This window comes from Populus nigra, chromosome 16 (genome assembly GCF_951802175.1).
Source record: "Populus nigra chromosome 16, ddPopNigr1.1, whole genome shotgun sequence".
Lineage (NCBI taxonomy): Eukaryota > Viridiplantae > Streptophyta > Magnoliopsida > Malpighiales > Salicaceae > Populus > Populus nigra.
The window spans coordinates 7,723,292-7,795,380 of NC_084867.1; the positions used below are offsets into that span (position 1 = coordinate 7,723,292).

The 72,089-nt window shown below is 31.4% G+C and overlaps 5 protein-coding genes and 2 long non-coding RNA genes across 7 annotated transcripts; 3 read left to right on the forward strand and 4 right to left on the reverse strand.

Annotated features, from left to right (window-relative positions):
- Positions 1-16,128: 16,128 nt before the first annotated feature.
- Positions 16,129-19,271, forward strand: LOC133675881 (protein COBRA-like). The gene is made up of 6 exons (XM_062097415.1): positions 16,129-16,358; positions 16,830-16,909; positions 17,065-17,521; positions 17,933-18,095; positions 18,223-18,500; positions 18,594-19,271. Exons 1-6 carry the CDS (start codon positions 16,256-16,258, stop codon positions 18,884-18,886), a joined length of 1,374 nt encoding a protein of 457 aa, XP_061953399.1. The 5' UTR covers positions 16,129-16,255; the 3' UTR covers positions 18,887-19,271.
- A 107-nt stretch (positions 19,272-19,378) lies between these two features.
- LOC133675882 (COBRA-like protein 4) lies at positions 19,379-22,124 on the reverse strand. Its single transcript, XM_062097416.1, has 6 exons — positions 21,931-22,124; positions 21,726-21,805; positions 20,714-21,170; positions 20,475-20,622; positions 20,019-20,296; positions 19,379-19,915 (listed from the first exon to the last, which is right to left on the reverse strand). The coding sequence occupies exons 1-6, from the start codon at positions 22,043-22,045 to the stop codon at positions 19,632-19,634; spliced, it is 1,362 nt and encodes a 453-aa protein (XP_061953400.1). The 5' UTR covers positions 22,046-22,124; the 3' UTR covers positions 19,379-19,631.
- A 328-nt stretch (positions 22,125-22,452) lies between these two features.
- On the forward strand, positions 22,453-23,367 carry LOC133675884 (uncharacterized). The gene is made up of 2 exons (XR_009835524.1): positions 22,453-22,733; positions 23,183-23,367. It is a non-coding gene; the product is annotated as an uncharacterized LOC133675884 (long non-coding RNA).
- Positions 22,921-26,057, reverse strand: LOC133675883 (COBRA-like protein 4). The gene is made up of 6 exons (XM_062097417.1): positions 25,839-26,057; positions 25,661-25,740; positions 25,063-25,519; positions 24,648-24,795; positions 24,059-24,336; positions 22,921-23,777 (listed from the first exon to the last, which is right to left on the reverse strand). Exons 1-6 carry the CDS (start codon positions 25,906-25,908, stop codon positions 23,491-23,493), a joined length of 1,320 nt encoding a protein of 439 aa, XP_061953401.1. The 5' UTR covers positions 25,909-26,057; the 3' UTR covers positions 22,921-23,490.
- A 17,392-nt stretch (positions 26,058-43,449) lies between these two features.
- LOC133675108 (probable UDP-arabinopyranose mutase 1) lies at positions 43,450-45,888 on the forward strand. The gene is made up of 4 exons (XM_062096383.1): positions 43,450-43,863; positions 44,599-44,849; positions 44,933-45,101; positions 45,261-45,888. Exons 1-4 carry the CDS (start codon positions 43,540-43,542, stop codon positions 45,597-45,599), a joined length of 1,083 nt encoding a protein of 360 aa, XP_061952367.1. The 5' UTR covers positions 43,450-43,539; the 3' UTR covers positions 45,600-45,888.
- An 8,963-nt stretch (positions 45,889-54,851) lies between these two features.
- LOC133676274 (squamosa promoter-binding-like protein 18) lies at positions 54,852-59,472 on the reverse strand. Its single transcript, XM_062097923.1, has 4 exons — positions 59,315-59,472; positions 58,123-59,035; positions 57,648-57,784; positions 54,852-55,964 (listed from the first exon to the last, which is right to left on the reverse strand). The coding sequence occupies exons 2-4, from the start codon at positions 58,785-58,787 to the stop codon at positions 55,078-55,080; spliced, it is 1,689 nt and encodes a 562-aa protein (XP_061953907.1). The 5' UTR covers positions 58,788-59,035; positions 59,315-59,472; the 3' UTR covers positions 54,852-55,077.
- Positions 56,469-57,641, reverse strand: LOC133676275 (uncharacterized). The gene is made up of 2 exons (XR_009835561.1): positions 56,611-57,641; positions 56,469-56,532 (listed from the first exon to the last, which is right to left on the reverse strand). It is a non-coding gene; the product is annotated as an uncharacterized LOC133676275 (long non-coding RNA).
- Positions 59,473-72,089: the final 12,617 nt, after the last annotated feature.

The window sequence follows — 72,089 nt, forward strand, 5'->3', positions numbered from 1 at the left end:
TATTAATCTTGTCTGTCCAAAGGTTTTACAATAACATTTTTTTAAATAATCATTAACGAAAATAATAACAATAATAATAATAAATTTTATTTTTTTTCATTTTTGTTCTCTGTAGAGCCCGGACAACTGACAAAAAAGAATTGGGCTCGGATGCATGATCTAAGAGTGGTGGGTCTGGACGCTTGACCCAAGAGATTTGGGTCTTCGTCCGGACCCAAAAGACTTGATCCTTGTCCAGACCACAGAGAATTGGGTCCGGACGACTGACCCAAGAGAATTGGTCCAGAGGAGGACCCAAGTGACTACAGACCCTAGGGGTGTTGGTTTGCAGAGCCAGCTAGTCTATTGACCCTAGGCACGCGGTTGTGCATACTCGTTTGCGTAGGTTTGCAAACCCTTCGCGTGCGAGTCTTGCCTTTACTCCCAAGCAAGACAGCTCTAGCGTCAGGTGTCTGCGTCTGGGCACAACCCCTCTCCCCTGCTGCTATTGGAACTCTTTATGGCAGGCATGTACCCAGCGACAGGTGTCTATGCCTGGGGCTACAGCCCACCAAGCCTCCACCAAAATCTGCATCCACAATGCAATGAGTCTTGATAAACAATACCCGTTTTTAGCACTGTTTCAATCCACAGTGTAATGAGTCTTGATGAACAGAATTTTTTTCACATGATTTAGCTTTTACCTAGCGCCAGGTGTCTATGCCTGGGGCTGTAACCCATCATGCCCCCCACCAAAATTTGCAATCCATAGTGCAATGAGTCTTGATGACCAGTACTCACTTTTAGCACTATTCCAATCTACAGTGGAATGAGTCTTGATGAACAGAACTTTTTCCACATGATTTAACTTTATGTATAATAATACTTGGTTCAATTATCTGCGCTGCACACTGCATTACTATGTATTTTCTAATAAAAAATAATTATAAGATACATATTACAAAAAAAATCTTTTGTTAAATATTGATACAATAATATATTGAATGATATTTGTTTTTTAAATATTAAGGGTATGTTTGGGAACGCGGTGCAAACGATGTTCCCTCAAATTTATTTTTTTTTCTTAAAATGATTTTTTTAATGTTTTCAGATCGTTTTGATGTGTTGATGTTAAAAATGATTTTTAAAAAATAAAAAAAATATTTTTATGTATTTCTAAGTGAAAAGCACTTTGAACCGCTACTGCTACCGCTACCGCTACCACAATCTCAAACACACCAACGATGACATATTGAATCGGCTCGGATTAACTTGTCAATTCTACGACTTGGTTTATGAGACCATAATAACCCTATAAAAAGCACACCAAAATAAATTATGAAAACCAATTCTTAATAAACTTAATGTTGAAAGAAGAAATTAAAAAAAAAAGAACAAAAAAACTATCTAAATCAACATGGGTTAACCTGTTAAACCTGCAACTTAATTCATAAGATCGGGGTAACCTAACCAACCAAATGTTAAAGGATGAGATAAAAAAAATCAATTAAATAAAAGAACAAAAAAACCCAACCCATATCAACCCAGGCTAACATGTTAAGCTAGTGATTTAGGTTATAAGACTACGATAACTTTATAAAAAAATAAAAAATTACAAAACTTTATTTTTATTAGATCCAATATTAAAGATTGAAAAAACAAATTTATGAAATCATGATAACTTCATAAAAAATAAATTGAAAAAACTTAATTTTCAAACAATCTAATATTAAAAAATAAACATATATCCGTTTCTGAAGGTCCAATATCTATAGTTCCCCTATTTGTTTTATAAAAATAGTTATTGCCTCCTCATACATTCAATCTTTAGCAAGTTTAATTGGCAATAGACTCCATAAACATTGTCAGAATTTTTTTTGATCTTGGTTGGTTTTTGTAGGGTAATAACCAATCATCATAATGGATGCATCTCAAATTTACGATCACTATTTTCTCATTATAAAATCCTCCCTTGATGTATAGGTTAAACTAAAGGTGAATTTATCTTTCAAAACCTTCTACCTTTGCCATTATAATAATATTTTAAGTGTCAAATACGTTGTATAAGAAAATTAAAAAATTATGAATTAAATAAAAAATAATTACTATGAGAACCTTCTAGTATAGTGTTTTAACACTTGTATATTGTATTTTTCTAATATTACATTATACCCTCAATTGACAAGGATAGAAGTTCTATTAGTGAAATTATGAACAAACACAAGTACTCCTAATATTTTAAACCCAACCCCAAACACACATTCTTTTTCCACCACCATTCTTATGAGATCAATTTTCATTTGTGCCCATTAATCATGTTTACACCATTTACTTTTCACATTAGATCAAATCATGTGAAAAACAATAACTAGCTAACCAATTTTACAATTAAAAAATAATAATAGGATTAGTATAACCACAAAAAAGCAAAAGCAAAAATATCAAATTAAAATTTTAATTTTTCCCATAATTAATCATGTTTATATTATTTAATTTTCATATCATATCAAATCATGTAAAGAACAATAATTAATTCATCAATTTTACATAAAAATAATAATAAAAGGAAGCAAGTATCATAGTCACAAAAGAAAAAGAAAAGGTATCAAATTAAAGTTTTTACAAATAACAAATGAGTAGCATGTTTTCCATTAAGAGATGTCTTGTTTTCCCAAATGTCAGTTTTGGGTAATTAATATTAAGATGTACTATTGAGATATATACATCACCATAATCCATTGCTAAAACCACTACTATAAAAATTCTATTAACTAGTCTAAACTCCATATGAATGGATATTTTTTTAGGAAAGTTTCATTCCAATGTAATGTTTGATGATTTATAAGTAAATTATTGTTTAGTCCCTGATTTATGAATGTGATTATAACTTAGTCTTTCTTGTTCAAAAATCTACCATTAAGTATGTGTTTGATAATGCAGTGTAGAGTATTTTTTTAAAACTATTTTTTAATTGAAAATATATCAATATAACATATATATTTTTTTTAAAAATTAACATCAACATATTAAAAACATTGAAAACTATATAAAAATATATATAAAAAACATTGATTTGATACCTTTATAGTTACTACTAGATGAGCTAAAAAGGAAGTTCTAATTAGCATTATAGGTCTCATGTTGGGTACAAGATTTTATTTGTTTATTTTTATGACTTTTAATATAAAAAGATATAGTATTGTACAAATGATATTTGTCTCTAGGTGTACAGGAGTCTTCCTAAATATTTGGCACAATCTCATGTTTGATAAATTTCAAATCATTGATAATTTAGATTTGAAAAATCAACTTTTTGATGTCAACATCTTGTTCAATAGTTGGGATTAATTCATCAGTTTCAAGTAACATCTTCTTATATCCCTAAGAGTATAAAAGTCTTCTAAAAGCTTATCATATTTCCATCACCATTAATATTTTGTAACCGATATTTATCTCTTATTAATATTGTGTAAGAGATATTTGTTCTTCGCTTAATATTATGTAAAAGATATTTATTTTTTATTATTGCTATAAGAAGTAAATGACTCTTCAGGCCCTCCACTCCAGCAAAATAATAAAGTTAATGGGTTATAAATACTCCTTGAACCACCCAGATAAAGGATTTATAATTTTCATTCTTTACTGCATATATATTTTTTAATTATTTGTTTACATAATCTCATATTTAAATTATTTTTTATTTCAAATTGAAAAAGGAAAAATCAAAGTATATCAATTGAAAGATTGATAAGCAAGAAATGTATTGAAAAACAATATTATTGAAATAAGCATGATCAAAATTTGTTAAATAACTATTTAATTACTTTTAATAGTAAAAGGATTGGTTAATTTAAGAAAAATTAGCAACGCCTTAAGCACTATTTAATCAGTTTAGGAACTTAGAATTGTCGTGTTTCTATTCTTAGAGCATGTTAGTATGGTGGAGGTTATTTTTTAAAATATTTTTTCATATAAAAATATATCAAAACAATATTTTTGTGTTTTTATTTTTGATAAGAAATCAATATTATTGTATTCCTAATTTATTTTTACATCATTTTGATGTTTTGGTATCAATAACATCCGGTTACCATCAGACGGGCTATAAAGAAAGTTCTAATTAGAGCATGAACTGTATCTGTTGGACAAAGACTTGCTGCAAAAATGTCAATTTTGGAAATTAGTCCTGCCTTGTTTCCAACGCTCACTCTTGTGTGGAAATATTTGCAACCGAACCTTCAGCTCTGAAGACTTGGAGGTCAAGGACAGATCAAATGGAGATTGATTCTCCCTTGTTGATGCTGAAAGAGAAAGACCTTTTAGGACGACCAATCCCACAGCATCTTGAGTGCAAGGCTATTGCCAGAACTTGTTGACTGGTGTAATCTTGCTGTACAGCTGCGGATTGGACATAAGAAGGTGAAGATGACTTTGTTTATCAATTTTTTATTTCAATTATGTGTACATAATCCCATAGTTTAAATTATTTTTTATTTAAAATAGAAAAAGGAAAAATCAAAGGATGTCAATTGAAGGAAAGAAAAGACTTTTGGATAGTGCGAAGTCATTGCTTTGCGTGATTATTAATTACTTTGCCAAGAAACAACAATTCAGTTTATAATTGCTTGCAATTCAAGAACTCTTCCTTTGCCAAGAACTTGCCTCTTGATCCATGATGAACTCCAGTAGTGTTCTTCTTTGTCATGCAAATGAAATGACTAATGATACCAATGACATTCTTAGTGAGGTCTTTTCTAAACCAATTCAAACCAAAAGCAAGCACTATGTGTTTTAAAGCATAACAAAAAAGGTTAGTTTATAATTTTTTTATAGTAAATAAACAAATATCATTGATTCAATAATGGGTAAATTACATTGAACTTATTGTAGTTTGGTAACACTTGATATCTTAACTTTTCAATTATTACAGTTAGCCGTAACATGAATTTTATGTTTTTGTTAGTAAGAAAGCGAAAGGACAAAACTACCTCTATATAAATATAACCTCTTATATGCAGGGGTGAATATTTTTTGTTTGGTTTTTATCTAAAAAACTAACCAAAATAAAATTTTGAAAAACTGAAAAATTCAAACCTGAATTGGTTCAAACCAACCGGTTTTGGTTCATTTCGGTTCGGTTTTTTAACATAAAAACCAGAAAACCTGTTTTTTCCTTCAAGCTTCACTGTAAGCTATCATTCAAGCAAGAGTTTATCAACGAAAATAAACAGAAACATTATTAATTTTCAATATAATTGAATTACCGATGATTTTTCAATCCGTCGGTGATTCCGTCTGTAATATTTAAATGAAAATTTTAAATTAATTGAATTTTTTCAGAAAACCGCCAAATAACACCGACAACTTTTCAATCCGTCAGTGATTTACTCTCTGGAAAATACCAACAGAATTTTCCGTCGGTGATTCCCTTTGTAATTAACATGATGAACAGTGTTCACAATTTACCAACAAATTTACCAACGGAATCACTGACGGAATACATTCCGACGGTTATTCCGTCGGTACATCCGTTGGTAAAAAATGACACGTCATTATTTTTTTTTGCTTTGTTTTAATTTTTTTCCCATGGTAATTCCCTCGGTATATACCGAGGGAATATTTTCGTCGGTAAAATCCCTCGGAAATTTACCGACAAAAATTTCCCTCGATATTCCCGTTTGTATTTATCAATTTTCTGGTAGTGAATTACAAATCTGTGCGTGAAGGTGAAAGTGTGAAATGTGAATTGTGAGAGAGTGACTTAGGAGCAAGGAGAAGGACGACAGAGTCTAGTGGATGCTAGGGTTAAGAATAATTACGCGTTTTTTTTTGTATTTATAGTACCCCCAACTGAATCGGTTTGGTTGGTTCGGGTTTTTTTGATTTCAGGTTTCTGAAACCCAAAACCGAACCAAACTGAAAAATTTTTCAAAAATTTTAATCGGTTTTTTTTACGGTTCGGTTTTTTTAGTTATTTTTTTCTTGGTTTTCTCGGTTTCTTGGTTTTTTTGCTCACCCCTACATGCCAGTCATATCAAAACTAAACATTTGACCTTACTCTCTCCACCCATTCATTTATCTATCTTCATATTAAAAGAAAACCTGAGAGTAAATTCACTACCAGAAATTCAACAAATACAAATAGAATTATCGACGGTTATTTTTCATCGGTATTTTGCAGTGATATTTACCAACAGAACTTTTTTCATCGCTAAAATCGTTCATAAATATCGATAGAAACAATCCATCGGTATATATCGAGGGAATCCCAGGCGGAATATAAAGAATAAAAAAAAAGTTATGCGATGATATGTAAGTTTTTATGGATAATTTTACCGATGGAATTACAGTCGGATTCAAACCAGGATGTCCGTACAGTGATGTGTCAAAAACACCGACAACATTTCTAACGAAGTGACAAATGAAATAATTCTGTCGATAATTTCATCAGTAAATTTAATATATGACCAGATATCGACCCTTCCCTATTTCTCCTTCTTCTTCCCCCTACATCTAAACACAAACTTTTCTAGTCTCAACATTCGTGTTCTGATTTATTACTAATTTTTCATTTTTAGTAAGTAAATTTATCTTTTTTTAATTTTAATACAATTTTAAAATGGCAATTTATTATTGAATGTTTTTTTAGTGTATGTATTTTGTTTCAGTTTTTACTTGTTTTATTGTTTTTTCTCAAACACATGTAGTATGAATTTATAATTTTGTACTTATTTGTTTTAGATTTTGTAAAATTTCATTTATTTTTAAATTGTTAAAACTTATGTCGAATTACCGACTTAAGTGTGTTGTGATGAAATAAATAATGGCTTCTTTAACGGGTTCGTTTTAATTTTTGTCAATTTTATTACCGATTTGTAATTTCCGTAAGTTAATGCATATAAATTTGTATGCACATAGATAATTGATAATGAATATCTAAGAGAAGTTTGACATTAAGTTGGATAATCTTGAGTTAAACCAATATATTTGCAAATTTATTTACTTAACGTAGTTAATTAATACATTTGTAATGGGGTTCAGAATTTTATTAATTTCACAACATCTATTCCAAGAAATATTAGTGGAGGCGGTATTAGGTGTCCATGTAGGAGGTGTAAAAATAAAAAGTTTCTCCATCTAGATATTGTAACGATGCATCTTCTACATAAAGGGTTCATGGAGGATTACCTATATTGGAGAACTAATTGTGTGTAATGAGAGCACGATAGAAAGGATTTTCGGGTCAACTTCTAGTGTTAGCAACGTGCATAAAGTTGTAAATGACAACAATAATCCTTACATGAATATGGTTATGGATGCAATGAGAATTAATCAAGGTAATGACAATCAATATCCAATCATAGAAGAAGAACCTAATGCAGACGCGGCCATGTTTTCTGAACTTTTAAAAGATTTTGATTAACCATTATGAGATGGCTACACAAATCACAGTAAATTATCGGTCATTGCACAAGTATTTACCATCAATTCAGAATATGGGTTGAGTGAGGCCGGTTATGACAAAATTTTAGAATGAGCGAGAAGCATTTTACTTAAAGGAAACAGACTGAAAGAGAACTTTTATGTTGTTAAGTCCATAATGAAACCTCTCGAGCTAGGATACCAGAAAATTGACGTATGTCTAAATTTTTGCATGTTGTATTACCTTAAAAATGTTGAGCTAACCTTGTGCATGACATATGGGCATTCCTGTTACAAACCCAGAATTGGCAAGAGAAAGTCTCTTGTAGCATATAAAAAATTTAGATACTTTCCAATCACGTCTAGATTGCAAAGGTTATTCATGTCACCAAAGACTGCTAAGCATATGACATGACACTAATCACATGATGTGGTGGATTGAGTGATGGCGCATCATTCTGACAGTGAAGCATGGAAACACTTTAACAATGTACATCCTCACTTTTCAGCTAAATCAAGGAACGTGCGTGCGTCTTGGACTGTGTATAGACGAATTCAACCCATTCGGGTCATTTGTTGTTCCTTATTCTTGTTGGCCGGTTATACTCACAGTTTACAACTTGCCATCAGGAATGTGTATGAGGCCGGATTTCATGTTTTTATTTACGGTCATACCTAGTCCTAACAATCCGGGTCGTGATATAGTGTACGAACTCTCCAACACTATGACCGAGAACTTGCAGACGACTCGTAGTGTCTCAACCGTTGGGATCTCTCAATTGGTATCGAGCACCCAGTCTCAGGAGTTTGTGACCTTGCAACAACACACAACTCATCTCACTAAAAAATATGAGTGACTCTCGGCAGATTATGAACAACTCCGTCAAATGGTCATGGACATGAGATCATAGATGGTTGGTATGTGTGTGCTTCTTTTTTTGATCGTATGGTCCTGGGAACAACCAGCCTCCTCCTCCTCCAATGCTGCCATTGTTCTAGTTTAATTTTTATTTGTACAAATCAAATTGTAATGAATATTTGGATTTTATATTATTCAATTTAATTTTTACAGATTTCATTTTTATACAATTTTATTTGCTTAATTATTATTATTATTATTCTATACAATTTTATATTAATTATTCTTTTCAATTTTATTTTTAAAATATTTTTTAATTATCACCAACGGACTTATAGACGAAATCAATTTATCGGTATTTTCCAGAAAGTTGTAAGAAATTTACTGCATATGTCACAATCACCGATGAAATTATTGCTTCGGTGTTTTACTAGTGGTGATACAGATGGAATCAATTCATCAATATATTCTAGAGAGTTGGGAAAAATTACTGCATATGCCACTATTACCGATGGAAATACACCCATGGAATAATTCCAATGGCATATTTCCAGGGGTTTTATTTTGCACACATTTTCCATGTGTAAACCCATCGGTTTTAAAAAAAATTTACTAACAGAATTAGCAATAGATGATGGAATTACCGATGAATGTTATACTGATGGACAAACTCTGCTTGTGAATTAGTTGGTAAAGTTTCACTAATGAAGTGGTAATCTCACACCAACAAAAAAATTATATCGGTAAAATTATTAAATGTCATAGTGATTATAAAAAGCACTATATAGTTTGAGTACAAGAACACTTCTTGCGCCAACTTTTTATTTATTTATTTATTACAATTTACATTGGTTCTGACTTATGAGAAAAATATAAAGATAAAATACAATTGTATATTAAGTACCCACCACGTGCAAAAGAAAAAAAAGGAGACAACTACAATTCTCTTCCATCTCTCTCTCTCTCTCTCTCTCTCTTTTCAGAAAACCTCTTTATTTGATTAAAGAAAAGATGTAATAAAAAACATAAATTAGCTCTAATTTACATAAAATCACGAAGAGTAGGTGCCTAAACTATAACAACCTCATTACTAAAGGAAAAGTTAGAAATCAAAGTCCAATTATATGTAAAACCCTAACTATAAACCTGCTATATTACTTAAAACTTTATATACAAATTTACACCAAATGCTAATTTTTATTATATGTTAAATCTCAATTATGTTGACTCTCGAACAAAACCTTTATATTTTAGTGAGTTTTCGTTGTTGATTTCCACATCCTATAACAACCCTAATTAGTAACTATTTGATTTCGTAGTTTTTTCAATCAAATCTTGATTAACCTTATTTAGTATATTTAACTCATTATTTAGGTATTAAAATTCCAACAATAATCATTCACAATGGTGATCATACTTTCATTGAAAGAAACGTTGGGATTGATGGTATGTTTTATAATAGCAGATAAGAAAGAGGCTAGGTTAAAGAGGGAGTCCAGAAAAGTCCAACGCCAATACCAAAATAATTAGATCACTTTATGAATGTCAACGACACCTTGATTCATGTCAATGAAGGACATGGCATAGCTCTGGCTCACTTAAGGGTCCAAACAGACGAGGCATTTGTTGTGGCTAATAGATTACAAGCTTTATCTCATCAGTTGGTTAACCAGGAGCGGGCTGGACGTGAAGAGTTTGTGATTTTTTTTAAGGACTGTCATGTTTTTCTAGACGTAATAGCAGGGCGTTGTAATGATTTTTTGTTATTGAGATAGGTTAAAGAACTACTTTGAATGACTTTTTTTTCATTTTTGGATCAATCAAATTTGATTTTTTTTCTTAAATTATATGGGAAGCCTCCCCACTCCTAAATCCCAAATGAATAATATATATTTCCCATTTTTTGTTCTAAAAAAGAACGAATAACTACACGTTAATGGTACCATGCCATCCAGATCTACAAAAGAAGCTAGCATCCACATCCTAGATTTTAATTTTTTACACAAGTTATGGCAAAATTGGACAAGAGCCCTCTTAAAAGTTGTAAAGTATCTCAATTTAGGGATGCCAAGTGGAATATCCAACCCTAGACTTAGAACAAGGATGGAAAACAAAGAAAGAGGTTTTCTAAAGTAGAACTACCAGAAAGACATAAAATAAATGAGAAACAAGATAGTTAGGCTCGCTAGTGTTCTTGAATAAAGCCTTCTGGCTAGAGCACCTATGAGGGACCCTTTAACAAAGAGAATGTTTTGGAAATGTGCACTCCATAGAACACTCTCATGGCTCGTGGAATGCCATATATACCACTAGGTTCTTACCCACAACTAGTTGGGAGTTCTAAGCTAGAGGTCGCTATCAACGCTGGATTCCCATGAATGTCACTTGAGACTCGGTTCTTGAAAGCTCTCAATCATCTATTAGTCTTTCCATATTATCAACAAGCAACATCGACCCCTACTATAAAGCCAACTAAATAAAATGGTATGAATGAGAATCCTAAGAAAGAAATCGAGGATGAGAAATTATCTGCTAATAAAGAATACATGAAAGCAATTGAAAACATGGACTCATATGATTCCATGCATGAAAGCCTCTAAAATGAGTCGGGTATAAGATATAGGTGTCCTATAAAAGTTCAAAATGCAAGAATTCACCAAGTATACTGATGTTAAATGTCTTAATAAACATACAGGATCACTTTCTAAATTCTTATATTTACCGATAGAATTTTTCGTCAGTATTTGTACTATTATTTCATTGGCAATTAATTTACCAAAAGAATCACAAATGAAAATGCTCTATCAATAAATTATTTGTCAGTAATTTTTAGTTTGTTAATAAGTCTGTCGGTAATAAAAAAAATATTGTTACTAATGGATTTATTGACGGGAAAAGTACGCAAAAAAATTATCCGCTTCATTTCGTCGGTATTTCCATCAAGAAGATTGTCATATCACAAAAAACAATACCATATGCAATTCCGTCGGTGATTATTTAAAAATATTTTTAAAAAATCTATTTAACAAAACTAGAAAATAATTAAATTAATATAAATCAACACTTAATAATACTCAAAATTGAGTTGCTTGGAAAAAAGAAAAAGAAAATCAACTCAAACAAATTTGCAACAAATAAATAACACAAAAAACAATTAAACAACAACAACATTGATCTCATATGAAAAAAAATCCTACAATAACATTCATATAATTATTAAGAACAAAAAATTTTTAAAATAAATTAAAAAACAAATATAATTAAAAAGAACATAAAAAAGAAGAAAAAAGAAAATTTTACCCTAATGTACTTGCAAGTGAAGGTGAGAAGAGAAAAAAAATCATAAAGTATGTTAATTTAAAAAAACCTGAGAAGAGAAAGAAAAAAAAAGAGAAGAAGGCATAACTTAGAGTGGAGGAGAAGAGGAGTTGAGGAGAGAAGATAAGAGAAAGAAAGAAAGAAAGAAAAGAAGAAGACATAACTTAGATGTCTTTTACAAAGTGGAAGAGGAAGAAGAAGAGGAAGAAGAAGAAGAAGAAGAGGCCCGTTTGTTGTGAAATAAGGGATTCTATTTATTGGGACATTGTACCAACGGTTTTACTAACAGATAATTAAATATTAATATTTCTAATCATTTCGTCGGTGATTTCATTTGTAATATTTAATTTAAATTTTCAATTTAATCAAAAAGTCTAAAAAACCATCAAATATCACCTACGACTTTTTAATCCATCGGTGATTTTGTCTGTAATATTTAATTTAAATTTTTAATTTAATGAAAAAGATTTAAAAACCGTCCAATATCACCTACGCCTTGGTAATCCGTCTGTGATTCCATTTGTAATATTTAATTTAAATTTTCAATTTACTCGAAAATTTTCAGAAATTCGTTAAATAACACCGATGACTTTTCAATCCATCTATGATTTTGTCTGTAAAGAACAATAATTAATAGTGCAATTGAAAAGTGAACAGTTCTAGAGCTCTTTAGAAAATATCGATGGAATGTTCTGTCAGTGATTCCCTTTGTAATTTATATGATGAATAGTATCAAGGAGAAGTGAATAATTTACCAACGATTTTACCAACGATTTTATCGACATAATTAATTTTGTCGGTAATTTCGTTGGTATAAATGACACGTCATTATATTTTTTGGTTTTATGTTATTTTTTTGCCATCATAATTCCCTCGGTATATACCGAAGGAATATTTTTGTGGGTAAATTTCACTGTAATTTATCGACAGAAATATTTCGTTAATATTTCCATTTGTATTTATGAATTTTCTAGTATTGGATTTATTATAGAAAAATGGTGAAAGTAATCCAAAATAATAAACTATTCATCAATTTCTTCCATGAAAGTTTAAGTAGTGAAACACTTTCTTTATATATAAACCAAGATAAGAGTAAGATAAAAAAAAAAAAAAAAGGAAATGATTGGTGCATTCATATATCAGTACAAGTTCAATATGAAAATGGTCTTTAACGGAACGTACCTGCAGGCAATGGAGAAAAAGGCCAAAGAATTAGTGAAAGAAAATACTTATTATTGGTAAAATAAATTGTAATTCGGATCCAACCCCCTCTCCTAGAAAAAGAGTTGGTCACTCTCATTATCAACACTTTTAAAAGCTCATTATATAAGTACCTATTGGGAAATAGGTTTGCAAGTTTTATAGACATTGTGCTTATGGCTGAACGAGTATAATAGGCCATCAAAACTAAAAGAGTACATGAAGCAACTGAATCTAAAAAGGGATAGATCTTTGCCAAGAAAAAGATGCAAAGGTGCATTAGGTGGATTATTACACTTATTATCCAAATAATTATAAAAATAATCAAAATAGGCCTTTTTGATTATAAAAATAATTTTTATAACTAATTAAATAGGTGAATTAATTTTTGTTTGTTTTAGTTTTTTTTCTTTTTAATTAATTTTTTTCATTTAATTTAGTTTGTTATTGTTGAAATTTTTTTATTTAGTTATCAAACTTTCATGACACGGATTCCGGGTTTGATGAGTTAACCTGATTTGACGAATTAGCCCAATTAATGATGGGTAACCCATCAATTTGTTTTTTATTTAGTTATCAAACTTTCACGACACGAATCTAAGGTTTGACGGGTTAACCTGCTTTGAAGGGTTAACCCATTTGATTCAGATTTTTGTTCCTTTTCTTCATTAGTTTTTTAAAGAAAAACTTATGGATTACTACAATGTTTCCCTACATGGCTTTTTTATGAAATGTTTTAATATTTTTTTTAAAATAGTCTTTGTCGATTTTGCTTCGTAGTTTTTTTCATTAAAACACTGTGGATTATTACAATATTTTCCCATATTGTTTTTGTTTTACTACAGTGTTTCCCCACATGTTTTTTTTTAAATAATCTTTGTTGATTTTTTTTAATATTGAGCTGGTTGAAAATTCAGCTTTAATTTTCCCCACATGTTTTTTTCCTATTTTTTTCATTTTTATTGCTTTTTTTTCCCCAAAATTGTCTTTTTTTTTGTGTTGTTTTATATTTTATTTTTTTAATATCGAGCTGGTTGAGAATTTAGCTTTGTGGTTTTTTCTTAAAAACATTGTGGATTGCTACATTGTTTCCCCACATGGTTTTTTTCTATTTTTTTTAATTTTTTTGTTTTTTTCCAGAATAGTCTTTGTCGATTCTATTTTTTTCATATTGAGCTGGTTGAGAATTTAACTTCATGGTTTTTTTCTTAAAAACACTGTGGATTGCTACAATGTTCCCTCACATGATTTTTTTTTGTTATGATTTTTTTTTAAAATTGTCTTTATCAATTTTATTATTTTTAATATTGAGCTGGTTGAGAATTACAATTGTAAATTTCCAAATTTCCTCATGAAACACTATAGATTGCTATAGTGTTTCCCTGCATGTTTTTTTTCCCTTTTGTTTTTTTATGATTTTTTTCAAAATTTTATTTGTTCATTTAATTTTTAAAATATTAATTTGGTTGAGAATTTAGCTTTGTAGCTTTTTCCTTGAAAACATTGTGGATTGCAACAGTTTTTCTACATATAATTTTTCAAGGCTATTGGGTCTGGTATTGCAACCAAACCCACTTAAACTTGGGTCATGCAAGTTTAATGTTATTATTAATACTATAAATATGACTCTTAGGTCAGACATTGCAGCCAAACCCAAGACTCTTGGGTACAGCTTCGCAGAAAGACCTAACATTTTTAGATTTTAGCTTTTTTTTTCATATGTTTTATGTAAAAAAAATTGACCCGCGACATCGCGCGGGTCATGTAACTAGTTGATATTATAAAGTGTGTGTTTAATATTGTGGTGCAAGATATTTTTTTAAAGTACCTTTTCTCTTGGAAAATCATTAAAATATTTTTTTATTTTTAACATCAACATAGTAAAATCATAAAAAAACACTGAAAATATATCAATTTAAATGGCGTAGGATGTTTTTTTGAAGTATTTTTTTCTTGAAAAAACATTAAAATATATATTTATTTATTTTTAACATCAATACAATAAAATCATAAAACAACATTAAAAATACATCTATTTAAGTGGTGTGAGATTTTTTTAAGTATTTTTTAAATTATTAAAATATATTTTTCTAACATCAACACATTAAAATCATTTAAAAAACCATAGCAAATACATCCATCTAAGTTCCAAACGAAGCGATTCCAGTATCTCCTTGGTTCACTGTTCCTTCTTTCATAGTAGAGTCATGTAATTGAACATGGTTACGCACGGCGATATTGACATGATTGTTGATTTTTGTAGGCATCAATTCTTCTTCGCTGGAGTGCAGTACAGCTCATTTCAGCTGTCCATAATTTTGTAAGAAAACCCGGAATAAGTGAGTGAAGGTCGCTACAACACGTTTAATTAAGAAAATTATTGTCGGCACAGATTTATTTCATCACATTGTTCATTAAGAAAATTCATTATTGTTAAATAGCAATTAAAAGGATGCACGAAGAAGACCAATTAATTAATTAATTAATTAATTAAGGCTAAAAATAAAATAATACGGTGGTTAGAGAAAAGATTGAGACAATCAACGAAGACACACAAACTTCGTTTTCCCAGCTCAACAAGCCATCGATCTCTCTGTCCACCGACAGAGAGGGAGTCAGGAGAGTATGCGCGCACACATGGGCCACAGCCGTCGCTGTCGGTGACTCAATTTTCTCAGTCTTTTTTATGGCTTCATATTTAAACTTTTGTTTGTTTTTATTACCTATTGATTTACACGAGAGGACGAGATCTGTATCTAATTGTTTTTATATTTTAAAAATATTTTTTAAAAAGATTAATTTTTTTACTTTAAAATAATATTTTTTTTGATGTTTTTGGATTTTTTTTAATATATTAATGTCAAAAATAATTTTTTAAAAATAAAAAACATTACTTTAATATATTTTCGAGTAAAAAACACTTTGAAAAATAATCGTAATCACACTATCAAACACGAGGTTTTTCCTTAATATAAGAATATATTTTCAAATTAGATGGTGTTTTTTATATAGTTTATGTGTTAATTAAAATTAATTTCTTAAATAATCTTCTAAAATGGGTATACCAAACTTGAAAAACAAGCAAGGCGGATCAATCTTACTTTCTTAGCTAACCTTTATTTTTATCCAAATTAAGAACGTGACTTTCTTTTTTAATAGCTCGGAGAAAGGGAAAAATGCTTGTTAATTAAGTGCTTTGAGGATCGTATAATTAGTCCATTAATTGAACTTATCTTTCTTTAATATGGTAATTTTCGTTAATGGTAATTCAAGCTCGGAATTCTTTAACGAACTACAGTTAGTCCCCTCCCCCTCCCTTCCCTTGACAGCCAATAATTAAGTATTTAACCTCTCTCGGATTTTTTATACTCCTACTTGTCTTCCACAGTTGTCTCCCTCTCTCTCCCTCTCTCTGCTTTCATGCAGATCTTGAGCTGAACCAGAGGCATAAGCATCCCATTTTCAACACATCAAGAAATGGAGCCTTCTTCCTCATTAGTCACTGTATCCGTTACCAAGATTTCCGCTCTTACCATTTTGCTTCTTTTCTTGATTTCGTGCTCAACTCTCACTTCTACAGGTCAATTTTCTTCTTTTGCTTCACTTTCTTGTTTCTTGAATTGGAAATGCTCGCTTTTCGTTCTTTTTTACTTAATTATTTGGGTTTTGCTTATCTTGCTAGGAATTATTGGTAAAATTTGAAAGACTGCAATCTTATGTCTAAGAAGCACAAATCTGTGGTTCTATTCATACATTCAACTTAAAGATCTTGGAGTTTCCTTATGTATACCGTCTTTAACACATAAGATATGGTTGCTGGTGACGTAGTTCATTAAATATTAGTCTTTTGTAATTCTAATTTCTAAAAGATGCACAAGAAACTAAAATAATCTTTGTCTTGGACCTGGATGTCTTTTAGATTGCTCTCTTGCCATCATTTTTCTCTCCTCCACTGCAATTCAGACTTTGATCTACTTTTTATACAGTATCTGTCTGAGTTAATGAGAATCTTAAGGGCTAAAGTTTTCATCTTTGCTTGATGTACTTGCAGAAGCTTATGACGCTCTTGATCCAAATGGGAATATCACTATCAAATGGGACGTAATACAGTGGACTCCAGATGGCTATGTTGTAAGTGCTAGCTAGTACATGATGCAATATCACATTTAGTGGATTTTTGGGTCACAAAGTCAAGCACTCCAGTGATTTACCCTTTCCAGTTTCTTGAAGTTCCTCCCCGGAATCTTTTCCCTGGACTTTCTCATGTCTGTTGTTCTCATTTGCAGGCAGTTGTTACAATGTATAACTTCCAGCAATATCGCCACATTCAGGCGCCGGGTTGGACTTTGGGGTGGACATGGGCAAAGAAGGAAGTGATCTGGAACATGATGGGAGCCCAAACCACCGAACAAGGCGATTGTTCAAAATACAAGGGAAACATACCGCATTGCTGTAAGAAGGATCCAACTGTTGTGGATTTGTTGCCAGGAACCCCTTACAACCAGCAGATTGCCAATTGCTGTAAAGGGGGAGTGATAAATTCGTGGGCACAGGACCCAGCCAATGCGGTGAGTTCCTTTCAAATTAGTGTTGGTGCAGCTGGAACCACTAACAAAACTGTTAGGGTGCCAAAGAACATCACCTTGAAAGCACCAGGGCCTGGATATACTTGTGGGCCGGCAAAGATTGTGAGACCAACTAAATTTATATCGGCTGACAAAAGGAGAATCACTCAAGCTTTAAGTAAGTTATTGTCTCAATTATTCTAGAGTGATTTAGGGATTCATTACTTTGAATGTATTTTCTGGTGTGGACAACTGATCTAGTGCCAAGATAATGCCTGTTTTTAGCGTGTGATATTAATATGGTGACCCGTGATTATTAGAAACGTTCCCACAAATCTCTAGTTTTGGATTTTCTTAGCTTCCAAACATCATGTGATACTAGCATAGTATCTGTTTGCCAAAACTTTTCTTGATTGTAGTTGGTCCCTAGAAATAAGCCTGCGTTGTTATAGTGATAATTAAGCTTGACATGGACTAGAAGTTGAAGTATGGTGTCACTACTGTGAACCATCACACTCATATAATTAATATAATTCTCAGGGTGGAAGAATAACAACCTAAGTTTATCTAACATTGTATGTTATTGCAGTGACCTGGAACATTACTTGCACTTATTCACAATTCCTTGCTCAGAAGACACCTACCTGTTGTGTTTCTCTCTCCTCCTTTTATAATGACACAATAGTAAGCTGCCCAACTTGTGCTTGTGGCTGTCAAAATAGTACTGGAGCTGGGAGTGGAACCTGTGTGCAGTAAGTTTCCTCATTTGTCAGTTTATTGAAAACTTGAATTCCTGTTTTCTCTGTCGAATTTTTCAACTTAGTTCTGCTCTGCACATTCTTTTTCCCCTGATATTTTTCTCTTCATGTGTTTTTTCAGCCCGGACACTCCACACTTAGCCTCAGTTATTTCACCTCCTGGAAAATCTGACAATACACCTTTGGTACAGTGTACCAGCCATATGTGTCCAATCCGAGTCCACTGGCATGTTAAACTCAATTACAAGGAGTATTGGCGGGTGAAGGTTACAGTCACCAATTTCAATTACCGAATGAACTACTCACTGTGGAATATGGTTGTGCAACATCCCAACTTTGATAACCTCACCAAGATTTTTAGCTTTCAGTACAAGTCACTAACTCCTTACGAAGGGCTAAGTAAGTCACCAAACTTCCTCTGCCTTTGTGTAAACTTGTATGGTTCTCTTTTTTCTTGTGTCTGAGATGTATCTATATGATTTTATTTTGCAGATGATACAGCCATGTTATGGGGTGTCAAGTTCTACAATGATTTTCTATCACAAGCTGGTCCTCTCGGGAATGTTCAGTCAGAGCTACTGTTCCGAAAGGACAAATCAACTTTCACTTTTGAAAAGGGATGGGCTTTCCCTAGGAGGATTTACTTCAATGGTGATAATTGTGTCATGCCACCCCCAGATGCCTACCCATGGTTACCAAATGATAGTTCTCGCCCAGTTATCTCTCTACTTCTTCCAGTCATGACATTGTTTTTGTCTATGGCATTCCTATTTGCTCATGTGTGATGAATCATGTCTATGCCAGTCTTTAAACTATCTGTTGTTCTAGCAATCAAGAAATCCCATCTTGTTTGAGTTACAGTGCTGGGATTTAAGGGAATCCAATCAAAGGCTTGAATGTGTAAGATCAGCAAGTTATGGCAATGCAAGTGGATTTGGAGCACCATAACCATGTTACCACCAATATGTTAATTGGCAATTAGAAATCTTTTGTCACGTTCTCTTTTTTATATTGGGAATTAGTGGTTCTTCTACATGTTTATTTATGTTGTACACTCGATCATTTTGTTTGTGGAATATCAACATATTATTTGTTCGTATCCTTGTAATAAGGAACTACACGAAGAATTTACAGCTGATAAATGGATTTTTATTCGTAGTTTTTTTTGAAGTCCTTGTGCATATTTATTGTCATTGCTGTATGCCAAACACGAATGATATGCTAAAAGTTTGAGTGGTAATAAACATGTTCAGACAGAAAAGTAAGAAAGGAAACGATTTGGTTTGAACACACCAAAAATCTTTATGTTTTGAGTGAAATATAGCTCTAGTTTGTTCATCACAAGTTCAATCACTCGTACAAAAGAATAGTACAGCTGAATGTTCCCACACCTGATTATAACTTCTAGTTCACAGGTGAGGGTTAATGATGATAAATGTACCTGTTACAAAAAAGTTGTCTGGCTTTCAAAACCACCATGTATATGATCTGCTGCAAGAACATCAGAAAGTTATAATTTTCCTCTGCTGGTCACCCCATAGACAGCAATATCAGGAGCAATGAAGCTGCCATTGACAGAATTGAAGTTGGATTTGCATATGCGGAATTAGGCAGATATGGATATGTGTCAGGTGGGGGAAGCATGCATTCATCACCGTTGAAGTAGACCTTCCTCGGAAATGCCCATCCCTGCTTCAGGCTAAAAGTGTTCTTGTCCTTCTGAAGAAGCACCTCAGATTGGACATTTCCAAAAGGGCCAGCTTCCATTAGAAGGTCATTGTAGAACTTCATGCCATAGAACATACCAGTATCATCTGCACAAAATCAGTTCCATGTGAATATCAACTTCATTCTGGAGTTTCAAAATCAGAAGAACTTCATAAGCTTTTTATCTGAACTTTAATTTTATGCACCTACTTATGGATTCATAAGGTACGAGAGGCTTGTAATCAAAGCTGAAGACTTGAGTGACATTGTTGAGATTTGGATGCTGAACAACAAGAGTCCACTCTGTGTAGTTCATCCGGTAGTTGAAATTAGTTACCGCAACCTTTGCGCGCCAATAGTCTCTGTAATTGACCTTCACATGCCAGTGCACTCGAATAGGGCACATATGATGTGTGCATTGTAGCAATGGTGTGTTGTCCTTCTTTGGCGTGTTTATCCCCTTTTTGTGGGATTCCTTCGAGTTACTCCTGCATTTTTTATATCCAGCAGCAAATTTACATTTCAAATAATGAACACATACCAGCCTTCATAATTAGCTCTATTATCATGCAGCTATACATGTATTTACACACAACTATATCAGTTAATGTCATTGTGCAACTAGAGACGAGAGTGACGGGGAGAAACAAAATCTGTAAGCCTTACTTGACACAGCTGTTCTTGGACTGGCAACCGCAAGCACAGGTTGGGCAAGGAGTGATTGTTTCATTGTAGAAAGATGAGAATGAAACGCAGCAGGTTGGATTTTTGGAGGCTAGAAACTGTGAGTAGGTGCAGGTGACATTCCATGTCACTGCATAAAGAAAAATTACACTTGTAATGCGGAAATTGCAACGAACTAAAACATAAGATGTTCAGAACAAGCTTGGAGGAAATAAACTTACTGAGGGCCTGGGTTTTTCGTCTACGGTCAGGTGTTAGGAAGACCGTAGATGGCACTATTTTTGCAGGTCCACAAGTATACCCTGGTCCTGGACCAAGCAAAGTGAAGTTCTTGGGCAGTTTCACTGTTTTATTTGACGTTCCGGCAAGTCCAACGCTCACCTGAAAGGCTGAGACTGAAGCTGTAGGATCCTGGCCCCATGCCGCCATCACACCGCCCTTACAACAATTGGAGAATTGCTGGTTGTAAGGGACTCCAGGTAGCAGGTCGACAACCGTGGGGGTCTTTTTACAGCAATGCGGTATGTTTCCCTTGAACTTAGAACAGTCTCCTTGCTCTGTAGTTTGAGCCCCCACCATTGACCATAGCACTTCTTTCTTAGCCCATGACCATGATAGAGTCCAGCCAGGGCTTATAATGTGCCGGTACATTTGGAAGTTGCTCATGGTTACTGTAGCCTGTGAAAGAAAACATGATTGTGAGTTATTTTCATTCCGTTTTTGTGACACCCATGAAATATCTTAATGGTTACTTGAAGTCACATCTTTATCTAAGAAAGAGTGAGCTTCCATCTGGATCTCCGAAAGAGTGAGGAAAATAAATGTCGACAAATACTCAAGCAACGTCCTTTCATTTTTTCTGTGATCAACGAAAGCATGGTAATAGGGAAAGGGAATGAGATCCTGAAGGTGGTGCATGCTCTTGTTTGATTTCTATTGTTGATGGCTGGAGAGCATAGGAGACAAAATCAAAACTTGAAACCTAATTCAGGCCAGGTTTCAAAACTTAAGCAAGGCTGGCTTATTATTGTTCTGGATTTGTTCTGTTTCCTTGATCAAGTCTCTTTGAGATATTTGGGTAATATGGTTTGTGAGATATGAGAAATTAATGAAATTGAAGCAGAGGATAAATTAGTGCTACTGTCACTTGTTCAGTCAAATATATACATATGCAGAGTGTTCTTATAAGAAAAAAAAAAAAAACACACACACAGAGAAAGAGATGATACTCACCACATAACCGTCTGGTGTCCAGGACATTACATCCCATTTGATTGTTATGTTTCCATTTGGATCCAATGGGTCGTATGCAGCTGCAATCATGACAACAAAGCGAGACAGAAAATGAATATAGATCAGGACTTGATGTCATGAAAAACAGTGAAGAAAATCCATTTTTCGAGTTTATTATCCCGAGAAAGAAGCCTGGAGTATATACCTGCATGAGGAACTATCATGAAAACTAGAGCAATCAAGAATATGAACTTCATTTCAGCCAACAAGGAGCGTTGCAGGGATTGATAACAATCTTTGGCAGACTTATCGAATTCCATGGTGTCAAGGTCACCTGACCAGTCGTAGCTCTTCACCAATGATTTAAAAGGCACGAGAATAAGATGAACTTCATAACAGCATTATGTTTAAAAGGAAAATTGTAGGCTTTCAAAAATGAAAATGAATGCTTTGCTTCTTGATGTCTCACCTACTGGTTGTTAGGCCATTCAGCAGATACATACACAACACCTTTTCTACACTAGGTTTCCTGAATCTTGAAGCAAAGCTTTGGTGAGAAAATGATGGAAGAGCTGGCGCGAGAGATTTTAAGAGGTTTGAACACAACAGCTCAACGGTTCTTCCCTTTCAAAGTACTACTGTTCACATACTTGCATGTTTGGGCTGCTTTGAAAACAAGTCTTCTCTTCCAGTGACTTTTTACCATTTCTCTCCTGGGTCTTCTTCACATGGTGACTTTCTTACCGCCTTCACCACTCTGGATCTTTTGGGTCTCCAATTTTGTTGTTTGAGTAACCTCTACTACACGCAGGCAAGGTTTACCCATCCATGCCAATGAAATTAATAGGACCAAGCTGGTTGCTTGTTTCCAACGAATACCAAGGAGTCATACATATATATATATTGCCACCGCATTAAGATTTTTGTGGAAACAAGATGCACCAGAACTCGTAATCAGATCTATCATACATACGTATATCTGCTAGGGTTCATCACGCATGGTATCAGGTTGGCCTAGTAGCATTAGCTTCTTTATTATTATTGAAATGTGCCTTGCTCTCTGATTGAGTTCTTCTTCTCTTCATCATATTTCACTACTGTTTCTCCGTTGTAACACGCTGTAGTTTATATGTCTGTCTGTCAAAACCTCATCCTAAATGCACAGCACTTGCTATATATAGAGAGACTTAACCAATACAAAAAGAATATGAGGGTCCAATCAAAATAATTCAAGGAGTACAAGGACCATATAAATGGGCAAAACCCCTCTTGAAATGCATGCAATAACACCAAACTGCAATATGGGATCAATTTAGGCCATCTAATCAAATACCAGAGGGGAAAACTGCAAGAAATTAACTTCTAAGCAGCCTAAATTATGCTTGTATATTCAAGGGATTTTCCATTCCATGAATTTGAATCTTTCAGCTGCCAATCACGAAATCTCAACTTTGCAGAGGAATTTGGAATGCAGAACATCTTTTTCAAGAGAACTGGATTTCTGAATATTGATGTGTACTTGTACGTTCCCATTTTGGAAGGTAGAAAGATTGTTTCCAGAGAACAGTGGATTCCATTGTAGAAAAGGAAAAACGAGTCTTAAATTCTCTGTACAAGGTGCATTTTACAAACTTGTTAACAACTAGTTGCATCCTCTAGTTCCCACCTCCCAGAAGAGCACAGCACGGCACGGGCACATATCTGTTGGTGAAATAGCCTCGAACATTCAACCTGTTTACTCGAATTAATTGTTACGGTTCAATGATCACCAAAAGGCTAGCAACTCTAGAAGGAAAAATGCAGAAATAACAAATGATAACCCAATCACATTTTTTGGGGCAGAATTAGGTAAGTATGGGTAATCGTCAGGAAGGGGCATCATGCATTCATCCCCATTGAAGTAGACTTTTCTCGGGAAAGCCCATCCCTTGTTCAGTGTAAATGTGTTCTTATCCTTCTGCAGAATCAACTCTGTCTGGATATTTCCATCTGGGCCGGCTTCCATTAGGATATCATTGAAAAACTTTACACCATAAAACATTCCAGAGTCATCTGCATAAATATCATCCAATAGCAACACTCAGCCTAACTTCAACAAATACCAAGTAAATAAAGAAGGAAAATTACAAGTCAGAAGAAGCACTACAAGTAAGATGGTTAGATTGCTGCTAACTTTTTCACTAAAATTTCGCTTACTTGCTGCAGGTACCATGCTAGTTTTCACTGAAATGTTTTGCATTTCCTAGTTTATGCATGGTGTCATAAGCATAATAATTCTAGTAGTGAAAAAGCTTTTCAAAGCCTTGTTCAAGTGTTATTATATATGGACTTACTTGCTGATTTATATGGCAAGAGTGGCTTGTAGGCAAAGCTAAAAACTTGAGTGATATTGTTAAGATTTGGATGCTGAGCGACAAGTGTCCACTGTGTGTAGTTCAGGCGGTAGTTGAAATTGGTGATGGAAATTTTCACTCGCCAATACTCCTTGTAGTTCAACTTCACATGCCAATGCACACGGATAGGGCAATTGTGTTTCGTGCATTGCACTAATGGGGTATTATCTTTCGTTGGTGTGTTTAGTCCTACAACGCTTTGAATCATCGAATCACTCCTGCATTATGTGAGAGAGTTCTTAATTATGAAGATATCCTAAAATATCAATGCAAATGTTCATGAGTCTTCAGGAAATTAATAACATCGAATTGCCAATATCTTCTTCACATTAACTAGTGGTTGCAGACATGCAATATGGTGTGTAGAGTCAAAACACTGCAAAACCATGTAGCAGATTCCGAGGAACGTACATATATATGGACAAAGATGCAGTATACATGTGCAAAAATATAGTATTTAGTAGATGAAATGTAAATGTGACTCAGTAATGCAGCTTGTTGTGTATTTGATGGTTTGAAAGAGTCTTACGGAACACAAGTGCTGTTGTTCTGGCAGCCACAAGCACAAGTTCGACAAGGAGTGATGGTAGAGTTGTAAAAAGATGACATCGATACACAACAGGTTGGATTCCTAGACGCCAACATTTGCGAGTGTGTGCATGTCACATTCCATGTCACTGCAAATAACAAACAAAGGATTAAAATGATGGTAATTGTGAAAGCTACTGTAACTGCTTTGGCGTTTAGGCAATTGAAATGTTTTGATTTCAAGGTTTTTCATGAAGAAAGTATAACACAACAGTAGCTGATTGAGTTTCCCAACTTGAATTGATCATCAACCAACCCTTTCATCATTAACAACAACGAATCTTCTGGTTTGTAATGAAAATAGATTAGTGTTTTTGGTTGTCAATAAAACTTCTTTTCCCGAGAAGCAGACTTACTCATTGCTTGAGTTTTTCGACGGCCATCGGAAGTTAGAAAGACAGTGGGTGGAACAATTTTTGCTTGGCTGCAAGAGTAGCCTAGTCCAGGACCGAGCAAAGTGAAGTTCTTCGGCAATCTTACTGTTTTATTAGTAGTACCAGAACGTCCAACACTCAACTGAAAAGAAGAAACTGCTGCTGAAGGGTCCTGTCCCCATGACGATACCACACCACCTTTGCAGCAATTGGCAATTTGTTGGTTGTAAGGCACCCCTGGAAGCATGTCAACGACAGTAGGATTCTTCATACAACAGTGCGGGATGTTCATTCTGAACTTGGAACAGTCTCCTTGCTCAGTGGCTTGAGCTCCCACCATTGACCAGATAACTTCTTTCTTAGCCCATGTCCATCCTACGGTCCAGCCAGGACTCATGATGTGACGATACATTTGGAAGTTGGTCATTGTCACCACTGCCTGAAAAGTCACACAAGTAATTTTAAATCTTCTCAAGCATTTATATCAGTGCAATCTGTCGAGCAATTCTGTTCATTAATTTCCTAATCTGCAGCTATTATAATAAGCATTAAGAAATGTTAATGAAAGATGGTTACTTACCACATAACCATCTGGAGTCCATGAGATAACGTCCCATTTGAGCGTTATGTTCCCAGTTGGGTCCAGATAGTCATATGCCTCTGAAATTGTAAATAAATTACAGTTCAAAAGATACAAAAAATTAGTAGTACATCAGAGCTTGAATAGAGTTGAAAACCCTGAGCAGAGGCTATAGTACCTGCACGAGAGAGTACCAGAATAAAGAAAACAGCAGAGAAAAATGGGGATGAAAATCTATCAAAATCCATGCCGCAAGTTCTCCAGTATCAGACACCTTTACGCCGAAGATACAAGGGAGGGGGAATTAGCATCAAGCTGACGAAGGCTTGAACCAGTTCATTCTCATGAACTCCTTATATCAAACTCTCACCAACCAGCCTTGTTGCAAGTTCATGTCATTATCTTGACAAGTTTACTTTTGTACATTATGCGCGTGTCCATCCAGGTCTGTTACAGAAAATCTTTGTTTAGGATTGACCAAACCTCATCTGATGTAACCCTCCAATGGCCATTGCATAGCTGAAATTACTTGGATACCAGTTCATAGCTCAGACGGCAGGCAAGGATGGATGTAGGGGAAGGACATTGTTGTCAATGAATGATCAGGAGAAGCATTCAAAACTACAAGATTAATTTTAAAAATGATTTCCGCCATTTATATATTTAAACTCCTGTTTCTTTAGTTTTGTCTGTAAGAGGGGGCTAAAGATCTTGGTAGGAGCTGGAACAAGCAGTCAACTCCCCTCATGAGAATGACTTGTCAACAGTTCTCTCAGGCCACATTATTTCAACAGAGATATAGTTTGTTTATTTAGGCGCCTCTTTAGAGGTTGGTCTCTCTATATCACCACACCGCAGTCAGGCCTCTGTATCACTTTCCAATTTCAGCCAGTCAACGGAGCACACAGGGGTTAAACTCTTCGCAAATTCATGCTCAATTGGATGAGATTATCAAGTTATGTAAAACATACTGTTGTTTTTAAATTGATTTTCATTCAAAAATATTTATGGTAAATAACTTCTTGTAAGAATAATTATGTTAAACTAAAAAGATGACTCAAAGTAGCTACTTTTAAGAGAATGGGAGGTCATATAAGTTAAGTAAGAAATATGCATGTAATGTGTTTAACAATAATAATAAATAAATAAATAAAAACGAATATATGTACAGGGAGAAGTAACTATCTAGCCTCATATAAAATTTATATATTTGTGAATGAATTTATTGATATTGTTGCTAAGAATAGAATAACGTTCTCAAAGAAAAAAACTCCTAATTAAATATATATAAATGTTCGGTAGTTGATCAATTAAGGAACATTGAATGATACTTCCTATCTAACTCAGTTGAAAACTAAAAGATTGAGAATGAATAGAATCAATCAATCAATAATGAATGATTCTTGTTCTTCAGGAGGTGGAAAACGTGCCCTTTGATGCTTTTGATCTTGAAGAGGAGTTGTTTCCTAATTCAATGGTGGTAGTTGGAGGCCATGAAATGCTGGAAAATACCATATTTATTCGTTTAAAGTGGCATCTCAATCAACTTTTATCCACTGAAAAAGATGATAGATAAAAATAAGATGACATGTTATTTATTATTTTTATTAAAAAAAAGTGATACTTCATCTATTTAAGCCTTTGAAATTATAGTTTTCAATTAGGATTTTGGGAAATTTCAATTTGCTTCTTATCTTTTTAATTTTAGCATATGTCTTCAATTGACCCTGAAACTTTTTAATTTTTGAAATTGCACACCTGAAACCTTGATTTAAGTTCTTTAATTTGAGCACCCTTTACAAATTAGTCTTTGATTTCTAGATTATACAATTTGACCCTTAGCAACCATCAAACTTTAAATTTCTTTCAAATTGACCCTTGATTTGATTAATTTCAATCCTCAAACTCATGTACCTTTTACACTTTGTCTTGGTCTTGACAATCTTCAATTTTACTCTCAATCAACTTTCAAATTTCTTTCAATTAAACCCCGGATTGCACCATTTTAGCCTTTGAAAGTTTCAATAATGTCCCTAATCTTTTTATCTTTACGAATTGCTCCAAATTAAGCCTTCAAATTTGATTCTTCTTCATTTGAGTACTTGATTGAATCCACAAAACCCATTAGAAGTTTAATTAAATTCTTAAACTTAATTAATTCTTTTTTTTTCCCAATTAACTTTTAAACTTAATTTTCCTTCAATTATATCTTTAAATAAGTCAATTAAACCGGTTAGAAGTTTAATACAGAAATTGATCACTAGAATCAGTCAAATATAACATGGCAAATGATATTATTATCCCAAAAACTATTGACCATAGTTTTAAAAATGTTTAACATGTTCATCGTTTCAACCAATCAATTTAATTTTAAAATAGTGTGTGCTATGAATTTTAGATATGATGTTAAGGTTTCTCAAAATACTCCCAATACTTTATCTTCTACATAGAAGTCCTTAATTCCTTTCTCAGAGTCTTAGATATTTCCAGAACCCTAAATACTTTTATTTCATGCTAAGATTAAAATGACAAACTCAAGCTCTATTCCACCTAAACCTATGATCATCTCACATATCAAAACTTTATTGACTACATGCCTAATGTGAACTGATCTACAAACAATATTTATAGGAACTTATAGGGGAACTTCTAGGACCATTCTATAAAAAAATATCTAAAGACAAATAAGACTAATATCTTACCATAGACATTAAGAAAGAAAGATTTCCTTTTTAGAGATGATCATGTAAGTCTAAATAACTAGAAAAAAAATCCCCAATGGTCTAGTGGTGCTATAGTTAAGTATCTCAAATGGTTAGATAAAATGTACCACTATTTTAGCAACCAATGGAGGTGTCAAAATATTTTTGACATAATCTATCTATCTAAATTCTTTTCCAAATCCAATAGAGAAACTCCTAACAACATTCACCCTATTTTGGCTAAAGTTTAACAATGTGTTTATATATTCAAGTATGGAGTTTAAACCATTACTTTATATAATTTAGCCATAATAGATGATATTTATCTAGTGTAAAGAAACTTTGTGCCTCCACATACATTCATATTAGTTTTTTTTAGGATTATGTAATACGTGCACTTGGATTTAGTATTGTTAAATAGAGAGAGAAAGAACTTGACTTTTTACCTTCAAATAGCATGTAGGTTTTATACTATATTAAATATGCAAACACCTTATAAGCTCTAAGTCCAAAAGGCCTATCGAATCATACCTCAAAACGGTTGTAGCGGGGTAGGTATATAGTTATTGGCCTCTTTGTACTAAGCTATATATATAGCATTTTAAGAAAGTGTCATGCTAGATAAAAAAAAAAAACACCTTTTATAATGAAATAAAATATTTATAGAGCGTTATGGTGTGTCCAAATATGGGTAATTATCTATTTTTTAAGGTTTAGTAATATAAGAATAAACATTGCCCAAAATCAATCTTTCTAGGGAGTAGCTTGCTATGATCTTCATTTCAAGATTTGTCTTTCAAGGAATGTAAAAGGACTTTACTTAATTTGATATATTTTAGTGATATAGAATTATTGTCTTTATAATCAATGGGTTCAAGACCTCAGTGAATTTCACTTACCCAACATTAAAGAACAAAATTTGAAAGAGAAAGATTTTATAGTGTAGAATTTCACTTACCCAACATTAAAGAACAAAATTTGAAAGAGAAAGATTTTATAGTGTAGAGAAGCATCATAACTTATAGAGATCTATAGTGTGGGGTAATGATTAACCCTATTCCAAAGAACACTACAATCCTTTCTTTGTATTCATATAGTTAAGGTTCCTCCAATGCATAGCTTTTTCCATGCTCTATTGAGAGATTACTCGTATTTACAGAAAAACTCTTATGGTAGTTGTGTAAACGATCTTTAGATTTAATTACCAAGTTATCTTATATAGAGAATGCTATGTTTTGATTCTAACTACACATTGCCTTAATCAAAGGTAATAAATGAGAAGATATTGTGTATAACATAAATTATATAAAAGTATTTAAGTGATTAAAAGATTATTTATCACCCTAGATAAATTAGAAAAAATGTTTCATATGTTATCAAATAGTATTTTTTGAGAAATTCACGTATAAGGTAGAATGAGATTTGAAAAAAAGTTTTAAATCTTCTCCAAATGATTAATGACTATGATGTTAAGAACATACATGATTTATTTAAACATAGCATATGACTTTTCTAATATTTGAGAAATCATGACACATTGTTAGACAATACTCTTGATTTTCAAGTATAAATCAATCAATTTATTGAATTGATAATAAGTTAAATTATTTAATTTATTTAATCATGTTTTATTAGGATTCTGATTTATATTTGAGTCAATATATTAAAAAATCAATGAGTCACACACATTAAGAATCATTGACAATAAATTAAACTAGGATAATAAATTAAGTATGAATTAATTATAACTAAGTTTTAGAAAATAAGGACTAAATGTAATTAATATACAAAATTATAATTCTAGATCTATAAAAATCAAGTAGAGAATTAATTATATTAATTTCTAATAATTATCCTTAATAAAATATGCTATATTTTTCAAAGCACACAAAGTGATATTTCCCTATTAATAGTTTCACAACCCAATTTGTGACCTTCTTTTCAAAATATTTGTTTAAAAATGAAAAAATAAAAAGCAATTCCAAAAAAATAAATTTTTGATGTATTCACGTTATTTTTGTCATTTTCAATGTCTTTTCAAAAGAATATGAAATTTAAAAATTTATTTTCAATGTGTTTATTTCAAAATCTTTAATTAATTTTTTTCATTGAGTTTACATTGCCTTTAACAAAAACAAATACTAAAAAAGTAAGAAAAATGAAAAAAATATAAAAATAGACAAAGCTAGGACTAAAAACGCAAAGAAAAAAAAATAAAAAAAACCAAAATAAAATTAAATTACTTGATGACCAAGCAATTAAAAAAATTACTTTACCTATATATAAAAAAAACCCTACAAGAGGGCATTTTTCATTAAAATAAAAGCCACATATTTAGTTACCATGCCAAACTCTCTCCAGAAAAATCAATAGAGAGTGTTTGGAAACGCAATGACACCAATGTTTTTAAAAAAATTTAATTTTTTTTGTTAAAAATTAATTTTTTTTTTGTATTTTTTATATCGTTTTGATGCACTGATATCAAAAATAATTTTTTAAAAATAAAAAATATATATTATTTTAATACATTTCAACATAAAAAATATTTTAAAAAATAACTGCAACCATACTTTAAAAAAATTATAAAACCAAATAGTTGCCTTTTCTTGAAAAAGGAGATGAAAAACGTGACCTCACTCTCCCTATCTTCTCAAACAATTACCACACAAAAAAACACCATTACTCTCTCTTTTCTCGCATTTCACGCACTCTCATCTTCCCCAAGAAAAACCACGCCAGACGAAGCACTACCCACTACCACTTCTCTTGTCCCTGGTTCCTCCTCCGTCAAACCACTCACAGACCCATCTTCCCTCTAACTATCATCAACGACCCATCATCTCCATTGTCAAGTCTTAAAAACAACAGTACACAAAAACCATCAAATTTTCCTGACCTCTCAGAGCCTCCACACCAAGGATAGCTTTCTCCCTCTCTCGATAGTAGTAGCATCAAAAATCCACCTTTGATACCTACCATCGACCATACCTTCCAACTAGTCACCAGCCCAACCGAAATCACTCTCCCACCTTCCCTCTATGACCTGAAATCTCCATCAGCCGTGTAATAACAATCATCACAACTAGCCTTATGGCTCTCCACTTTCCACGATATCCATACGGCCCTTACTATATTTTTCAGCCATGTTAGTAAACACTAGCAGTAGGAGCAGCGGGACCAGTGAAGGCTTCATTTGGCATTGTGATCGACTGCTGTTTTTTTTTTTAATTTTAAAAATTTTTAGTTGTAAAATATTTATTTATGTTTTTAAATTGATGTGATAATATTAAAAATAAATTTTAAAAGATAAAAATATTATTTTTATATAAAAAGTTTTTAAAAAATAATTTTTACCATTCCTTCGTAATTTTAAAAAAAGTTTTGAGGGCTCTGATACGTGGCTACAGACAACAGTAGACTACACTACCGAACAAGCTCAAAGAAGAGTAGCTCATGATCTGCGAACACACGCGCCATTTAATTTCATCGGCAAGTGATGTTCATGCATTAGGGCTTTGGCAATGTACTACACGCGCCACACACGCCATATCATATGCCATTGCACTTCCATTAGCTCTCAACAGCTTCTAGTAACACGTACCTAACCATATCCAAAAGGTCGGTCGAGTCCAAAGCTGAACGTTATTTAACATGTCTTAGATTAGAATGAGTGTGAAGTGATTTGTTGGGTTTTGAACAGAATTGTATCATTAATTGCTTTATATATTGTGATGATGATTATAATGTTTTGTTGTTAATTAATGTTACAAATCCTGAACTAGTAATGCTTTTCTAATGCTTTTGAAAGTGTTGTTGTGAGTAAATCAAAGTTGAAGTCTCATACTCAAGGTTTACTAATTATGTTTAATTTTATCGGTTTATATATTTTAATATGGATATGATTTGGATATGTTTAGCTAATAATTTTGAAGAAGGTTTTTTGTTCTTGAAAAGTCATAAATTAAGTTAGAGAATTGGGAACATTGTTGATTTGAAATTAATTTTTGTTGAACTTGTGATATGGTTTCTGGTTTACATGATTTATGATTTATCTTCTCATCTATAGTCAAGATATGCCTGGAGAGTATGGAGAAATAATGACATGAATCGTGGGCAAAGTTTCTTGTTTTTCACTACTTTGATCTATCACAAGAAAATTTTGTCGCGTCGTTCGTGTTGTTGGATTATGCTTTATTGACTTTGAAAAATTTGGGTCATGCTTATTATTTCATCCCAGCCATTTTTTAGGCCAATTTTTATGTTGTAAGCTGATCCTTTTTGCTCAATTTTTTTTTTATGGATCATATTTAGGGGTGTACATTTTTGGTTCGGTCCGGTTTTGGGCCAAAATAAATAACCAAACCAAAATTATTTTTTTTCAAGTTTTTGAACCTAACCGAACCGAAAACCGGTTCGAACCGACCATGTTCGGTTTGGTTTTTTTCCTTTCAAACCGATTCTTCTTATTTCTATTTTCATAGTTTTGTGCCTATTTTCTAAGAAATCTTGGCATTCTTGGCAAGCTAAACAAGATAATATCCAGAAATCGAACCTCAACGTTCTTTTTGTTAGATCCTTACTCAAAAATTAACCTCTGCGTAAAATATACATAATACAAAAGAAAAGAAAAGAAGTCATTTGACTAGAAAAAAAATAAAGATCAAAATATATGAATTATTCAAATGTAAAACCAGAATGAGAGGAAACCAATTGCAAATTTTTACATAGATCCACACCATCTGTTAAGTGTGTGGTGTTTTTATACTCGGTTTCTTCAATAAATAACCAAACCCGATATCCAATCTTCTACTGGTTTGATATAACAATCTTCTCACAAGACCAACATCAAGAAATCATAGAAAAACCTTTTACTAGTTTGACATAACAATCTTCTTCAATTACATGAAAAATGACATAACAATTACAATGTTAAAAGCAAAAGTAAAAGTAAATCAAGATGTGCCTGAACTAAAAGAATTAAAATCAAAAGGGAAGAAAGATGTGATAGGAGGAAAAATGAGCATAGAGCAACATAAGCCTAACAATTCCTAACAATTATGGGATGTGGATCGTGGAGTACAGAGAAAAATCAGAGAGAAGAGAAAGTGAGAGATGCAGAGAGCAAAGAGAGGGACGACTATCTTAAAAGAAAGTTACTTTAGGTTTAGGGTTACAAAAAAAGTCTTATTTATACTTGTTTTTTTTTAAGTGTTGGTTTGGTTGAACCAGTTCGTTTCGATTCGGTTCAATCGGTTTCAGACTTTGAAAACTGAAACCGAACCGAACGAGATTTTTTTTGTGATTTTTTAATCGGTTAATTTGGTTTTTTTTCAATTTGGTTTTTTTTGTTTTTTTTTCAGTTTAATCGGTTATTCAGTATTTTTGCTCACCCTAATCAAATTTATGTGGGCTTTTAAATACATGGGTTCCTATTAAGGTTTAGGTCTTTAATTTGGTTTGTGTTTGAATGCTAATGGTGGGCTAATGAATTTTGCATGAACTTTGGTTTTTTTTTTAATAATGCATATGGCTAAATTCAAAGATACTTTTCATGCATATTTTTTTGTAAAATAAAAACATGTTTTTCCTTATATTTTTAAGAAAAATAAATTGATGAATTTTACAAATAATTTATAAATATCCGTTAGAACTTGGCCTATATTTTAAAAACACAAAAAACAATTATTTATTTTTAATGTCAGGATTTATGAACTTGTATATAAGATATATTTATAATATTAAGAAAGGAAAATTAAGACCATAATAAATAAAATAAACTTTTTTTTCCTCTTTTTGTTTAATTTTAATATTTGGGAATTATGCTAATTTTCAAATTAATCTTACTAAACACACAAGATTCATGCAACTCATTAAGTATATTAACAAGTCAAGGGATAAGATATTTATACTTTAACATAATATTATTGAGTGCACCTTTTATCAATGACAAACCATTATGGATCTTATCAAGAAATACATAGAACATTATGGGCAATAACTTCGACCCTTTATTAGAAAGCCTTACAAAACTCCAATCATTTGAAATTTTAACTCAAGATTAAAAAACAATATCTGAAAACTTCTAGCAAAATATCAGCTTAATCCAAAGGTTAGATAAAACATTATGTTTGTTGGTATAAAGTTATGTAGTATAATTAAACTGAAATCCAAATTTGATTATCCTATACAATCCTCAAATTTCTGTAACAGAAATATAGCAACATTAAAAATAAAAGAATCAAAATTGTTAGTGTTAAAATATATCTTCTTATACATAAATAAAATCATAGGCATGTCAGAAAAACAAGCACTTTTGATCTCACTTTTTTTTTAATAGAAACTTAAGTGTTTACCTATATGTTCTACACTTTCTTCTTTTCTCATCCTTATTTTCTTCTTTCCATTCTTGGCTTCTATTAACCTTTTTTTTCTCCATTAGCCAAATCTAAGCCTTTTCTCTCCTTTCTTATTCCTTCCTTAAGACTTCTTTATTTTCAGTCTTTAAACTCATAATTTCACACTGTTTATTTGTCTTATTGGCTTTACTTTCTCTTTTCAACTTTAATTGGTCTTGTTTAAGCCTTAAAGACTTTCTTTTTATGAACTTTTGTAGTTGATAATAATTACAAATAAGCATGCCTTACTAACCATTTTCGTATATATTTTTTCATGGTAACCACGACCTCACATTGTTGTATTACCATTTCAACTTCACTTTTCTTTTTCAATTTCAATTGGTCTTCATAAACCTTTTTAGGTGACAATGATGCAAGTGTATATGTCCTTCCATCATATTCAAGAAAATACCTATTTTTAAGTTCATCACGCTTGTCCTTCCTATTAAATTGCCAAGGTCTCCTTAATAGTAAATGACTACAATGCATTGGAATCATGTCACACAAAACATCATCCTTATACTTTTCAATCAAAAAAAAAATCAAAACATGTTTAGTCACCATAACTTCATCACATTCATTCAATCATTGAAGCTTATAAGGTTTATCATGTTTAACAATTCTCATATTCAATTTCTTACCAAGTATAGTACTAGCAACGTTAGGACAACTTTCACTATCAATAATCTTACAACACACCTTGTTACTAATATGACATCTAATATAAAATATATTCTCTCTTTGTTGCTCCTTTACCAATTTCATAGCAACTTTCTAATCATCAACCTTTGAAAACTTATTTTCTTTATCTTTAGCCTTGGAAGGTTAAACTTTAATTTTTCTTCCCTCCTAGCATCAAGAACGGTTTGGATTTGTTCCTTTTACAATTTAGCATCTCTAGGCTATCATATCCAATTTCTTTTCTATAGCCTCGTTACCTATTAGTGATGAACCATTTTTTACAGATATTTTGATTTTTAAAAATAAACATTAGCAACAAATATAAAAAAAAATATTCTCACACACTCTCTCACATGTTTACTCTCAAATTAATGTCTCTCCTCTCGCGTTTCACAAACTTTTTATAGGTTTTTCACTCAAATATACTCACTACCCTTTTACCTCTCAATCGCCAACTTTCAGTTCTTAAAAGTAATTAGCACAATAATCAAATAAATTAACTAACCAAAGTAACAATTTCTAATTAATTATTAATTCAAGAATAATAAAATATTCAACTAACAACTAGCAAATTGGCAAAACTAAGAATATGAATTTTACGATTAACAATGTGAATTTCATGCGAGATATATGACGATATGAAGACACGAATAAAATTATAAAATCAAGAAAAATCAAGAAACTAAAGATTTTTTTAAACTAAACCTGAAAATTAAAGGAATTAATACTAACCCAATAAAATTTCAAGAATCAAATCAAAATAACTCAAAGATCAAAAACAAATTAAACTTTTGGCCAAATCTGCAAATTTCAATTTCTCTACCTTTTTTTTTTAATTAAGCAAACTCAAAATAATATAAGATCCAACTTTACACACACACACACACACACACATTTCGTAAGGAAACAAACTTCATTATTAGTATTTAGAGAATAAACTTGCGATTTTAGGGCTCATATCTGCAGCCCTTTTCATCCATAAAAATATTATGTGTTTTTTGTTTCATTATTGTTTTTAGTTGAAGCTTGCATCATTAACCTAGGAATTCATGTGATCATGTGTTAGAGAATAATATAAATGATATCCTGAGACTTCACCTAACAGTTTAAGTTATTAGGTTGAATTAATTCTTTGACATGGTATCAGAGTTTTGAAGACCAAGCGGTTACGAGTTTAAATTTCACCATCTCTATTTATTTGATGAAAAATCATGCATAAGGTAGTGTGTGTCTATGCAAGTTTCAAGTCCAAAGGGCTTTCATTTGAGGGGGGTGTTAGAGCATAATATAAATCATATATTAAGACCTCACCTAACAGTTTAAACTATTAGGTTGAGATGGTTCTTTGACATCATGAATGTTGTTTCAACTCTCTTTTACTCGGATTCATGTTTCCTCTATTAAAATCATTGTCTCTAAATTTAATCGATATATATACTTTGTTTGCGATAAAGGAGATGACCGAGTTTTGTTTCATAAACACATGTAGAGAGAAGCAACTATATTCCCTAATGCAGCTATAAGCTCTTCAAGATGCATGAAAGCAAAAGGTTGTAATGAGCTTTAATAATCACCTTGTTGACAAAGTTTATTGACCGATAATAATTATAGTATTACTCCATTTGATAAAACTTTTTTTTATCGCCTTTTGACGGGATTGAGTAGGGAGAAGGGGGGAGGTAAAGTGTCCCATAGTTAATACTTTGTGCAGTTAGCTTCTTTGGACGATAAAGTCTGCATCTTAAGATCATATCCTATCAAGAAGTTCACTTGTTGTATGTTGCCATAGACTGCAAAGTCAGATGCAAAAGAAAAGCAAATAACATCCTCATCCATTTTAATGAATGTCTGCAAAGAATTTAGTTTCACGTCTGCACCAGTAAAGTGCATTGTGATAATGGGAATGTTAAGATGATTTTTAGCATGGCAGCAAAGATTTAGTTCTTGAATAGGGTGATCAATCGGTTTCAAATGGATGAATTTGAAAGATCCTCTAATAGATATGTTAATATGGTTTTCGAATCAATGATAATGTTGTCATCTGTAAATGCAGTGCGAAAATTTCTGCCAGATTCTATTCTATTTCCTTCTACACTAATTCCTTCTAGTGTAAGGTAGCAGTATGAGTCTTTATCTCCTAAAACCACACTTTTTCCACCAAAATTCAACTTGTTAAGGGTGTTTGATCTATCGAATTATTCATTCTAGTAACTAGGAAAACTGCTGCTCCACATCCAAGGCCAACTACACCGGTTCCATCAAAATTTATTGTAGGAAACTCAATTCAGAAGGTTAAGGAGGACAACCACCAACCATTGATCGAGAGCTACCGACTATAGCCACCAACCACTTACACACTGCCACTTACCATTATCTTTCACACATGGAACTTTATTTTTCATTGTTTTATTTTATGTATAAATAGGCAACAAAGTTGATGTTATTGAGTGTGGAAAATAAAATAGGGAAACATTAGAGAGAAAGAGAGGGTGGGAGTTTGAGAGTTTGCAATTTTATCTAAGCTTGTTGTTTATGAAATGAAACATATTGTTTTATCTCCTCTGAATGATTCAAAACCACCATCAGTGGTCTCTCCCATCAATAATTGTTATCAGAGCCTCGTTCGTCAAATACAGAGGAGTTTTTGAAATGCGCCTAAATTTTCAAAGTTGTCAAAAACATATTTTTGTCATTCCATAGTGTAAGGTTCTTTAATACAAACTCAACAGTGCAAAAATTAGCCTTATCAAAGAAAGGGGTACACTACACGCACCACCTAAAGCCACTACTTTTGTCAACAACGTGCATCCCACACGCATCATATTTGAGCCAAGTGGAGCCATCTAAGCCAAGCCATAAACCGAGCCTCCAAGCCATTTAGTCAAGTTGTGATTTGTGCAGAGCCAAGCCATCAAGTCGTTGGTTGAATAATATTCCTAGAATATTCCCAGTTCAACCCCAACAAACCGACCGATGTTCAGAATTGGGTTTTTGACTAGTTCAGCCTATTTTTTTACTTATTTTCAACCATTTTAGACTAGTTCTCTACTATTTTGACCATTCTGGATTCATCTGCAATGTTTGTTTTGTCAAACTCATCTTCAATCATCTCGAAGCTTACTCAAGACAATTATGATAAATGATGTACCAAACTAAATGCATTTCTTGGCTTACGAAAGTGTATAGAGATTATAGAATATGGTAATGATGAACCAAATACCAAAGAAATAGAAGATTCTCTACAAGAGGCACAAAAGCAAGTCCTCAAAGCCAATATAAAAAAGAAAATAAAGTCAAGACCATTATTTATCAAGGTCTCAATGAAGTCACATTTGAGATCATCGCTTTCATGTAAACCTCAAAGGAAATATGAGAGGCTCTTTAACAAAAATACAAAGGTGCTAACATAATAAAAAAGATTCATCTTCAATCTTTGCGAGGTGAATTTAAATCATTGGCAAATGAATTCTTCAAAATCTATTTTTGATTATCACACAAGAATTATGATGATAGTTAATTAGATGAGAAGAAATTGATAATCCTTCATAAATTCTCAGATTACTAATAAAATTTTAAGATCCCTAGATCCAAGATTTAATTATGTTGTTATTACTATTGAAGAGTCTAAAGAAGTTGACAAGTTGGCGGTGGATGAGCTTATGGGTTTTTACAAGCTCACAAACAAAAAATCATGAAAAAAATAGAGATAAGGCAATAAAGCATGCCTTGTAATCAAAACTGTCCCTTAAAGAAGATAGATACGAGCAAAGAGGGACTTTAATAAGTGGATTTACCACTTAAGGACGAGGTCAACAAGAACAAGGAGGATCTCACTGATTTCAAGGAAAAGAATCTTGGGATATAAGATCCAGGGGTAGAAGTGTTAAAAATAACACTAAAGAAAGATGGGGACAACAAACATTTACTCATAGAGAAAGAGGAGGCGATTACAATAACCATGATAAGAGGAATATCTAATATTATAGCTGCAATTAGTTTGGGCACTATAGCACTAAATGTCAAAGAAAAGCTCTATCAGAGGTACATGAATAACCCAACTATACAAAGAAAAATACCACCATAAAAGGATCACCTACATTATTTATCCAATATGGACTAGGTGAGAATCAAGAGAATGTTTGGTATCTAGATTTTGAAGCCAACAATCATATATGTGGATAACTAGACTTGTTTGGTAATCTAGATGAGACTTTACAAGGACAAGTCACTTTTGAAGATACCTAAAAAATTCTGGTAGAAGGTAAAGGCAACATCTCAATCATGTTAAAGAATGGAAATCATAGCTACATCGTAAATGTTTACTATATTCCAGCCATAAAGAACAACATGCTAAGTGTAGGCCAACTTTTAGAAAAAGGTTATACTCTCTTCATGAAGGATTGTAATCTTACATTTTAAGGACTACAATGAGAGATTAATTTTCTTTGTGAAGATGTCCAAGAATAGGATGTTTCCTCTAAACATCTAATATGATGCAACAATGCGTTTGATTGTCATCACCAACAATAAAGAGTGGCTCTAGCACCTAAGGCTTTGATTTATAAATTTTACAAGTTTGAAGATGCTAGCAAGCAAAAAGATGGTCAAAGATTGCCCCACATAGAAGTGAGTCATTTCATCACTGATAATGGCCCTAAAGGTCCTAAATCTAGTAAAAATATTCTTTTAAAGAAAATTAAACATAACTTTTTGGTCATTAGTAGGAGTTGCAATCACCTTAATCTACTTTTATATATAATCCACTACTAGAAGAATGTATTTGTTATTGTATGATGAAGAAAATGGTCCCACAAAATCAATATCTTAAACAATAAACACCTTCACATTTAGAATATTCTGTAGGGGCATCTCATTTTATCTAGAGATGTTCCCACAATTTCGGTATCTATCATATGTTATAATAAGAGCATGAGCATCCTTTAACAAGTTTGGCCAATAATATCCTAATTGAAGAACATTAATTGTTATTTGACAAGCTTCAAAGTGCCCATCACATTCAAGTATGTTGAAATGCTTTAGAATATCTACCATCTCTTATTCTAGAACATATAGCTGAATAATTTGGTTTACACAATGTTTATAGAGTATTAGTTCCTCCCAACAATAGTGCTTTACTTCTAAGAAAAATTTCTTCTTCTGTTGGTAAGAGAATTCTAGAGGAACGACCTTACCTACAAGAAAATTGATATAATTTACATACCAGGTAGAGGGTTGTTAAAAGAAATAGCTAAATGTTTCTCATCTAGAAAATTATTAGTTATAAATGTAAAAAAAACAATGACAAAACATTCAATTTTGTGGTCCGAACATCAAAATCAATATCTACTAGGAATTATGTATCTATAAGGCAGGTTTTGTAATAGTTGTACCTAGAATTTATTCACTTCACTATTCATAAGCATTAGTCCATCGCATTCACATATATGGCCTTTTCAATTCCATAATAAGTTAGATAAAGAAACTAACAAGTGACACTAACAACAGGAAGATTTTAAAATTCCTTTCGTTTTATTTGATAACAAAAGGAATTTTTTAATCAATTTAAATAATAATAAAATTAAGTAAAAACCCCATAAGGATGATGTTCTTTTCAAATATGATGATTAGACTAAAAGGTTGAAAATGGATTGCTAGACTTGAAAATAATGAAACAAAACAATTATCGGGTTCGGTTTAAAAAATGTTTTTCAATACAGATGTAAGAGGAAAGAAGTCTTAAAGGCTATATTGTGTATGTATTTACAGAGTTTAAAAAAAGATATGATTATTGATTAAAAAAGAAAAGAATGGAAGACAAGAAATTTGAACCTTTTATTTAATGGGTCATGGAAGTTTATATAGTCATGAACCACACCAACTTGCATGGAAACAATGATAGAGAAGAAAAACTATTGTGGCACCTATTTATAAACAATCTTTTTAAATATTAGTCTCTAATGGTTGATGGTTCATTGTTAAGTGAGAAGAAATGATATCCTTGAGCCATTCATTAGGTATAGGCATATCTTAACACCGTTCTTAGTTATGATAGGAGAATGTGTGAGCATTTAATACTTGATATCAATTGTTCGGAGTGTAGCTAAGGTAATTCAAGTGCTACTTTGAGGTAAACTATTGGTGTTGAGGTGTATTTGTATGGGATTTAGCTGTCAGAGTGTTGTCTTGTTGGGTTATGTGAACACTTGAGCTGAATCTAGAGACTAGTTTGTTCTAAGCTTATTAAGTTAATAAGGCTTCTTGAAAGTAGAGGCACCCTTTCTAGATTTAGTGTGTGTTTAATAGTGTGGTGTATGATACATTTCAAAAATATTTTTTTATTTAAAAATACTTTAAAAAATATATATTTTTTCAACATCAGCATATTTAAACTATAAAAAAAAAATACTAAAAATTACATTAATTTAATATTTTTAAAACTAAATATATTTTTAAAATACACCCAAATAAAATTCACAACACAAAAATAAACAGTCCCGGAAAAGCAATAAGCCACTAACTTGCAATGAGACCTTAGATGCTCAGAGAGGATTCATGGCCTATTATGCTTTGGATTAGAAGGTAGTGTGGGTCTTGCCTTATGCTGTATGTCATGGATTGGGTGATTAAAGATGCAAATTTGAAACTCATTAAGAGGTGCAAATCCCGACTCTGTTACAAATCATTTGAGATCTAGTTCATTCTTCAAAAGATATTGAAAATACACCTGTAAAATCAATCAAGTTGAGAAATTCTCTTCAATGTTGTCTTCAAAATATAAAATTCTTCTACTAGTACTGACAAGGAGATAGAATTAACAGGCATCTGATAAATTCATCGCCGCGTGGAAAGCCGGCTCCGGCGGCTTTCCAAGTGGAAAAACTAGATGTCGATGACTGCAAGTGTAGCAATGTACAAAAGAAAAGATACAAATTTTATAATCTTCCACGGTGGAGTAGAGAGAAACAAGTAATATGCACGGAGCAGGCCATGGCTGACTTTTTTGTATTCTACTCCTTTGGCTTTGAGTACTTGAAATCACATCACGTCAAAATTCAAAAAAGTTTGTATTCAAAACGACAGCAAGAAAGGCATCCCTCTAAAGTCCAAATTTAGCTAAGAAAATATCAAATTAACACATTAAAAACAAATATTACATTAATATATATACTAGCATAAGTAATTAGTATCAATATACTAAAAGGTGTATTTGTATTTAAATAAACAAAAATAAAATTAAAAATTTAAATAATACAAATGCTAAAGTAAAATTAAATAAGAAAACAAATGCTAAAGGAGAAGATCTCATTAGAATAATTACAATTTTTTCTAACACAATAATATCTTTATTTTTGGTTGAATATAAGTATTAAATTATGGAGTTTACATAGGATCAAAATTTAAATAATATAAACTTAGATTCTACACTTGAACAAAATTAAAATTGAGCCTTGTTTAAATCTAAAGAAAATTGAATTTTAGATTTTAAAAACGCAAAAGCTATTTAATGATCTTAAAACACTTGTTAAGCCTGATCAAAATGTATATATAGGATACCATTTATTGTTGGATTATGAAAAAACATAAAAAATAATATCTAAATAAAAATAAATGATATTTATTATAAATATTTAGGTGTTAATATTATAGTTATATATTTAAGTGATGACGAAAAATTATATATAAAATGAAAATGAAAATTATTTGAAACATTAATTATTGAAAAATCCTTGATGAGAATATATAGAAAGACACCACTTGATCAATGTTTGTTTGCAAAAATGTGTTTTTCTTATTGTATTTGAATATGTTTTAAAAATATATTTTTTTTAAAAAAATGATATTTTTTAATATTTTCTAATGATTTTAATGTATTAATATTAAAAAAATAAAAAAATTACTTTAATAAATTTTTAAATAAAAAATATTTTAAAAATAACAAGCTACACAATTCTAAACTCGCACTATATCTACAATTCTAAACTCGCACTATATCTACGCTGTTCGCGCTCTCTCTCACTCTCTCTTCTCTGCAAGTACAAGGTCATAAGCATAAGAAAAACGCCAAATCTGTCCACTCTTCCTCTCTCACTATTGTGCAACAATGGCTGAGACCAGTGCCTCTCCGACTCTTCTTTTGAAAGATGAGCTTGATATTGTAATCCCGACAATAAGAAACCTTGATTTCTTGGAGATGTGGAGGCCATTCTTTCAGCCATACCATCTTATCATAGTCCAAGATGGTGACCCTTCAAAAATCATCAAAGTCCCTGGAGGCTTTGATTATGAGCTTTATAATAGGAATGATATTAATAGGATTTTGGGTCCTAAAGCCTCTTGCATTTCCTTCAAGGATTCTGCCTGTAGGTGCTTTGGTTACTTGGTTTCTAAGAAGAAGTACATCTTCACTATTGATGATGATTGCTTTGTAAGTCTTAATTATACCATGATTCTTCTTTCTTCTTCTTCTTTTCTTCTTCTTGAATGCATTTGTATTTTTGGGTACAATTTTGGATCTTTATGCATGTTCAAATTGGACTTGGGATCTGTTTTCTTGTTCATAGCTAGTAGCAATCTTCTCATGGAATAATAACAGATCGGCTTTTGATTAGTATATTGATCTTTTTCAATGCTGACAGACCAACCCATCAGAATGCAACCCAACCTTAAATCATTTCATGTTTCTCTTACATTTAACATGTCTTATCTCGTCATCTAGATCTGTTGTTTGCACAAGCTGAGAATTCTTTATGGTTTTAAGTTCAGCATTAACAAATGACAATATTCTAGCTTTGCTACTAGCTCATTATTTTCGACCTTCAGTTTGTGCACGGAAATATATTATTATATCACAGAGTCAAATAAGAAGCTTAAAACTTCGCAATAGAAGACACTCTTGCTATATGACTTTCAATAATTTTCTTTTGTATTTATTCATGCCTATTAACCCTGCACCAATCTGCTTTCTCACCAATATTTATCCGTATCTTTTAAGTTTTCAAATCTTAGAAGGATGCATTATGCATAGAGAGATCTGCCAAAGCGAGTTCTCCTACTGTCCCTGCATTATTTCTCTGCTACCTTGGAAATACTGAGGACATGTGCTTTAAAATTTGAAATTGGAAGTGAGATCCAAAGTTGAACATCCTTTATGCGATTGCAGGTGGCTAAAGATCCATCTGGCAAAGAAATTAATGCTCTTCAGCAGCACATAAAGAACCTTCTGGCTCCATCCACTCCATTTTTCTTCAACACCCTGTATGACCCATACCGAGAGGGTACAGATTTTGTTCGTGGGTATCCATTCAGCCTTCGCGAGGGTGTCCCCACTGCTGTATCTCATGGCCTTTGGCTCAACATCCCAGATTACGATGCTCCCACCCAGCTTGTCAAGCCTCTTGAGAAGAACACGCGGTAGGAAGATCCTTAATGCACCTCTAGGTCATTTTTGTATGTTCATTTAACACAGAAATATTAACTTTCCATATGTTTGTCAGGTTTGTGGATGCTGTTATGACAATTCCAAAAGGAACCCTCTTCCCAATGTGTGGCATGAATCTGGCATTTAACCGTGAGTTGATTGGTCCTGCAATGTACTTTGGTCTCATGGGTGATGGTCAGCCAATTGGACGCTATGATGATATGTGGGCTGGCTGGTGCACCAAGGTTTCTACCCATCTTACCGAGCACCTTTCCTTTTCTGTGTGTGTTGTTGTTCACTGTCCATTGATGTTTATTCTTTAGGCTTTAAATCAGCTTGCTCTATGGCCAGCAAATTTCATATCTGTTGCAGCTCAAATAAGAGATGTTTTACTGACCTTGTAGGTTATCTGCGACCACATGGGCTGGGGAGTCAAGACAGGATTGCCTTACATCTGGCATAGTAAAGCAAGCAACCCATTTGTGAACCTTAAGAAAGAATACAAAGGAATCTATTGGCAAGAAGAACTGATCCCATTTTTCCAGTCTGCTATCCTTCCGAAGGACTGCACCACTGTTCAGAAGTGCTATATTGAACTCTCCAAGCAAGTTAGGGCAAAACTTGGTAAAGTTGATGAATACTTTATCAAGCTAGCAGATGCAATGGTCACATGGGTTGAGGCATGGGATGAGCTGAACCAAACCGGAAAGTCCAGTGACGTACCCAATGGTGCTGCAAAATAGACTTCATGGAAAATGCAAGGAGGTGACAGTAGTTATCAGGTCATGGATGTTATCTTCTCATACATAGTTTTAGCCTGGTGTTTTGAGCAGCTCTTCTCTTCTTGTCCAAGCATTTCCTCTGAAGCTTGGATTATTTATTTTGCAGGCAGGGAATATGACCCTATTTATCTTAATATTATTATTGAGTTTAGAACAATATTAAGAAATTATGCTTTCTGTAGCCAATTAGATTGAATGGTTAAATTATCTAAAGTAACAATGATGGAGTAGAGATAATGCCTTCTGGAAATCCGTATCAAATTATCAATTATTCTTGTCAAAATGTTAGGTTTCTATCTTTTTGTCTGTTGATAGCTATTCCAAACGTCTTGCTCGTTGTCAACAATGTGAAGTGGGAGATTTCTACCGAACATCCTGCCATCTTTTCAAAGCAAAATGCTTCAAGCTCTGCAATTCTGAGATGCAATTATGTATGTTTTTATATTTTAAAAAATATTTTTAAAAAAATTAATTTTTGTTTAAATTAATATTTTTTTTGGATGTTTTTAAATCACTCTGACATATTGATGTTAAAAATAATTTTAAAAAATATTTTAATGTATTTTTAAGCAAAAAACACTTTGAAAAGCAACTATAATCATATTCTTAAACATCACTAAATTTAGACCGTTTGAATTTATGTTTTAAAGAGAGTTTTTAAAAAAATTGATTTTTTTTAAAATTTAATGTTTTATGTTTTTTAATTATTTTAATATATTGATATTAAAAATAAATTTTTAAAAATAAAAAATATATTATTTAAATATATTTTTAAATAAAAATATTTTTAAAAATAACCACAACAAACAGTCATGACAGCTTAGTTATACTTCATTAACGCTTGTGTAGCACACGCTAGACTATGAACAATTCTCGCACTATTCAAGTGATATAAGTGGGGTCATCCAATCAATAAACATTGTTCATGTGATGTAAGTGGGGTCATCCAATCAATAAACATTGTTTTCTTGGATGATGTTCGGAAGGTCTAGACACCAAGATGCAATAAGGAGTTATATATCCCTAATGCACCTCAGGTTACATGCATAAGATTTATTTTTTTTGTTTTTTTTAAATGGTTGTTTTTACAGTTTTACTATTCAATATTAGAGTTTTTAATAAACAGAATAGTTTTAGTCCTTGGGAAGGGTAGGGAAGTGATGATGAGCACTCCTACTATAGGCAATAGGATATATATATATATATATATATATATATATATATATATATATATATATATATAACTAGTCATATCGCGGGGCTTTGCTGCAGGCCAAATATATAAATTATTCTCTGTAAAAAAATGATATTCATTCAACGCAAGATGATCGAGGTTCAGAATGCACTGTAGTACCTTTACACGACAACGAAAAAGAAAGATGGATTAATCATTCTTGCATGAACAAAAGGGCCTTCATAGTGCTGTACAATGATATCCCACAAGTGCTCTAAGTGATTTTTTCATGGCCAGACAGAAGGTTTAATTGATTATAGAAGTGCAAAGGGCCTTCATAGTTTGTAGGGTCTTTCATTTTTATTTTTATTATTATTATTATTATTATTATTATTGCAATGAGCTCAGAATTTAATTGACATTCATACCCTTCTTCTCCAAAGAAATTTCAGGTTCAGTGATTGTGATATTAAGCAGATGTTGAGAACCAAGAGTCATCTTTGGAATCTATGTAGCTTGTTGCATAGTCAGCCTTGACATAATTTAATTAAATTTCCATAATAATTTTTGGCATTAAAAACAGAGGGCATCTTTGATTATTATTTTGTTTATGGAAACAACAGCAGCAACAACAAGAGCTCCCCCAACACTCTCACAAAACAACGTAGTTGGTTCTTGTTTCCATCGCCATAAAACATATATATATATATATATATATATATATATATATATATATATATATATGGAATTCATGTCCCATTATGGAGTTGTCGTTTTCCATGTGCATATATGACGCTTAATTCCAAGAGATTGATTAGGTCTGATCATATATCCAAGTATATGCCCCCTTTTTTTTATATATAAAAAAAAGTTTTTGGAATCTCAATGAGGGAGATTTCAAAGTAAGGCGTATTATTATTATTATATATTATTTATGAAAATTGATACATTTTAGTGAACAATTATCTAATTTTTTAATTGAAATATACCAAAAATTAAGGAAAAATTTAGCCTTCGAAACTACGTGTTTGATTACTAACTTTAATTAATGGATGATCGGATCTAATATGGTAAAGATGTTTTAGAATAACTCTTCATCGGAAATAACATTGCAGGAGAAAATAATTAAAATTATTATAATATTTTAAAGAAAATATATTTATTCTCTTTTCAATGAAAAAGTGTCAATTCCTCCAATTAAGTACAGAAAACCGATAAATACAAACGGAAATACTGAGGGAATATTTTCATCGGTAAATTTTTGAGGGATTTTACCGACGAACATATTCCCTCGGTATATACCGAGGGAATTACGGAGGGACAAAAAAATTAAAACAAAGCAAAAAAAAATGATGACGTGTCAGGATTGACCAACGGAATTTATTCCGTCGGTAAAATCCTTTGGTAAACTTATTTACACTGTTCATTGTTGTTCTTTACGGAAAAAATCACCGACGGATTGAAAAGTCATCGGTATTATTTGACGGTTTTCTGAAAAAATAATATTTGTTCAAGTTCTTTTATTTTATTTTACATAGATGATAAGTCATTCTCTGTGATTGTTTTTTAGTGACCAAAAAATTAGGTTTTGAGTTTTAGAACCCCAAAAAACCATTTTCAACTTGTATTTATTTAAAAACACCTAAAAATACCTTAAAATCTTTACAAACTTGTTTTTGAACCCAAAATAGCCTTTAATCTCTCTAAAAAAACAAAAAGTAAATGAATAAAAAAACTCAAATTATATTGTCAGCGGGATAAAAATACCCTAAAATTTTGTTTTTGTCGCAGTATATGAATTATACCGAGGTCTGTTTTTTGTTTTTAATCTATTATTTGAGAAATTATGATTTGTCTCTGTTGTCAGCGGGATAAATTAAATTATATGAAAAGATAATTTTGCCCTCGTATATAATAAATGCAAATCTACTTAATTTTCTCAGTAACCTCATTTCTTTCTCCCAAACACAATTTCTCACTCTAGTCTCTCTTTAATAACACGACACACCCATATAGAATCACTAAATATGAAGCAAGATCTTTGTTTTTTTTTTTATATATACTTAATCTCTTTGTATGATCCCGACTGAGCAGTAGCCTGGTGAAGTATTAGTGTATGAATTTTAGAAAGTGACATGTTTTTGCAAATCATATGATTTTGATTTGTCTAGGCATTTATTTATCTAGCATTTCTACATTTGCTTAACTTGTAAAATGTTCCACATCCCATAAACCACCTACCATTGGTTATGGCAAGGTAAATTGAATTCTCTGCTAATTATTTTGTATGTTTGGAGGGATAGTTATTCTTCTTAAAGTTTTGGGTGTACATTTTTATTCTTTAGTTTTAGAGTTGGGATGATGAATAAACTTGTTTTTGTTTGTTCATAAATATATCATAAAACCTCAAGCTCTTAAGTTTTATTTTGCTCTAAAGATCGATCATCTCAAGGACAAAGTTTAGTTAACCTTTGTCAAGGAACAACAAGATAAGAAGGTTTGTTTGTAAGTAGTGTAGACCTGTATAATTCTATGATTCTATGATATATTTTTTTCTTTGACAGAGAGAATTTGAAGAATTCAAGGTTGGGATAAATGCATTTGTAACAAAAGCATAGAAGATGGCCTAGAAACAAATGATTCAAGTATTTCCTAGTCATAGAAGAGGTCATGAAATTGAAGGAAATGATCTCCCTATTTTTTCACATCATAAGAAGATTGATGCCATGAAAGGAATGCCTATAAATTGTTTGATGAAATGCCTAAAAGGAATTTGTGTTCATGAAATTATTGTAATTATAGAATAATGTCTATGTATGACATTATTGTAATTCTAAATTATGGATGAATTTTTTTTTTTGTTGAAGCTTTAGGGGTTTTTTAGTCATTAAAATGAATATAATAGCAAACTTGTCAATTATCATATATTTGTTTTTTATTTGTTTTTAGAATGTTAAGTGTTAGTGCTTTTATAAATTTAGAAGACAATCCATAACTTCTTAAACCTGAGATTGAAAATGAAAAATGAACCAAAGTATAGGAGGCTTTTTGTAATTATTCTAAAAGCTTTAGTGACTTCGATCTACTTTTTTCAATATATCTAGAAAGGAAAAACACTTTCATGAAATTTCCGTTGAAAACAAAAACTCATTAATGCTAATATAATTATTTTTAGTGGATTGAATGTTGACATTCTACCACTCTCTCTCTCATCTATATTTTCTAGTAACATTCTCTTTGCTCTCAACTTTCAAAGACTGAAATGAAAAAAAAAGTAAAGTTTTGGACTGAAAGTGAAATTATAAAATATCAAGGGTCACACAATAGATAAATTAAAAAAGACAAGGAGCAAAATGAAGTTTTCCATGCCAATATCAAAATGAGGTCTGTTTTGTTTATGCTTTTTTGTTACATTTAGTTCTTCTTCTTTTAATTTCTATGTTTGGTTTGAAATGTGAAATTATAAAATGATAGGGACCACACAAGAAATAAACTAAAAACTATACGGATAAAAATAAAGTTTTTCATGCCAATATCAAAAAGAGGTTTGTTTTTGTTTTTTTTTTAAAAAAAATTGATCATTCTTCTTTTAGTTTCTATGCTTATTTATATATAAATTTGGTTTTTCAAAATTATTATTTAATTCATTACCAAAATATCCCTAACTACTTTATATGTATGAGAAAATACAAATCAAAAGACATCTTTGTTAGGTTTTTCAAAACTCTTATTCATAGCGGAAATGATAATTTAAAAAAAAAAATTAGGAGTTCCAAAGACTCTATTAGACAATCTAGGGTTGCATAGTGTTTGAGTGAAGATTATATGAAGATAACATCTTTTTTTTAGGTTAGATCAACTTCTTCAAGGCTTGGATGTCACAAACCATAAACCTTCCAAGTGTTTGGCCTCTAACAATAATGCACATAAACCATTATGGAGAAATCTTCTAAAACCTTTTTAGAAGAGATGAATCATTATGCTTTTGAGAGTTAGATCTTTCTTTTTTGTTTTCAGATGTTTTTGTATTGTTTATAACTTACATAGTTTTTCTATATACAGAAAATATAAGGCATAACATTCTATTTATAGAAAAACATGATAACCCTATAAATAACAAAACATCGATTTTACACTGAATAATATGATATGTTATTTTATGATAATTTTAAAAATTTATTCAATCAAGTTCATACTTGATTTTTTTAGGTCTATAATTGAATCTCTTATATTAATTACATTTTAATTCTCAATTTCTAAAACTTATTTACAATTAAAACACTTGCTAGTTTATTTTCTAACCAATTTATATATATGTGTGTGTGTGCGTGCGTGCGCGCGCGTGTGCGTGCGTGCGTGTGTGACCCATTAGTTTTCCTAATATGTTTGCCCAAATATAAATCACAAGACTAAATAAAACAAGACTAAATAAATTAAACAATTTAACTTATTATCAATTCAATAAATTGATTGATTTATATTTAAAGATTAAGTACAATATCTAGCAATGTGTCATAATCCCCTAAATATTAGGAAAGTCATAAGTGGTTTGACTTAACCTTTCAAAAATTTGTTTCTCGGTGTAGTTATTATCTCTTTATCAAGAATTTGATAATTTACATATTATAGAATAAAGTGTGTTTTCTTTATCAAATTACGTTTGTTTTTAACACCGTAGTCATTGATTATTTGAATAACATTTGAAACAATTTTCAAGTCTCATTCCACCTTACACAAAGATTTTATAATCAATACTATTTAAGAACAGATGAAAATTTTTTCTAAATTATATCGGGTTGAATCATGTATTAATCAGTTATATACATTTATATAGCTTATCTTATACACAATATTTGCCCACTTAATACCTTTAATCAGGGAAACATGTAGTTATGAGCAAAATATAATGTTTCATATATAAGATAACTTGGTGATATTAAGTTTAAAGATTACATACACAACTGTCATATGAATTTTTCCATAGATAAAAATGATCTATCCATATGTAATCCTCATATATGTCAGTTCAATGTACATATCATCTAACAATAAACTATATATTAATTTTATGTATCCCTCATTTCTTAGTTTATGAGAACAACTATTTTCTTTCTTAAAAGAAAGAACATAATATGTATCAGTTTTAACAACTCTAAAAATTACCTAGTCTTAATAGAACTTCGGTTATGAATATTTAGGAACAATGTCTTGATGCAATATGAATTTCATAATTGTAACAACTTTATAATTTTTGTCCTAAGGACTTTATCTTTACTCTAGATTCATTAATTAAACATTAGACCCGTTAATCAAATATAAATGAATATTAAATATAAAAAAAACTTTATTAATAATTAATATGATTTTATATAAACAAAGTTGGTATCATATGTAATTAACCGATTGACTATATGGTATACACATTAATATTCTTAGCATATAAAACCAAGTTAGGGTGACATAGGAGGATGAATTGCAATTAAAAAATTTCAATGACTAAAAAAATGAAGAAGATTGATATGAATAGTAACCAGCCCTATATCTTTATATGAACAATAATTGACCCTGGATCTTCTAGTGTATATGGTAATAGTAATTCACTAGATAATTGGTTCACGCTAAATCGTGTATCAAATTAAATTTTTTAATGGAAAAAAATATCTAGACATTGTCGATGTATTTTTTTGCAGCATGAAAAATCTTAATTATTAACTCAAAATCTGAGATATATGTTTAATGAAATAAATCAAGAATTATATACACGTATAAATTTTAAAATAAATCTTAACACTAACTAACAACTAAATTGCAATGTTAAAAAATAGATACAAATAAATATATTATATCATATACTATAGAGAACCCTTTAATTTTTTTAACTTCATTATATAACACTAATATTTATATATATATATATAAATAATTTAAATTGTATTAAAATAAAATAATATTATAGTAAAAATCTTTCTTTTCTGATTAATATCTCTAACATAAAAAAAAAAACCTAACATGTTTTTCTGTCATTTATTTAATAAAACCTAAAGGCATTAACATGGTATCTCATTTTTCAAGAGATGATTTAAAATAAAAAGAAGAAGATACCTGTCAAACTAAAAGCATGTATCTTATTTTTCATGAGAATATTTATTTTCTAGACAATATTATATCATTATTTCAGAAACAATTTTATTTATAAGAAACGAAAACCTAATAATATTAAAACAAGTGTGTTAAAAACATAAGAGTAATACAATGTTTGTATATTATCGTAGAAATATATTAAAATAATTTATTTTAAAAAAAATTATTTTTATATTATAACATCAAAATAAACCAAAAACATTAAAATTTTTCAATTTTAGCAAATCTTTATTTAGAATATACTCCCAAACAAAGGATTAATAAGGTTCAACCCTCCATACCCAAGAAAACAAATAAAAACAAATGAGGTCTAATAAAATAGGTTTTGAAGTCAATATTACCTACTACACGTTTAAATAAGTGAAAGGAAAAAAATCTACTTAGTTCTCTGTAAATATTTATTAGATGATTTTTGTCTTTGTGTTGTAAAAATATTTTTAGAAAACAATAAAAAATATTTTACTTGAAATTAATTTATTTTTAATGTTGTAGGATTATTTTGATATGTTAATGTAAAAATTATTTTAAAAAAAATTATTTTAATATATTTTTAAATAAAAATTATTTTAAAAAACTATAACCGTAATAATATTAAAAGAAAATCTAAAAAAACTTGATCTTGCTCGCAAAAGTTTCCAATAATTTCATAGATACAAGCAGCAGAATGCCTCATTCAAGGTTGATTCTCTTTAGTCAATCATCTGGTTAGGATCTCCTGGCGCGAGCGATATATATATATATATATATATATATATATATATATATATATATATATATATATCAGGTCAGTTGAAGTCGGTGGAAAGTGAAGCTTTTTTCCGGTCTCGAGCTCCGAATATGCTGATTGCTTTTTTCATGCCCATAAAAACCGGAAACACTTATTAAAGTATAAATTAAATTAAATTAAAATTAGAAAACACTAAAACAGAACCCTCTTTCACTTTTATTTGCATTCTATTTCATGCGAGAAGTGTCTCGGAATGTTCCATCTATCAATTGAAATTAAAATTTATGAAAGACTCTTAATTTATTGCCGGGGAAAAATTTGAAAGGAAAAGGATCAAAATTATAGAAAAAACATGCATTTTATTTTTCTTGTTCAAGAGGCATGAAAAACTATAATTTGATCTCTAAGATTTTAAACTTGTATATTTATTTGGTCCCTATTGTATATTTAAATCCTAAATTTTACTTTGTTTACTTTTTCATTCCTAAATTGATGTAGGAAAGAGAAAAACATCAAAAAGAAAAAAAAAAAAAAGAAAATGTTCGACCGTTGATATTATAGCAATGAAAATTATTGATTTTGATGGTTTGGAACTTTCTAACTTGCTGGAATAAAAAAAGATTCAAGCTAAGAAATGTTTTTTAAATTGTTAATTTTTTTTTAGTGATGTTATGCTATTTTGAGGGTAAAAAGAAATAAGAACATTAATAAATAATTTTTTAGTTTATTTTTCATAGGATAATCGAACACTAAAAAATGCTTTCCAACTTATTTTTCATCACACTATTAAATATAATATATATACACATACACACACACTTTATAGGAATTCAATTTCCAAAACAAACGAGTCCTTATGTTGTGTAAAATGATAATATATAGCTTCAAAGCAAAGATGATTAGTATATTAGTGAAGCATTGTTCTAGCGGTTAAAACACTGTTATATCTCTGTAAGGGTGAGAACACAAGTTCGATCTTCAGGAAACGTATTTATTAGGAGGGGCAACTACAAACCCCTAATAGAACTAGTCTCACCCTCTAAAAGGATGTGAAAATACTCGAGTAAGAACCAAAAAATAAAAAAAAAAGTTCAAGGATCCTTTCCTTCTGCTCATGTCAAACACCACTAGAGTAAGCAAATGAATGCAACTAATGTCAATAAACAAAGCGTTGAGAATAGAAGAGAAGATTCTCATTCAAGAGGAGGAGAGTTTGCAAGAGAAGATAATCGTGTCCAATAGTTCCAAATCAAAAGAAAACAAGTCAATTGTAGGGAAATTTATTGCCTCTTGAGCCATTATAATTGTCAGTTTCAGTGTTGCGCTGTCATTCTGGTGACAAGAGCGTACAATGTTTCAAGAGGCATGATGGTGATTGACCGTCTTTATTCCATTCATCAAAGAAATTTACTGGCCTTTTTGAGTGATGCCGGGGCAGCTGAAAGGATCATTTCCTGTTTCTCTTGCATTGATTGCTTTTGATGTTCCACTCGCTGAAGCTGTGACGACAGTTGAAGCAAGTCAATAGTGGTGTCATCTTCACTGCCAAGGTGATCTTTGGCATTAAATCCATGGTATACCCCATCTGTTATATCAAAGTTGACGACATGGCTATTTTCAGGTATCGGTATTGGACCCAAATGACTCCCCTTGACGGAACTCGTCACCCATGAAGGGAACTTATTTGGCACCCCAGTACTTGAAGAAACCTGTGAGCTAACTCCTATGATTTGATCCATGCCGTAACATGTATTTCTGCATGAAACTAGTAGCTGCTGGGCCATAGGAATTCCTGATGAATGGCTTGAAGAATTTTGTGATTGAGATGACAGAAGAGAGCGAGCACAGCCAGAAGCTGTGATCCCCGATAACTCTTGAATTGTTGATGCTGCATCAAAAGCAGCGAATTCATCATTTCCCAAAGACGTATCCAGGAGAAACGAATGTGAACTAGAAGTTCTGCCTCCCATAACATCTGGATATCTATCAGTGCTCTCATTGAAAATGTTTCCTGATGCAGTACTGCTAGCTCCATCTTCATGAAAAGTAGGAAACATTTTCTCAGAATTATTAGAAGGGAAGAGGGGCTTTGAGTGCAGATATGCATTTGTAATGGGAATTGCTGATGGTGGACTAAAACCAGTCCCATCTTCAATTTTTACACGCTTGCACCAATCATTTGCTCCATATTTATCAGGATGCGATAGGCCACTCTGGAGTATGTCTTGGCAGATAAAAGATGTTGTTGGTAACGCAGTTCCATGAAACCTACTGCTGGAAAAGCCTGCACCATGTTGGGGAAAAGATTTCAGGTTTCCAAAATAATAGGTCTAATAAATCAGAAAAGGATATCAAACAAGAAATTGTTCCATAGAGCACTAGGATGTCCTGATTCTAGAAGAAAATTTGGCACAGAAACAATAAGCTATCATTTCTCTACAAAGAGGCAAGCCATACTGCATCCATTGTTTCATCATGTCCCTGGGAAACAGAAACGATCCAAAGCCTTACAATAGATGTGTCTTGCTGAAGTTATCCAATTGTCATATTTTTCTTTTCTTGATTTTGGTTAGAACTATCGAGAATGTTATTGAAAAATGCTATACTAAATTAATAATGTGTAAAATATAGGCGAATGACTTGATCTGCAGGTCACGTAAGGCTATTACTACCACGGAATTACCAAGTGCTAGCACAACCTAACTAAGGTCTGGGAAGGATGTTCCGTTGATCCTAAATTAGATGCTCTAAAGATCAAAACCATGCAGTCCAAAAGGCTCAGTTCCTCTTTATCTTCCCAGCAATTATGGGGTTGCTACTTGCGTGGTTCCATTGGGATACTTGAAACAAGTCTGTACACAAAACAATCAAGTATTGAGTCAGCATGGCTATGAAAAGCAAATGAGCCTTTCATGACTGATGAGCATGACCTTAGAGTGACATTTCAAGGAAGAACAGTCCCTGCTGTAGCTTATCTGGATGATATCTGAAGAAATGCAGCATCTGAAGGTGACTATAACAATTTCCAACATGGTAAAAATTCTGTACTTAATTTTAGCAATCAGAAGCAAGTTTTCAGAAGAAATGGTTCCTGATTTCATTTTCATTCAAATTGGGTATCCAAAAGGTTCACGTCTGCAGAGTGAAGCATAGCCTGGCAGTTTAAGTTCTTCCAGGAAGTGAAACAAAATATTGATGTTAATTCCGTGAACATGCTTCTAAAGGCATACATTTGTACACAGGTTCCCAAAAACAGACCAAAATATTCCAGCATAAACTACGATGAAATCAGAGAAAGCTGCATTATTTATCTACTAGCAAACAAGACATCAGAAAAAAAAATTTATACACAAAAGCGAGTCAATTTTGATAAAGAAAATCTAGGAGAAAAAAAAACAGCAAGTTCAGTTAAGATCAACATGTTAAAAATTCTTTTGTATACATTAAAACGAGAATAACAAATCCAAGAATTCTTGGAATGGATAGATACGACAGGGAGTTCCTCCAATACCACAGCCGACTACCATGATTCAAGCTGAGAAAGAAATATAATTTCACCCTCACTTCCTTGAACAAAGTCTAACCCCTAAGAAATTATCAAGTAGTGCATGTATCAAACTTCTGAACGACTGCATGAGATAGGAAAAGGTTAAAAAATACGGAAATTGTACAGAGATATTGGTGCAACCAACCTAGATGAAAAATACCATTGATTTATTAAGAGTTACCTTAGATATTAACTTTATAGAGGTAACTGAACATCTAGGAAGTAAAATTCAAGGGCTAACATATCAAAAAATTTCTACAGCTTGATAAGAAGTTAAGGTGAAGATGACCTTAACGAGACAACCAGACCACGACCAAATATAGCATTCTCTAAACTGACAGCTAAAGCAGTAAGCTGCTGCTATAAACTTAAGCAGAGAAAATACAGTAAAGATAGTAATAGATATTATGCATGTTTTACCACTGTAAGGGTGAAGTAGCCTTCCAGTTCGTCCAGATTGAAGACCAACTTGAGGCTTTCTCCTTCGCTCATTGTGGCCTGCAAGGCGTTTGCGACAGCTGCGCTTACCATCATCAAATTCAGCGAGCAAATGAAACCTAGGCAAGTCAAAAACTAGTGCACATTATAGTGGGAATAATGTAGTATAGAGCCATTGTGAAAATATTTAACAGGAATTAAGAATTTAAGTTTATACTTCAATGATGATATCTGAAACAAAGATTCCTAACAGGCAAAAGCTAAAAGATAAATCTGAACTTATTGAGCTGTTTGAATTGGGAAAACGCATAGACCTTTATGGAAGAGGAAATGCAAGAATTTAAAGAGAGAGAAAATGCAGAAGAAGAACATTCGAGGAGAGAGGGACACAAGAAAACAAGTACAGCTTCAACCCTTCTACCAGTGAAAAAAAAAGCATAATGTAAACATGACAAACCTGCTGCATTGCTGACAGAACCTCTGTTCTATTCCGTTGACAATGACTTTGGCAGTCCTGGAGTGAACTTCACATACTTTATGTCTCTTGTGATACTCTTTTGAGGAGCTGAGATCCTTGTTACAATCATAAACTTGGCAATAGGCAGTATGGTAATTCATTCCTGCTCGATGCCTTCTTGGAGGTGCAGATGACTTGGATGGGGACACGATAGATGTGCTTTTGGGAATTCTTCTGCAATTCTGTACATCTCTAGGATCACCAAACCTCCCAAGATTCAAATCAATGAATGCAGAAACCCTGCAATCAGAGTCCATCGCAGTGCTTGAAAGCCTGGAAGTGGACTCATCTTCTAAGGAAAATGAATTTGGGGTTACCACAAAGGGATTGATGTTTTTTCTACCAGACACCTCACTTATTAAGGCATTCCTGATTGAGGTGTCAGGTGCATGTTTCTCTATCAATTGCTGATAACCTAGTTCCCCACGAGCTCCATTCTCAATAGCTTGTGAACCTGAGGCTAAGAAGTTATATTCAAAATTACATTGATTTTTCAAATCGCAACTCATCAAAACATTTTTGCTTCTTGAAAACGTATCAGAAGATGATGTTGGCTCATTGGATACATGACCCTTCCCTCCAAGAACATAGCTCCCAGACTCCATTACAGATGACAAAACCACAGGTTATTAAAATCCACTTTCAAAATTAAGCAAGAAAATCATCCCCTTAACACTTTATAACTAAAAAAGGCAAAAACCAAGTTAAATTGCATCTCCTAAACCACAAGGGGCTTCAAACAAAAAACAAACCACGTGTGACTGATTGTTCAAGAATCTTGCTGAGCTCTGCGCACACTAACTAAAAAGAGCCCAACTCTTTCCAGCCTCCGATTTACGGAACAAATCAGTTCCTGAGACATCAAATGCATCACATAAGAAAACCCATCAAAGACGCCTCAAATTCCAGAGATTTGAACAGCAGAAAAATGACACTGAACCAAAGACGAGGGGTTTGAAAAAGAAGAATTACTGTGCAGAACTAGACTAAAATTTTAAGACTGGCGAAAATCTTTAACAGAGGAAATGAAAAGTTCCAGATAGCAGGGCTGCTGAAGAAAGCAATTTTAGTTGAAAACATGTCTGTGCTTTAATAGTTTGGAGTGGAGAAGTGGAATGAGGTGGTTGGTTACCTTTAGGCAGACCCAATTCACTGGAAATGATTTTTCATAGTTGTGTTCCCCGAGACTCCATGAATCAGAGCCAGTAGTAGTTGCTCATTTTGGAGAGAGAAAACAGACATTGACTCAATTGACAAATGATTCTCAAACTCCTTTTTACTTTGTTTAGTAATTAAGTTAGTTACTATATGGTTACCAAATCAAGAATATAAATTAAATATTATAAAAGTTAGTTACTAGATGCCATTTCTTACACTGTAACACGATATGTTCAAAAGAAGAAGAAACATCCCTTCCTTAATCTAATAAATTCCTTTTTTTCTTTTTTCTTTAAGGTAGTTTATTCCATTTACCGACCTTCGCTGCTGCAAGTTATACTATTTTTCTTTTGAAACATAAAAATATTTAAATATTGTTTGAAATTTTTTTTTATAATATCATTAAACTGATAAATAATAATATGATTTGCACTTACAAAAATGAGGCTGATATAACACTCTATAAAAAATAAATCAAAACTAATTGATCCTATAGAAACTAAAACAAAATATATCTTAAAAACTAATTTAAAATAAATCAAATGCTTAAAAAAAATTCAGTATTGCATTAAAAAAAAACAATTACATAACAACATATTTGATCGATTTGATCTTAGCAATCTAAAATGTCAAACTCATGATTCAGGTCATGGAATTCAATGAGTTTAATTTCTTTTCTCTTCAATATATTTTTTTCTTAATTATAGGATAAAAAAATTATTTAAAAAGAACTAAATGATGAAATTCAAAGAAAATAAAGTAATGGAATAAAAAAAAACCTACAAAAATGACTCTTTATTTAAAAAACATATTGACATAGTGACATATTAAAGTGGCTTAGGTCAACTCATGTCAACATATTATACCTGCAACTCGAATTATTAGACCGTGAAAACCATGTAAAAATTAGATTTGAATAAATTAATCACATAAAAAAAGAAATACATTGCGAGGAAAAATAAAAAAAAATGCTTAAAAAAATATATCAATCTAAAAAAAATTTTATAAAAAAATATTAGATCGAGTTGAACTTTGTAGATTAATCTGTCAAATTTAAGATCGAAAAGAGTTTAATGATTTTTTAAAAAAATTTATTCTTTACCAAAATATAAAATAAAAAGAAAAAATAAAATCCCAAAAGAAGCCTTGGCATGTGGACCTTAAAAAAAAAGCTCAGAACTGTGGGCCTATCAGCCTAACCTGTGTTCCTTGACCTGATTTTATATATTCTTTAATTTTTTTAATAGGCGAACAACATATCACTTACCCCTATCCATTTGTTTTTTCTAAAAAAAGGACAGGACTCGTCATCTTCTCTTTATAGAATCCGACGATTAAGGAGTAATTGGAAAATCAGTGCTTTGATTTTGTTTTGCTAGAAAACCTCATTTTCAATTTATTTTTGAATCAAAACATGGAAAACTCTATAAACATCTTGATAAAACTATTTATGATCTCAATAAACCTAAAAAACAACTCGAAAACCTGAAATACTATTTTTCTTTAAAAAATCCCTTCCTTAATCTATGAATTTCTACTTTTCGTTTTTTCTTTAAGGTAGTCTAGTCCATTTACCAACACTTCGCTGAGAGTTATACTATTTTTATTTTGAAAAATAAAAAAAATATCAAGATTGTTTAAATTTTTTTGGTGTCATTAAACTCAGCAAACTATACAATCAATAATAATGTGGTTTGGATTTTAAAAAAATCAAGATAATAAAAAGCCGTACAAAAAACAAATCAAAACCAATTAATCTTATAGAAATCAAAACAAAACATATCTTCAAGACTAATTCAAAATAAACCGAATGCTTAAATTTTTTTTAGTATTGCATCTTTTTTTAAAAAAAAATTACACAACACCATATTTGATCGATTCAATCTTTGAGACCTAAAATGTTAAACTCATGATTCGGATTATGGAATTCAATAGGTTTAATTTCTTTTCTTTTTAATATATTTTTTCTTAATTATAGGATAAAAAAAGTTATTTAAAAAAACTAAAGGATGAAATTCAAAGAAAATAAAGGAACAAAAAAAATCTACAAAATGACTTTAAAAAATTACACTTGCAACCTGAATTATTAGGTTGTGACAACCATGTAAAAATTTGATTTGAACAAATTAATCCTAAAAAAAAATACACCACAAAGAAAAATTAAAAAAAACAAATTCTTAAAAGAATATATCAATCAAATATATTTTTTTTTATATAAAACCAACATTTTGATGATAAAATATTAGATCAAGCTGAACTTTTTAGATTAACTTGTCAAACCTATGACCTAAATAGGTTTAAAGAATTTTTTAATAAGTTGTATAACACATTGATAAAACTATTTATGATCTCAATCAACCTACAAAAGAACTCAAAAACCTTAAATCAACTTCAGCCCTAAAATATTCACGCGATTGAGAAGGAGAAGGAAAAATAATACCTTGGTGAACTCTCATTATCAAGTGAATCTCATTGACACCAAGACTGACCATTTCTTATAGTTAAAATCGGTGTAAATGATGACTTTCTCTTTTTACATCAAGATTCAGTGACTCTCTCCCTTTCCTCTCACAAAAAAAAGAATATAAAACGAGGGAGATAAAGTTTGGTATCAAATTTGCATTTCTGATAACTAAAGGGACTAATCATTTATTAATTGAAAAGTAGAGGGACCAAATTAAACTTTTCTTATGAAATTCTAAGTTGTCACTTAGTTTACCCACCTTTTCTTTTTGTCATATGTATTTTAATTTCATCATTCTTTAACAAATTAGAAGCAATTGGTTTGTTTTTAATAGTTGCTACATTAATATTATCACCCTGCGTACTGTTTTGTAAATTTAAAGAGAAGAGTTGAGGTCTTTTCAACGATATTATAATAAAATAGTATATTTAAAAGGGTTTTATGTATAGTGTGTGAGATGATACAATAATTTTTTTTTTCTACATATTATTAAATTTTAATAACAATAATAACACTTATCCAACATTTTGTTTATGCTAGTTTGATTATTTTAAGAAAGATACTGACAACTTATATCATTTTGTTTAAGACTATGATATATTAGATTGACCCAAGTTAACTTTCTGAATCTATAATTCGAGTTCATGAGATAGTGATAACCCTATAGAAAACAAGTCAAAATAAATTATGAAAGTCAATCTCTACTAAATCCAATATTGAAAGACAAAATTAAAAAAGAAAAATTAAAAATTGATAAAAAAAATAGTTGAATAAACCCAGATTAACATATCAAATCCACAGATCGGGTCATGAGATCGAAATAATCTTATAGAAAACAAATCGAAAAAAATCATAAAACTCAATTTCCAACGAACTCAATATTGAAGGATGAAATAAATAAATAATTAAAAAAATAGCCTAAAAAACAATTTAAATCAATTCGGGTTAACATATTAAATTTACAACCTGAATCATGAGATCAAAATAAATTTATAAAAAATAAATAATACAAATTTTTTATAAGGCTTCATTTTGAATTTGAGAAAAAAATACATCTACTTTTAGAGACTATTATATAACAAACAGAAAAAAAAATAATTTATAAATATAATATAATATTAAATAATAATAAAATATCATTGAAAGGTTAAATTAAAAAAAATATAAGAAAAAAAAGTGGGTGTAACTAAAGTAATATAACCGCACTTTTTAATGTTTTTTTTTTCAATAATAATAATAATAATAATAAATGTCTAAATTGTACGAACTGCAAACACGTTAAGTAACTTACTCTGGGGAAGCAAGCATTTTCCAAGACATTTTACAGATACCTTTAAGGAGACCCACTGGGACCAACTATTTCTACATTATTGATGCTTCCTGCGGTATCGGTAACCATAGTTTCTTTCTTTCTTTTTCTTTTTCTTTTTCTTTTTCTTTTTATTTTTTCATGATTCTGCATCGTCTTAATTTTTCTACTCGATTAAAGGAGAAGAGACGACGACTAGAGAGTGAACATTCTGACTTGAGCCTCAATTTCTGGAAAAAAGTGTTCTTGCAGGTGATACCCAGATGGCAGTGTGGAGCCTAGACCTTCTCTAATTAGTTCAACTCCTTTTCTTATCATATAAAAATTCAAGAGGTTGTACCATATTTATTTTTACTATTACGTTTATTTTTTTTGTTAAAAAAATACTATAGTTTTTGAATTTTTTCCTAAAGTAATTCAATTTCTTTTCCACATTTTAGTGTCTTCTTTTTGATAAACTTGTGAAAAGAAATCACCATTTAATATTAAGATTACTAAAAATTCTAATTGGTTTTCAGAAATTTATGGTAAGGGACATGTTATGCTTAAGAAAAGATAACATTAATAGTAGAATGCATATTTTTATTATAAGGAAATTCGAATGATAGTAGATAATCTTTCTAAATTTTTAAATTCTTTTGAATGATAATTCTTAATAATATAATTAAATTTCTATTAACTAGTTTGACTTTTTATTTGTGGATGATAAGTAGTAGAAAATAACAATTTAATTCTTAATTTCCCTCATAAAACTTTTCAAAAGCAGCTAAGAAATTTAATATCATGGTCAGACACAATGCTCCTAGATATCTCATGGAGCCAAATCATCTCTCTAAAAAACATTTGCTATGTTAGTTGCATCATCAATTTTATGATAATATATGAAATATTCTATCTTAGAAAACTTATCCATAACTATAAAAATAGGATTTCTACCCCTTTTTGACCTAGACAAACCTAACATAAAATCCATAGATATATCAACTCATGGTTCCCTAAGCACTAGCAAAGGAGTATATAAAATCTTGAGGTAAAACTTTAGACTTATCTTATCTACATGTTGTGAATCTATCACAAATCTTTGCACATCTCATTTCATCTTAGGTCAATAAAAATATTAATGCAAAATATGTAAAGTCTTAGCAACCTCAAAGTGTCTCATTAATCTATCTAAATAAGCTTCACAAACTAGCAATTCATACATAAAATAATTAAGCACACACAATCTCTTTTCTTTAAATATATATCCATCAATTCTATAAAACTTATCAAATGCCAAATGTTCACATAAAACATATACTTGATCAAAATCAAAATCCTCAATAAATAAATCTTTCATAAACTCAAATCCTAATAATTTAGTGTTGAGTTGAAAGAAGTGCATACCTTCTCAATAGTACATCAACCACTATATTTTCCTTACCTTGCTTGTAGCTAATCACATATAGGAACGTTTGAATGAACTTTATCCATTTAAGATGTTGATGGTTCAACTTCCTTTACCCTTAAGATATTTTAATGATTCATGATCGATATAGATCATGAACTCATTAGGCCACAAGTAATATTACCAACTTTTCAAAGTTCTTATCAAAGCGTAAAGCTTTTGATCATAAGTAGGATAATTCAATGTTGCACCATTGAGCTTTTTACTAAAATAAGATATCACAACCTAATTTTGACCACCTATAAATCTAAATATTTTTAAAATGAAAAAAATAAAAAAAATATTCTTGATGTATTTGTGTTATTTTCAGCATTTTCAACGTCTTTTCAAAATAATTCAAAATTCAAAATTTTGCTTTCAATGCGTTCAGCTATTAACACGCACATTTCAAAATCATTGATTAATTCTTCTCATTGAGTCAACGTTGTTGTTGCCTTTTTTAAAAAAAAAATACAAACAAATAAGAAAACAAAATATGGATACCTTACCATACACAAACCACCATAGTCCCAATCCTTTTTATAGCATCGTTACCTCCACACAGCAACAACATACATCCCAGTAGTCGTCTCTTCCAAAACTCACCGCCAATCATACTCAAATTGAAAATAAAAAGCCATCATAAGCAGTCCACATTCAACTCCTCCCTCACAACTAGCGACCATGCTAATAAGCCCTTGAGATTTCCCTTTTTTTTCATCATCACCAACAACCTTCTTCCACAAACCGACAACCTCACTCTCTACAAACTTGTGAGCCCTTCATTTCCAGTATTGTTCTTGAGTTTCCAACAACTTCTCTGATTTATTCCGACCTTCGGTAGGTCCATTTTATAAATTCTAAATGTTTAATATGTGTGTTAATTGTTTTGAATTTTGGTGGTTTGTAAGAAAGTAATTATAGGATGTATGAGTAAAACAAAATATATTAAAAAAGAATGTGTTTGTGTGTTGCCTTTTCTTTTTCTTTTTTTATTTTATGTTAAATAAATGGTAAAAAAGAGGAAAAGATAAAAAGATAAAAAAATATTAATGAAATGTTTTAATAGCATACGATCAAATCTTAAAGGTTTTCCATGCATATCTTCTACAAAGATAAACTTGTATTTTTATCATGTTTTAAAAATACAAAATGGATATTATAACCAGTTTATGATTATCTATTAGGATTTGGTCAAAACACCAAAAATCCCACAACAATTAAATTGTTTAATTAATATTCTGAGTATTAGGATTTAGGTGTAGACTTTAATTTTTGAGGGCATAAAATTACACTGTAAAGTATTTTCTTAGGTACTAAAGATATAAAATAGGAAATACATGCGGTGTTAAAATTAGGGCCTTGGAATGATTAGAATTTAACCTAATAAAGTAGAAACTTCCTCACGATGTGAGATTTGTCTTGAACCTTAGATGAGACCAACAGATAGAAACATGACTTAGATTAATAATTAATCAACAATGTAGCTTACTTTAGGTGAGGTGCATTGGAGGTGATACGTCTTCCCTCTACACAACTAGTCTCCTTACCTAGACTGTTGCAAACCATGGGTATCCTAGTGACCTTGATATTAGATGGTGGCTCCATCTAATTATAGCTTTATGATTAAATTTAAACCCTTTTATTTCAGAAGGCAGCTCCGCCATTCGATGTCGTTCATGCCATGACAGGCTGGGGACTCCACTAGGGACTTGTCTGGTCGGATTGAGCTTTGCTTGTTTATTTTTGTTGGTCTGTGTAATTTAGTTTTTTTTTTTTTGCATATTGCTCATGCATAAGTACATTGTATATGGATTAATTCCTTTATAGACTTTAATTTTTGAATAAACCTAATTCTTGGTTAGGTGAGGAGTAATAGTCTTCCTTATGATTTTTAGTCGGAGTTCAAATTCGTGAAATATCCAACTATGAGTTAAATGTTTACTTGGTAATGATCATATTATGCCCCAATTATTCTTTATAAACTCCTATACTGCCTTCAGGAAAGGTGGTCGCTAAGCAAATCATAGACCATTTTAAGACTAGGTAGTGAGCCTACCCCTCATGTAGCGGCTTAAAACCTGCCTTTAGGATATTGACTCCTTATTAATTCATTTTACATCAAGGAAGACTTTATCAATAATTCTAAACTTCGCAAGATTTTATGAGTTAAGACTATGACTTTTTCTTAATATAGGCAAGAATTTGAGATGATGTAACTAGCTGGGAGGGAATTGCCCAAAGATAAAGGCTAAGAAATTACTGCATATAAAAACCATCTTGTCTTTTTCAATGAAAAGGTTTTAAACCAACCTATTTTATAATCTCCAAAGTGTATGAGATTTAATTGAGATGATGACTTGGAAAAGATCTTTTTAGATTAATCAGACTATGAATTTTTGCTTGTATTGAACAAAGAAGTAATGAATTAGCCCTTTGAACAAGTTAATTCATATTCAATGTACGTGTACATACACTTGCATTCATACATTCATTCATGTTTAAATGTCACGCGTGCATACACAGGTTGAAATATAGGTCCCTAAAAGTCTCAATCTGCAAAGTTTACAACACTTGATTGCGATAAAGATGTATGAAGGATAAAAAACAACATGCTCGTTGTGATGCCCACTTCCAAGAGGAGTTGGACTCCTTAAAAGCTAACATAGCTCGCATCACAAGCTTGCTTGAATAGACATTCAGACACCTCTCTACTGAAAACCCATTTAATCGTCCTGTTATTTTTGCAACAATTCAGCTTGAAGAAAGGATGGGAGGACAAGCTTAGGACCCCTAGTGTAGCACAACCTTTGTGCAATCCATAATACCTACGTTGACCCTAACATCCATTGACATATTTGCCAGCGAGCCTTAGAAAATGAAGTATGTTAAGGACATTAACTATAATAATATAGCAGCAATAGAAGCAAGAGTGTACGCTATCGAGGGAGCAGACTTATATAACCTCTCACAAGCTATACAAATATGTGTAGTCCTGAATGTGAGTGCACCAAAGAATTTCCATGTACTTGAGTTCATAAAGTACACAGGTACTCAATGCCCTACCACTCACCTCAAGTGCTATTGCAACAAGATGACAAAAGTTGTGCATGATGAAAAATTATTAATGCATTTTTTTCAAGATAGCCTGAATAGAGTAGCACTAAGTTAGCACATGAGGCTATATAATTTAGTGTTTAAAGTTGAAAGAAGTACATACCTTTAGGATATTACATCAACCACTATGTCTTCCTTATCTTGCTTGAACTTAATCACATATTATCGTTTTATGAACTGTACCCATTTGGCTTGCTGACAGTTTAGCTTCCTTTGCCTTTAAGATGTTTTAATGACTCATGATAGGTATGGATCATGAACTCTTTAGGCCACAAGTAATTTTACCAACTTTTTAAAGTTCTTATCAAAGTGTAAAACTCTTTATCATAAGTAGGATAATTCAATGTTGCATCATTGAGCTTTTCGCTAAAATAAGCTATGAGTTTTTTTTTCCTGTATTAAAACAATTCTAATACCTATCCTTGAGATATCACATTTGTTCTCAAAAGTTTTTGTAAAACTAGGCTATGATAATAATATAGCTGAATTTTTTTTCCTTTAATAAACTAGTCATATTTTTTGATTAACATATAAATATTCTTTTTGCAAAACAACTAATACATTCCTTCAAAATTCAAAATGCTCCTCTAAATTCTTGCTATAAATCAAAATATCATCAAAATAAACTACAACAAACTTAACTATAAAATTTCACAAAACATGGTTCATTAATCTTATGAAAGTACTAGTTGTATCAGTAAGTTTAAAAAACATAACTAAGCACTCATACAAATCATATTTAGTTTTGAAGGCAATTTTCCATTCATTTTCCTCTTCCTTTATTATTTAATGATATATACTTTTCAAATCAATCTTAGGAAACACACAAGACCTATGCAACTCTTCTAACATATCATCAAGTCTATGAAGTAGGTGTCTATACTTTACCATAATATTATTGATGGCACGAGAATAAACACACATCCTTCAAGTCCATGCTTTTTTAGTATTAACAATACTTGAACTACACATGAACCCATGTTTTCTCTTATGTACCCTTTTCTCATCAATTCTTCCATTTACCTTTGAAGTTTCTTTATCTCTTTGTCATTAATTTTTAAAATTACATTGATCATGTCCCTTATATAAATTGATATATTAATGGCAATGCATCAGTAAATATGACTTAAGAATATCTCGATATATACTTTCATAACCTAATTTTTTATCCTCTCGAAAAAAAATATAATATTTCCATACAAAATATATATTTCAAAAAATAAATTAAAAAAAAACAACTATAAAAATACAATTACAGATGAAATCAAGAAGAAAAATTATGATAGGGGTTGAAGTTAACTAAAAATAAAAAATTGCAAAGCTAAAGACTAAACTGGAAAAGGAGGCAACATGCAAGGATAAGAAAAATAAAATCAGTGATGGAATTATGAGAAAAATAGGTGCAATTGGCCAAAAATACAAAAATATAAATCCAATGACTAAATTGGAAGATGCAATATACAAAGGTTTTTAAATTGTGCACTTACGAACTACATTGAAAGGAATTATGAGAAACAAATTACAATTAATCAAGAAAATGCAAAAATAAAAATCTAAGGACCAAAATAGAAAATAAGACAAACTCGAAGGATCAACTTAAAAACCCTAAACTTCCCCTCTTTTAGGCAAAACAACATTGTTTTGGTGTGAAAAATAGCATTTTATTTTTCCTTCCCTAGGCACCTGCAGTAATTTCCTTTTGTTTTCTTGTTTTTGGCTTGACCTTAGCCACTTCATTCTCTCTCCCACACCCATAAAAAAACACCCAAATACACTCAATCCCTTCTTTGATATCTCATCTCCCATGACCTCCCCCCCTACAAACGAAGAGACATTTGAAACCACTACAAAATAAAGCTAAAGTAGACCACTCAATCATAATTTCTTGAAAAGACAACTTACATGAAGGGTTGAGATTCATCGTAAAGGACCAATGGTCCTAATCAAGCCATCTAGGAGGGATTCTAGAAGCTTTTCCCCTTATAAATAAAGGTGGAAGTATAAAAATAGAAGGAAGGCACATAAAAAGAGAAACTCGAAGAGAGAGAGAGAAAAAGCAAGATTTTTTTATCTTGAGAAAATGAGTGTTATTTGAGATAGAAGACAAGAGTTGAAGAGGAGGAGAAAGAAGAAAAGGTGCAAGAAAAATTCAAGGAAGAAGAAGAAAAAAAGAAAACTGAAGTTAGAAAGAGAGAAACCCAAAAAGCAAGAGAGAAGAACAAAGAGTTTTTCAGTTGAAAATGGAGGAGTTTTGACCATTAGATGGGAGAGAAGAAAAAGAAAAAAAAAAGAAAAAGGAAGAAGAAAAAAAGTAGAAGAAAAAAATAAAATCCAAAATTAAAGAGACAAAAACCACCATCTTGAGACAAAAACCACCGTCTATTACCAGCCCCACCATGATCTCCACCATCAATAACAACTGCAACATATCCTCCTCGTCTAGAACTAGCTTTAAAGTTAGCTTGATGCTTTTTCCTTCTCTTTTATTTTTCTTCCAATATGCATGTATGAAAACACTATTCAAAATGCAAAATAACATATATGTTACTATTCATGCATGGTCATTATTCACTTATGTATTTTTATTTTATCTTTATTTGCTTCGTGTTAATGTTATTTTTATTTTGTATGTAAGTATGTTTAAAAAATATTTTCAAGAGAAGAAAAAAAATAACCTCGACACATTTTTGTCAAATTAGTGTCATGTTCTTGATTGCACTTGGGCTTTAATTGCTTAGTCAACTTGTCTCCTAGTTTTTAGAGACCGATATAGGCCTAATATGATATTTTTTTAACCTAATAATTGAGCTCATAAATGCATCAACGAGTTTTCATCAAGTTTTGTTTGAGTTCTTTACACTATTAGATCGATGAATCTCCTAGTTTTAGAATCCGATGTAGACTTAACACGATGTTTTTAGCCTTAAAAGGAGTTCAAAAGTGCGTCAATGATTTTTCAAGTTTTCATTAACTTGGCAACGTTTTGGTTTAAGCTTGTTTTTTTAATGGCTAGGTCAACGTGTCTTCTTCTATTAAGGACTAATATAGGCCTAACATGATTTTTTTACTAAAAATAAAAGTAAATATAAGAAAAAAATCATCAAGTTGTGAGGCTCTTGATTTAGGGCTCGACGTTAACTTTGACAAATATCAATTAATAAATAACTTGTGAATAAGATCAAAAAAATAATTTTAACAATTAATGACATCCATATTTGAGAGAAAACACATAGTCAGTGTAACTTGTTTTTTTTTTTTTAAGAAAGGATGCGATAAGGTGATGTTTATCTTTCTTTAAGAATAACCAACCTTTTATTCAAATCTGTAAAACCAATGCATATTTAGGACTCTTTGTCTCCTTTAAAAACTTGGTGGAGACTCTATTTTTTTATATTTTCCTTTTAATTTTAGATGGGCCAAAGAATAATTTTACAACAAGCTCGAACCCAAGCTCAAAACGAGCTATAAACCAAAACCTAAACCCAAGCCTAAGCCTAGGACATAAGACCCATGAACCAAGGCTCAAAGCTCGTGGCCTAAGGCCTGAGCTCAAGACCGAGCCCAATTAAGTGAGCATGCATTTATGGATTAAGCACAAGCCTATTTTATTTAGGTCCTCTATCCTTTAAAATCTTTGGTGCTCTAAGAACCTATTTTTAACTCTTCAACTTCTCATTACATCAATTACAAGAAATTTTGTATTCTTTTCATATGGGATAAAGAGTTTTGGGTTTTAAAAAAAATATATCAACTAAGGGTTCTTTGAGATCAATTTTTATTTACCCATAATTTTTTTAATCATGTTAATGTTTCATGTTAAATAAATTTTGTTAGAGAATAATTTTTAATAAAGTCTTAAACCTAAAAGTGAGTTTACCTCACTTCTAATTTGGCCAATGTGATTACTAACCATATTTTTAAAATAAATTTCTAACATCCCCCACGTGAATAGAAATTGTCTAACCACTATATAAAGACTTAAGGATTTATAGAGAGATAATAAGTTTTATAGATCACTACATCATGATAGATAACTTTTGGCTTTGAACCTTAATGAACACGATGTCTTCAACTATATAACCTTTTATATAAACTATGACAATATACTCATATAGTTTTTAACCTAGAGATTTTCTTTGATTCTCATGGTTGTATTCATTTTGGCCTTAAAAAACATTCGAATTCATGAGTGCTTTAAATAATCATATTTCTTATTTATATAGGTAATCTTTCATACAGAGTATTTTTTTATACTCCACTTGGTATTCCAAGATATACAAATCACTAAGAGCACTCATGAAACTCGCCCTTTATCACATTGCAGCTATCACCTTTTTCATCATAGGAATATACATGTTTGAAATAATAAGTTCTAAGTGCTACAAAAAATGTTATATGACTTAGTTTTCTCTTTGAACCTAGAAATTATTTTC

What these genes read in the sequence shown, in the direction of transcription:
- LOC133675881 (XM_062097415.1), top strand. Translation starts at nt 16,256, where the DNA reads ATGGAGCCTTCTTCCTCATTAGTCACTGTATCCGTTACCAAGATTTCC. An exon ending in GAGAATCACTCAAGCTTTAA is followed by an intron (nt 17,522 to 17,932) that starts GTAAGTTATTGT and finishes ATGTTATTGCAG; the next exon opens with TGACCTGGAACATTACTTGC. An exon ending in GGGAGTGGAACCTGTGTGCA is followed by an intron (nt 18,096 to 18,222) that starts GTAAGTTTCCTC and finishes GTGTTTTTTCAG; the next exon opens with CCCGGACACTCCACACTTAG.
- LOC133675882 (XM_062097416.1), bottom strand. Translation starts at nt 22,045, where the DNA reads ATGGAATTCGATAAGTCTGCCAAAGATTGTTATCAATCCCTGCAACGC. An exon ending in CATGATAGTTCCTCATGCAG is followed by an intron (nt 21,806 to 21,930) that starts GTATATACTCCA and finishes TCATGATTGCAG; the next exon opens with CTGCATACGACCCATTGGAT. An exon ending in CGTACCTTATGAATCCATAA is followed by an intron (nt 19,916 to 20,018) that starts GTAGGTGCATAA and finishes GATTTTGTGCAG; the next exon opens with ATGATACTGGTATGTTCTAT.
- LOC133675883 (XM_062097417.1), bottom strand. Translation starts at nt 25,908, where the DNA reads ATGGATTTTGATAGATTTTCATCCCCATTTTTCTCTGCTGTTTTCTTT. An exon ending in GGACTCCAGATGGTTATGTG is followed by an intron (nt 25,520 to 25,660) that starts GTAAGTAACCAT and finishes GTGACTTTTCAG; the next exon opens with GCAGTGGTGACAATGACCAA. An exon ending in CTTGCCATATAAATCAGCAA is followed by an intron (nt 23,778 to 24,058) that starts GTAAGTCCATAT and finishes ATATTTATGCAG; the next exon opens with ATGACTCTGGAATGTTTTAT.
- LOC133676274 (XM_062097923.1), bottom strand. Translation starts at nt 58,787, where the DNA reads ATGGAGTCTGGGAGCTATGTTCTTGGAGGGAAGGGTCATGTATCCAAT. An exon ending in TTCTGTCAGCAATGCAGCAG is followed by an intron (nt 57,785 to 58,122) that starts GTTTGTCATGTT and finishes TGACTTGCCTAG; the next exon opens with GTTTCATTTGCTCGCTGAAT. An exon ending in GCTACTTCACCCTTACAGTG is followed by an intron (nt 55,965 to 57,647) that starts GTAAAACATGCA and finishes AACATGGTGCAG; the next exon opens with GCTTTTCCAGCAGTAGGTTT.
- LOC133675108 (XM_062096383.1), top strand. Translation starts at nt 43,540, where the DNA reads ATGGCTGAGACCAGTGCCTCTCCGACTCTTCTTTTGAAAGATGAGCTT. An exon ending in CTATTGATGATGATTGCTTT is followed by an intron (nt 43,864 to 44,598) that starts GTAAGTCTTAAT and finishes ATGCGATTGCAG; the next exon opens with GTGGCTAAAGATCCATCTGG. An exon ending in CCTCTTGAGAAGAACACGCG is followed by an intron (nt 44,850 to 44,932) that starts GTAGGAAGATCC and finishes TATGTTTGTCAG; the next exon opens with GTTTGTGGATGCTGTTATGA.